This window comes from Phoca vitulina, unplaced genomic scaffold (assembly GCF_004348235.1).
Source record: "Phoca vitulina isolate PV1807 unplaced genomic scaffold, GSC_HSeal_1.0 scaffold4, whole genome shotgun sequence".
NCBI lineage: Eukaryota > Metazoa > Chordata > Mammalia > Carnivora > Phocidae > Phoca > Phoca vitulina.
In genome coordinates this window covers 29,446,781-29,518,869 of record NW_022589707.1, presented here as the reverse complement: position 1 = coordinate 29,518,869, position 72,089 = coordinate 29,446,781, and the positions used below count along the sequence as shown (strand labels likewise).

Below are 72,089 nucleotides of genomic sequence, written 5' to 3'. Positions count from 1 at the left end.
TTGAATGGCTAGATATTCCCTGTTCTAAATTTTAATGTAGAATATCTCTATTTCCTCTTTAATACAAAAATTGCTTTTTGATGGATATTCATTCAGGTCAGAAGCCTCAATTTAAAAATGCATGGGGTGGGGGGAGGTGGTCCTCATCTGATTTAAGGCATTTGAAACTACAATAAAGCCCTTGAAATTGGTACTTTACATATCGTTTCACAGAAACCTCATTCTATAGGATGGACCTAAGCTAGATGGTTTGTCTACATCATGGCATCAAATCTTTCATTAAAAACATCTGCTATATCTCCAGATCAAAATGTTACATATATACATATAATTATATATATTATATATATAATACATAATATATAATTTATATGAATTTTTATATATAACTTATATGAATATATGTATTCATTAATTCATTCACTTATTTATTTTAAGATCTTAAAACACCCTCCATCCCTAGGCATTTTGAACTCAAGAAATATACATGTGATTATTAAGAATGGATTATCTTTTTTTGACTTTAAGCATGTTATTACAGAGGTTAAAAAAAAAAGTGCCGAATACATGTTGCTAAAGCTGTGTAAGACTAAGAATTGGTTGATGCATAGAGAATAAGAATGAGCTATAACATTTTGAGATATATTATCAAAATATATTTTAAATTTGAAAACAAAACTTAAAAAAGCTCCAAAGAAGAGTATCAAAGAATTTGAAGAGAATCTCTGCCATTCATAAATATTCCTTAGTAGAGATGGCAGTCGTAAGGAGTGTAGAGAAGGTGGGTTTCTCTTTACTGTCTACCATTTTGGCTGCAGGGCTAGACCTGAGAAAACTCATGAAAACAGCCTGAAGTTCCTACTTACTTCTTTGTCACTTAAATCATAGTATTGAAGTAAACTTCTGAAACGTCTTTAAGCATTCACCATTTATTTAGTCAAGAAAAATGTATTAAGTATTTACTCTATGTTAAGCACTGTGCCACTTTCTGGATACACTGGTGAACTGAATAGATACAGTTCCTGCCCACACAGGGACTTCCTGTGTAAGGCATTAATTTGTTTGGGTATACTAGAAGTTTTATTTTTTAACCTGTTCTTTCTACATTGGAGTCTTTTTACTGTTTTACCTATATATTAAAGATCTGAAACATGTCGTTTGTCTTCTACTTAAAGGGCAAAAATGTTCTCTGTCATTAGTGTCCTTTCAGAGAGGGACCCAGTAAGCATGACCTCATTAACAGCAGTGTGATAGAGCAGCTGGAAAGGCCCAGCCTGTGGGTTATTCTCGCCCCGTGCCACCAGAAAGACACTGGAGGACAGATGCATGCTAGGGTGCTGAGACTCTCATGTAGTGGGTAAAATATAGCCCCTAATAACAATAGCAAACACTTACATACCATTCAAAATGTTCCATGTTGTATAGCACCATTCTTGTATTAGCTTGTTTACTCCAGTCCATACCCCCGTGAGGTAGATACTGGAGTCTGCCTTCCTATCTTAATTCAGGAACCAAACAGATTCAAATAACATGGGATGTCTCTTATTTTTTTATTGTTATGTTAATCACCATACATTACATAATTAGTTTTTAATGTAGTGTTCCATGATTCATTGTTTGTGCATAACACCCAGTGCTCCATGCAGAACGTGCCCTCCTTAATACCCATCACCAGGCTAACCCATCCTCCCACCTCCCTCCCCTCTAGAACCCTCAGTTTGTTTTTCAGAGTCCATCATCTCTCATGGTTCGTCTCCCCCTCCGATTTCCCCCCCTTCATTCTTCCCCTCCTACTACCTTCTTCTTCTTTTTTTTTTTTCTTAACATATATTGCATTATTTGTTTCAGAGGTACAGATCTGAGATTCAACAGTCTTGCACAATTCACAGCGCTCACCATAGCACATACCCTCCCCAGTGTCTATCACCCAGCCGCCCATCCCTCCCACCCCACCCCCCACTCCAGCAACCCTCAGTTTGTTTCCTGAGATTAAGAATTCCTCATATCAGTGAGGTCATATGATACATGTCTTTCTCTGATTGACTTATTTCGCTCAGCATAACACCCTCCAGTTCTATCCACGTCGTTGCAAATGGCAAGATCTCATTCCTTTTGATGGCTGCATAATATTCCATTGTATATATATACCACATCTTCTTTAATGGGATGTCTCTTATTAACCCCATTTTAGAGAGAAGGAAATGCTGAAGCATGCTGAGGTTAATGATTTGCTCAAGGTCACATGGTTGGAGAACTCATCATTCAAATTCACACAGTCTGGCTCTAGAATCTGTGTTTTTAACCACTGCACTGTACAGCCTCTCCTTCTCCAAATACATATATCATAATAAAACTTCAAATACTAATGTAGATCTGAACATTTTTACTAGAAAGTGTCTAGATCCAAGACAGTCTTCCATGGGTTAAAGGAGGGCCTAATTATAGTGCCAGCTGCAGAGAGAGCATCTGTGCAGGGATGGCAATCAGGCAGGGCTGACATTCTCTTTTTTTTTTTTTCTCATTAAACTTTTGTTTTAATGGGTCTCAAAATTCTGTGACAGATTTTTGGTGACGGCCCTTCTGTCAGACCACACTCTGTATATTTCTGTCAATATATTTAGCTATATTCAGCTTCTTCCTTCCCATTGACCAGAATGCAGAAAGATAGTTGAAGCTTGAGTAGCCATCTTGGATCTGTGCCTTGAGTATGATAAATCAATAGGACAGGAGGATACTGGTGATCATGAAACCATCATTCAGCCCTGAATATCTATCTGTCTGTCTGTCTGTCTATCTATCTATCTGTCATCTATCTATCTATCATCTATTATCTATCTATCTTTCTATTATCTATTATTTTTCTATCACCTGTCTATTATCTATCTATCTATTATCTACCTACCTATCTACCTACCTACTTACCTACCTACCTACCTACCTACTTACCTACCTCTGGGCTTTATGGAAGAATAAAATAAAATTCTAACAAGTTTAAGTCATTATTATTTTAAATTTATATTTGTCATAGCTAAACCTAATCCATACTAATACAGATATAAGTAAATGTAGTCTCTCCCCTTATCCTGGGGGCAGTACCTGCCCCTATATCTGCTCTCATTCCCCTTTCCCACCAACCACCATTATATCTTCTTATGGAACTTCCAGTAGACCTCTCACCCCAGTCCTTTATCCTGCCTCCAGGGGCTCAGAACGGTCAGGCCTTGGAATTGGCTGATGTCTTAGAAAGTACTATTCAAAATCCCCTTGTACTTTCACAAATGGCAAGATTTTCTTTTTTTAATGTGTGAATAATATTCCATTTTATGTATATACCACATCTTCTTTACCCACTCATCCATTGTGGGACACTATTGTAAATAGAAATACTCGGACACTTGGCTATTATAAATAGTGCTACAACAAACATGGAATTACATAAACTTTTCAAGTTAGTGCTTTTATTTCTTTTGGAATTCCAGAATGGAATTGATGGATCATGTGGTAGTTCAATTTTTAATTTTTTGAGGAAACTCCAAGCTGTTTTTTATAGTGGCCATGCCAATTTACATTCCCACAAATAGTACATGAAGATTTCCTTTCTCCACAACCTTGCCAACACTTGTTATCTCTTGTCTTTTTGATAAGAGCCCTTCTAACAGGTGTGAGGTCATCTCTCTTTATCATTTTGATTGGCATTTCCCTGATGGTTTGTGTTGCTGAGCACTTTTTCTTGGACCCATTGACCATCTGTATGTCTTCTTTGGAAAAATGTCTTTTTAGATCCTCTGCCCATTTTTAAATTGGATTGTTTTTTTCTATTGAGTTATATGAGTTCTCTATATTTTGAATATTAACCTCTTATCAGACATATGGTTTTCAAATTTTCTCTCCCATTTGATGGGTTGTCTTTTCACTTTGTTGATGGTATTCTTTGCTGTGCAGAAACTTTTTAGTCTGATGTAGTACCGCTTGTTTATTTTCACTTTTGTTGCCTTTGCTTTTGGTTCAAAATCCAGAAAATTAGCACCAAGACCGATGTCAAGGAGACTTCCACCTATGTTTTCTTCTAGGAGTTCTGTGGTTTCAGGTCTTACATGCAAATCTTTAATCCATTTTGAATTAATTTTTGTGTATGGTGAAAGAAAGTGGTCCAATTTCATTCTTTTGTATGCATCTGTCCAGTTTTCCCAGTACTGTTTATAGAAGAGACTATCCTTTCCCCATGGTATATTCTTGGCTCCTTTATCATAAATTGACCAAATATGCATGGGTTTATTTCTGGGTTTTCTATTCTGTTTCATTGATCTATGTGTCTGTTTTTAATACCAATATTATACTGTATTGATTACTATAGCTTTGTAATATAGTTTGAAATCAGAAAATGTAATGTCTCCAGCTTTGTTCTTCTGTCTTGAGATCACTTTAACCTGGTGACTTCTGTAACTATTGTTTCTCTTATTTTTACTGCACAAAACTCAACCACAATTTGTGGCCCATCTCTAGTTTACCTATAATTGTATCTTATTTTTCACAACCCAGTTTTATGATCTGCTCACTTTTAATCTCTTGTGTGTGTATTAAGTAATCTGCCTTAAATCCTTTTTTGAAAAATGTATGATAAAAATACACAATTATAACTGATTTGAAGAATTATCGTTAGTGTCTTATGACAGACTCTTACGTTGTGCTGGCCCTAGCCGTCTATGCCCAACATTAAACATAGTTTCCCCATCCATCTTCAGAAATGCTTAAGGCAGTTGTGACCCAGGGTAATATCAATCTCTTTGTATCTGTGGTCTACCTAAAGGGTGCAGAATGTGAAGTTCAGGACTGAGGGAAATGGCAGAAAAGAATTGGAGAGAAAACCTGGGAAGATGACATAGATTTTGAAGGAGAAAGTGATTATTTCTTCTGCAACAAAAGGTAGAAAAGGATAGAAGTGAAGATAAGCACATTTTAATATGGATAGAAGGTGAGAAGGAATATACAAGTGATGGCTCAGTATGTTCAGTAAAGAAAGAAGTTAGGGAGAGATTTTAAGTTATCTGCATGGAAAAGGGAGGGATGGGGGACTAGGTTAGTTCTGATATGAACAGCCCCACTGGGGTAAGAGGAGTCAATAAAAGAGTAACAAAAAAAGTAGGGAAAGAATGTTACTTCACCAGTTCAACAAACTCCTATGAGCATTACTCTATTCTACAATACTGTGTAGGTACAGGGTCAGAGAACATATAATCCCTTTCCTTGTGGTTGTCACACTAAATGGGAAAGCCACCACCAGGGCCCAGTTGAAAGGAGATGAAAGTGAAACATTAGCATAATCACATGATGATCTTCAGGGATGTTAGCTGGATGTAGCAGGAGAGGAAGTGGAGTTGCGGGCTGTGAAGATTCACGTTTACTAACAACCTCATAAAAGTATTCCAGGCAACACTGGTCTTGGTGAACATGATGTCCGGATGAGGAAAGGAGATACGTAGAGTAAGGGGAAGCACAGCTCCTGTGGGGAGAGGTGGCATAAGCACCAGGAAAGGAGTTAAAGGAACCATCAAGTTAGAGATCATTCACGTGGTAAGAGGCCTCACAGTTAAGCCCTGATGGTGGGTCACAGAGATAGTGTAGAGGGACATGGATGAGCAAAAAGTGTTGTAAAGATGTAATAAGGGCTTATACATGTCATAATATGATTAAACAAATAGGAAGTATACAGGAGTTGTGGGGAGTTGGATCCCCACAAATCTGAGAGAGACCAAGACACATTAGGTCCAGCTCACCCAGGGAAGTCTCTAAGTACAGGAAATTCTAAAATCACCTTCATTTATATTGGTTTATCTTTTTGAGACACTTAGTTGCTTCTGAGTGGCCTTGCTATGAAGATTCATTACCTTTTCTTAGCTCTTCTTTTCTTTGGCTTGTTACCTGCCTCAGGTAAGACTTTAGCATAATAAGGGAAGAGTGATACAAATAAGAAGGCTATATGAAATGACACAATTGTCCATTGGTAATGGTATGTTGTAGGTGCTCAAGAATGTTTTGAATGAATGAATCATTGTTTCTTTATGAATGACCCCTGGCGAAGAGAATAGAATTTGGAGAATTCCAGGATTCTCTTTCTATTTCATACTAGATTTCTCATTTCAGTTATGAAGTAAGAATCTCAGATTATTTCCAAGAAAAGGAATTTAGAGATTATCTGCTTTGTCCCCTCATTTTACAAAATGATTTTGAGTCCTTGAACCCAGGTCCTCTGACTCCCAGTACACCATGCAAATTTTATTTCCACTGTCTTATTTCCCTACCTATTATAAGGAAGGTACAAATAGTGCCTATTTAATAGAGTTTTATTGTAAGCCTTAAATGTGTTAATCCATGTAAAGAGTTTTTAAGGAGTACTTGACAAATAGAAAGTGTTCAAGAAGCGTTAACTATTATTGTCACCATTACAATTTTTACCTCTTCTTTAGTTTATTCCATTCAGTAATTTTTCCTTTCAGTTCAGAATATCCTGAACAGGATGAGCCCAGAAAAAAAAAACCCTGTAAAGTTCTTTGTCTTTAGAACTCCAGGTACCCATGCAGTGATAACAGTCTGATAGGATTAAGAATGGAAAGGAAGAGGGGTGCCTGGGTAGCTCAGTTGGTTAAGCTTTGACTCTTGATTTCGGCTCAGGTCATGATCTCAGGGTTGTGAAATCAAGCCCCTGTGAGTTGGGCTCTGCATTTGGTGGGGAGTCTGCTTGAGGTTTTCTCTGTCTCCCTCTGCCTCTGTCCCTCCCCTCCAGCCACCCCCCCCCCACGCCTATGCTCTCTCTCTAAAAAAATTTTTAAAAAAGAAATGGGAAGGAAGGGATGGAGGAGAGAGAGAGAGAACATCAGGACGATGAAAACATTGATGGTATGAAGGTGAGAAGAGGGAGGAAGAGTCATTGATGGCGCAGGGGGTTTAGGCTGAATCATTTAGAAAGTTTTGGTACCATTAATAGAAATGTGAATGCAGGAAAAGGAAGCTAGTTTGGGAATGAAGCCTGTTAAAATGATTTGAGAAATGGTTACTTTGAAGTGACAGTAAGACATCCAAGTGGAAATAATCTAGTAGACAGATAAGCAGGGTTAGGAAACCAGGAGAAAGCTTGTGACTGAAGATAAACATTGTGGGATCTTCCACAAAACTATGGCAGCTGCAGTTCTGTGGATAGAGCACTACTCCGAGGATAACTCTTTCTCTTTCCTTCTTCTATGTCATAGACATGGTGACGATAAGCACTGTGTGTTAGTGAAGGACAAAGGCAATGTGGAAAACTGTCATTCTCTTTTCTTTGCTAATCCTTCTCTCTCTTCCTTTTCACTCTTCTCCCCACCTTGCTCTCACTCCACATATATTTTTCCTGTTCCTGAACATATAAGGAAGGTCACGAGTTGAATGCAATGCATTTTTTAAGCTAGATAATTAGTAAAAAGATTCAGACAGAGGAAAATCAGCTTAGAGAAAAGTAATTTGAAATAGTGAAGATATTGCGTTCCAAAATGACCCCTGGGTGAGGTACCTGACAGTGGAGAATAGAGGAAGTCATTGATGTGGATTCCAGTTTGGAACATCCTGAGAAACTACACCTTTATGTACCTGCTTGTTCTCACATGCCTGGAATGACAGGACATCCAGCATGGCATCATCTTCTAGAAAGTTCAGTTCTGGCCTTTCTCCTAGGATCATCCAATAATACTGGGCTTGTTCAATCCAAAGGAAGTCAATCAGTTTTTTACACTGAGTCAGGAACACCTGCAGTCCCTGTCAGTTCCTTCTAAAATGTATTTTTTTAACCTCATTAAAAACTATTTTGTTCTGGGATGCCTGGGTGGCACAGTTGGTTAAAGCACCCAACCCTTTGTTTCAGTTCAAGTCATGATGTCAGGGTTGTGAGATCAAGCTCCATGGTGGGCTCTGTGGGCTCCGTGCTCAGCGTGGAGTCTGCTTGAGATTCTTCCCCCTCCCTTTCCCTGTGCCCCTCCCCCCTTTGCTCACCCACACACTCTCTCTCTAAAAATAAATAAATAAATCTTTTTAAAAAACCTATTTTATTCCCATGGACCATTGCCAATGACTCCACAAGTTTTTGTATTTGCAATCTCTACTAGAACTTTGTGAATATATCCACAAATGTAGTCCCCTGTCTTTGCTTATTTATTTATCTATCTGCTTAATTTTAGGAACTGAAGATGATTATGTGGTCACTAGCTTCCTGGACTGTAAAAATCAAACATCGTGTAGTTCTCCAAGTGAAAATGGAAGCTGTTCTCATGTTAACAAGGAGGTTGGAATATGTGTCTTGCGTTTTAGAAAAAGTGCACAGCAACCAACTATAAAGAAATAGAAAATTAGGAAGACAGAACAATCAACACCTTTGTCTTATTAAAAAATAAATTCTGTTCTCTCTCCTCTCTCTTTTCTTTTATAGTGACACATTTATTTCTTGACAGTTTGGACAAAAGTTTACCAAGGAATGACAGTGAGAGCCAACATTTCTTTTCATCCAGACAGATCAGACAATACAGATGAAGAAAACAAAAGAAGACCTGTTCTTTCAGGGTTTGGGTGGAAATTTGGAGGAGTATGAAGTGTGAGAGGAAAAGATCTGAAGGGGTGTCCACAGTGTGTGTGTGTGTGCATGTGTGAGGTGTGGAAAGGGCAGATGGAGTAGAAGTTACTGTGTTTTACTGCATATTGTGAATGGAGTCTTCCCTCTTGTTTTGCAGATTTTGGTGAAGTCTTAATTTGCTTTTCAATGATTATTTTTGGTTCAAAATGTTTGATTGTAACAGGTTAGTGTTTGTATCATAACCTGTGATTTCTTTCCCTGACTATAGAAGCCAAATACACATGCAGTATCTGGGCCTGGTAAAAAAGGAAGTGAGTCTTTGAGCCTGGGACTCCTTCCCATTGCCCTGGGAGCCTCGGATGCCCATGCTCTAGGCAGCACCCCTAATTCCCTGCTCAGCAGGGCTGCAGGAGGGTGGGGCTGTCCTCCGCAAGTACCTTAGCCACCAGGATTCACTGATTCTACTCTACAGCTTCCCCCGGAAACTGCTCTCTTGGCTTTTTAGGAAAAACCCACATGATCGAACAATTCTAATTTGGGTAGAATACACTGCCTACCCATGCAGAAGTATTTGCATTTTAAATAGAAAGCTTAGTACTAGTAGGTGAATTTCAGACTGTGCAACTAAAGTGAAGAATTTTAGGCAAATATGGGTCTACCGGTCAGGGCTCTGGCCAGAAACAAATGAGACATTCCAAGAGGTTCCCAAAGGTCTGAACAGGGGCAAGGTCATCAGACAGTGGGACAGCCACCAGGGAAAGCAACGTAGGGAAGAAGTCTTTCATTGACAAGCCTCGCAAGCCTCGCCTGAAGGGGTGGAGGATGTTAGCAAGGAAAAAAATTAGCATGTGAACAACACAGCTTTGTCTTTTAGTATTAATAGAATGGGGGCAGCAGTAAGGCTTGTAACGGGAAATATTGGTATGGATGTGCTTCAAGGAAAGAATTTTTGTTTGCCTGCTTGTTTTAGAATTCAGGTCACAACTGCAGGGCACACCTTTGGGTCTAGGTGGCCTCCCAGAGGGGTGCTATCCCCCACCCTGGGTCCTGCCCCTGCCCAGGTGAGCTGGTCCCTTTGTGATGCTGATGTAAGTGCCCAAGAGGGGCTGTGACAACCACTCCCTCTCATCCCCCACTCTCAGTCTCCACCTGCCACCTGCCCTGGGCAGATGTCCCTGTCAGATGTGGGTGAGATGTCCCTGTCCAGCAGGTCATTGGGCTTGGAGCAGTGGGTAAGGCAGTCCACATGCCACCAGCAGCCAGACATGGTCTCCTTGGTGCTCCTGGCTGAGGTCATCCATGCAGACCTCCCCGCCCTCCTATTGATGTAAGGGAAGCAGACTCGGCCAGCTAGGTGGTGTCTCTTCCCACAGAGCCCTCCCTGCTCCGTGGATCATGGAGATTATAGCCCTAGACACTGTTCCCAATGTCTTGTGTGCTTTAGAGAAGGTACATTAAAAACATGTAAAATGTACTGTTCATTCCTCTCACTGCTGTAAATGTATCATTTTCTGTTTCCCTACTCGTCTCCCACCCCCACCCCACCCCTCAAATGTCCAGGGATGGTTGCACTAGTTTTCCAAATGGCCTCCCAGCCTCAGGCTTGTTCTCAAATTCATTCTTCATTGTCCCACCAGAAAGGGTGTGTGTGTGTGTGTGTGTGTGTGTGTGTTTGAGAGAGAGAGAAGAGAAGAGAGGGATGGGGGAGGGGATTCTATGGCTTAACTATTCCTTTGCGGGCAGGATCCGAATTTTATACGCCAAGATTCATGTGTTGACTGGTATATATACTCAGAGAGGACTTTTGAGTATATGGTGGACTTACAGTCTCTGGGAAATGGGCGCCAGAGAGTCGCATGAGCCTTGCTTTTACTTTGGCCAGCCAGGGTGCACCAAGATCCTAGCCTCTGAGTCAGCAGGGCTGATAAGTTAGAAAGAATGAGTCACTATTTCTGTGGCCATGTTGTAAACTGGATGGAGTCGCAGGTGGTACACTGCTCAGCCCCGTCTTCCCCCACCCAAAAAACCAAACAGTAGCAACAAGCAATGGCAAAAACAGCCAGGCAAAAAGACAATAATTAACACTTGTGGTGCTTATTCAGTGTGACATAGGTAGTATTTATCACTCGTGTGCATGAAGAAATTGAGTCACCTGAGGGCTGAAGAAACTTCCTGGGATCCTGGGGGTTGTAAGAGGTGGTGTCAGGATTCAAATCCAAGCAGAAATCTTTACCCACTCTCCGAAGAAAGCAACCAGAAGCAAATGTATATATTGAAGGAATAAACTTGAAGCAACATACAGTGACTGGACCAAGTTCAAAATAGGCCGAGGCAACCACGTTGATTGAGTAAAGGTTGGAGATCCCTTTATTTCTACACAAAGAGTCATGTTAACTTGTTAAGTGGAGTATTCGGGAGCTGGAGAGAGTGATGGGATCCACAGGTAATACACAGAGCAAGAACCAATTTTAAAACATGGTCCATGTAAAAAAAAAAGTCCTTTTAGTCTGTAATATCCCAAAAGGAGTCAGTTAAAAATATAAATACAAGAGACTGCAATCTCCTTTAAGAAAAATAATTATAGGTACTAATACCAGAAAGATGTCAGTTGGAATAAACCCTGATCTAGTCACGTTAATATTAGACAGTGAAGCCAGAAGGCTTTAACTCAATCACAATATATTCAGGAGTGTGATGCATTTCTCTTGGGGTAACCAGAAAATAGAGTACGTATCAGTAAATTTACATCTGAATTTATACTGATTGATTGACAAAAATATGTTAGGCTTTGCTTGCACATTTCCCAAGCAGTATTAAAAACATTTAACGAGATGATTGTGAAGTTCCAAGCTAAATCTGGAAACAGCGCGACTGAGTTTCCGTCTCCCTGAGCAGCATCCTAGTTGTGCCTGCTGGAGGAAAGATGTCTGCAGGGGGCTCAGCCTAAACTAAGCAGCTGAGCAGTCTTGGGACCTTCACACAGCCGAGGAAGCAGACATCAGAACTTGTGCTTATTAGAAACAGACTGTGAAAACAGATGATCGTATTTTGATTTCCATTTAATTCAGCAAGTTGATTGGGTATTTATGGTGTTTGCTACATAGTCCCAGTTTAAATACAATTCTGCATTTGAGAGTCTCTCGGGCTCATTTGTGTAGGAACACCATGCATGCATCATAATGTAAATGATTTCAAACAGTTGCCTGAGATAATGGGATGATGTTTTTATCAACCAATTTGACAAAGATCATAGCGTTGGTGAGGGGGTAGAAAGTTGGTACGATCTTTCTGGAAAGCTGTCAGTCTGCATCCAGAGGCTTTAAATGCTCTTTAAAAAATTCCACTTCTGGGGGCGCCTGGGTGGCTCAGTCGGTTAAGCATCTGCCTTCTGCTCAGGTCATGATCCAGAGTCCCAGATCCAGCCCCTCATCGGGCTCCCTGCTTGGCGGGGAGTCTGCTTCTCCCTCTGCCCCTCACCCCGCTCATGCTTGCTCTCTCTTACTCTCTCTGTCTCTCTCTCTCTCAAATAAACAAATAAAAGTTAAAAAAAAAAGGTAAAAAAAATTCCACTTCTGGTTTTATACAGGAAATAAATAGAGGTATGCCTAGAGATTGGGTTAGAAGTGTATTTATTACAGTTTCCCCTGCCTTTTGTTGCTCTCCTGTCATAGCTGACCACAATGTTGAAGTTCCTTACTCTTCCCATTCTTCTCTTTCCCGAGTCCCCTTCATCTTGCCCATAATTTCAGTTACCTTCTCTTTATAGAAACCTAAAAATTTCCTTCTCCTCTCACAGAGCAACCAACTGACTAATTGACACATCTACTTGGATGCATGAAGACATTTCAAATTCAGGAGCCCCAAATGGAACTCATGTTTTTCTACCTCATCCTCTTCTAGTTTTCCTATGGGGAAATCATGTTATTCCTGTACTAAAGAGACTTCGGTGACTTTTCATTGCTCTTAAAATAGGGCTGTGCCATGTAATTATAAGGGTGGAAATAAAATTCCAAAAATTAATATGACCAAGCCATTAACCTCCCTTTTCCCTTCCAATTTTAGGTTGTTGAATATTACAGTGAAGGACTGGACTTTCTAAAGCAACCAGAAATATACCAGCTATCTGACCCTCACATTCCTTTAGCTCAACTGGTAATTTCTGACTTTCTTGCCAAAGAGTCTTCTTATGGGTAATAATAAGATGATCTTTGAAAATAGAAATGAATTTCTGAAATGAAAAGTGCAAAGTATAATGATTTTCATTATTGAGGTTTTTTGTTTTTGTTTTTTTAATATTATTACCCTAACAGGTATTCTGTTATGGATACAACATAGTGGGTTTTTTTAATTTGCAGTTCAGAAAAACCAGTGAGCCTGGGTCAGAAGCAGTTATTTGTAGGTCCTTCTTAAATTATTTATGTAACATCCTTCTGTTGGATTCACCTTTGCAAAGAATAGAACAAAACAGAAATCAAAGTAGTAGACAGAAAAACCAAATCTATCCACTCGGCACCAGGAGAGTACAAGCCAACGAGGCTGATAAACGTATAAACTTTGTAGTGTGCAGTTCTCCAGAGCAGTACTTCTCACCAGGGGTTGCACATCACACTGTCCTGGGGAGCTTCGAAAATTTGGGTACGCTGGCTGTACCTCAGGACCTCTGGGGCTGATGAGTCCTTTCTAAAGCTCCCAGGCAATTTCATTGAGCAGTCAGTTTGGAGAACTAAGTATGAATGTATCACCTTCTTAATGAATCTCATTCTTTTAAACTTTGAGAGAAGCCTTTTAAATATGAGTCTGAATTTAAAACACATGCAAATTTTAACGTGGGGATCACAGAAGCAGATTTGGAGTTCTTTTCGTACTGTTTCACTGACGGAGAAGGGGAAGAATTAGGAACCAAGATGGTGTGACTTTTGGGCAAGAAAGCAGTGTGTGAAAACATTCTTAATTCATTGTGATACTTCAAAACTCGGTTTCTTAGATTGGGGGAAAGAAACATCTGAGCAGACAAACTTGTTTCATGGCAGGCTGTGGAAACGTGCTCATCAGCATGCCTTGTAACCCAAGTGTGAAAGAAGTCTCATCAAGGCCTGTTGTATTTTCTATGTTGGCACCAGCAGTGTTGATTTCAGAAGCATTCACCTTTTTTTTTTGGTTCCAGATGATTTTCATTCATTCGCATGTTCAGATCAGAATAACTGTTCTGATTAACTTATTTTCTTCCTCTTGAAGATATTGAAGAGGTAGAACTAAAGCTACGCCAAGTGCTTGAATGTGCACTTGCAGGACCGTTTCTCTGTATCTTCTGTGATGAAACCTTCATTTTGCCAACCAGCACTTGGCTTTGCATCTTACTGGCACTTCTCCTCCTCAGAAAGCCACCCCACTCATTCAGAGCTCAATAGCAGGGATGGGGTTTTCATGCTTCTGAGATATGATTGGCATTCAGAAGCTCACTGGAACAAGCCACAACAAAACAGAAATCAGTGCCAAGGCATTTTCCAGTGAAGGCTCTCCCAGTCCTCCTCACCATCTTAATGTCACCTAACCATTTTAACACATCATCTTCTAAACCATTACTTACTAAAAATTATTAAGTGGAGATTTTGAATTCCTCGTTTTTATTAATTACCATAAATTTTTTTGATCTCATTGTTTTTTAGGGAAGAATAACAAACCCATCTAAATTTATTAGGCAGCACATATTTAGAGGATTTTTTTTAACTGTGCTGAAATTGTAGTTTCAATCAGTGAGATTCAATATGCTTTGCAAATAATTGGTTTCCATAAATATTGTTCCAAGTATGTTGGTGGCAATGATATCTGATGGAGAGATTATAGAACAATAAAAATGACAAGAGTCATGCTTAAATAGAAAAGATGATTTGCCAAGATTATTTTGGGCAGTATTACCAAAATCATCTTGGGCGTGACCACCACTGGAATAAATACCCACACTTGTAGAAACCCTGCTTGTTGGACTGCAGGTCAGATTTCGAGTTGGCCTTCTGTTCCTAACAATGATGAGGGATATTTTTTGGAGCTCATGGTTGCTTTTCATGATACCTAAAACGGCTAAGCTGTAGGGATGCCTGGATGGCTCAGTTGGTTAAGCATCTGTCTTTGGCTCAGGTCATGATCCCAGGGTCCTGGGATCAAGCCCCGCATTGGGCTCCTTGCTCAGCAGGGAGCCTGCTTCTCCCTCTGCCTGCTGCTCCCCCTGCTTGTACTCTCGCTCACTCTCTCTTGCATATGTGCACTCTCTCTAGCAAATAAAAATAAATAAAATCTTAAAAAAAAAAAGGCTAAGCTGTCATTCAGACATTCCTACATTTTTTTTTTATGTCTTGTCTATAAATTTATCATGAATTTTTCTAACCATTTTCTGAATCAGTTTATATTTTCAGTTTAGGCTACAGGTTCAATGGGGAAATTAAAATGTACAAATGATACCTTTCTTCAAATATCCGCATTTTCTCAGGATTTATATGACTTCTAAACACATAATTCATGATTTAATGAATTACTGTAATATGTTTTATTTTTATCAAAGTGATATTTAGATAGAGTGTTTAAGTCAAATACTGCTATAAGGTTTTTAAGGAACAAAGAGTAGCCCTCAGATATTACCTCATCCCAACCCGGATTCCTGCTCCAAGTCTTTCAATTCAATGGTTTTCTCCTATAATTTACATCTGTATTTCTCAATAACATGCATATAGTGCTATTTTTTGATGTTTCTGTTCTAGTCATTTCATATTGGCTTTCCACGCTGAAGGATGATGACTTAGCTCTCTTAAATCATCTCTCTCAGACAGAGACTATCTCTGGACACACACACACACACGCACACACTCACACTGCTAGCTGCACGCACTCCACACGTACTCGCCCTCTCTCCATCCTCCCAATGTTAATTATTGCACAGTGTTCGGTTAGGTCCATATTTAGTATTTACATCATTAGGACAGTTATTATTCACAGATGTCCCACACATAGTGTATGATGGCTACATTTCCTTTCTTGTACAGCTTGTTGTTTTTCCTGGCATTAATATACTTCAGTTATTTTGTTTGCTTGGTTAGCTATTTTTTACTGAACAGTTAGCCTATGGCAGACGTTGTGCTAAACACTTTATAATAGAACAACACTTTATCTCTTGCACTTCTCCTGTGAGGTAGGTATTCTTATCATCCCCATTTTACAAATGACGAAACTGAGTCACAGAGAGGTTGAATAACTTGCCCAGGTCAGAAAGCCAGTAAGTGGCCACCTGGAGATGTGAACGCAGGCAGTCTGACTCCCCCTTAAACACAGCAGAATACAAAAAGATGTCTGAAGCTTTTGAGGCTAGAGGCTTGAGATAAGAGTGGTGTTATTAGTGAAAATGAAAGATCTGGAGAAATGATCTAGCCTGGATTTTTCTTGGCAAATGGAGAAGAAGGAAATGAAATTTTGGACATATTAGAATGATGTATGTCAGGATATAAAAAGATCTGCTCTCTGGACAGTTAGACATACAAGATTAGGGTAGAAACTTGCACTGTGGATACAGAGTAGAGAATCTTTAACATAAAAAAGGTAGGCTAAGAAAGTATGCAAGTGCATATACAGAAAGAAGAGTAGAGAAAATGGAGTTGAACTTTATGGTAAATACATAGTTAAAGATGGGAGAAAAGAAGAGAAAGCTAAAATCAGAAACAGTCATAAAGGTGGGAGGAGAACCAGAGTAGGGCTAAGACCCCGGCTAGGAGACACGTTCCCAAAAGATGAGCACAAAATAAAGACAGTTAAGCCTTTCAAAGAAATAAAGGAGAGAGATGAATGAGAAAAAAACAGATTTGGGAAGTAGGTGGTGATTGGTGACCTTCAGAAACTATTATAAATATTAAGTGTAAACAGAGGTAGATACTACTACACTTTATTTTGTATTATTTGCTTTTAAATCTTATTTTGTTTCTGCGATGTCATCATTTGTTTTGGGTAGACAGAAAGAGTGAATTGTTGCTTTTCTTAAGTGCTTCCAGGTCAAGCCCCCAAAATCTTGCCCAGAGCTTAGGTACCAGCGAAGTCAGAGAATCACAGAATGTCAGCAAAGAGAAGGACCTCAAGAGTTCATCCTGATTCATTTCATCTTATTTGGGGGCGGGGGGGGGGGGAATTGAAGCACAGAGTGTTTGAGTGACTCCCATCAGAGAAAGCTCCCTGAGTTGGGCCTGGAGGTCTGAGCTGAATCTGGGTCCCTGGCTCTTTCTGATGTGTCTCAGTGTGGCTTTGCAACAACAGATGCAGTCAGCTAGAAGACTCACACTCTCTTCCAACTTCCATATATCCAGCTTGCTCCAATGCCATATCATGGAGGGAGACCCTAGACCCAGTGAAGAATATTCTGTTTTTTGTTTTTAATCCCCCATTGTTGAATCAGAGCACTGAGCTGTGCCTGGTTGGTTTGGTTCAGCGCTTTGGGTACCTCAGAGTCCCGTTTAGATATAATAAGAGCATATTTAGAATCAGTAGTGTCAGAAAGAAATACATATTCTTTCTGGAAAGGGATATCTACTTAAAGACTTTAAAATTGTGACACATAACTTGTAGCATTGAAAAATATTGAAAATAACGGTGGTTGAGATTTTAAGAATGAAGTTTTGGATAACCGTATGTGGTTATCACATCACCATAGTGACCAGCTGCTGGAGCCAGCCCTGGGACTGTTCTGCCTATGCTGCTCCCGCAGGAAGCGTGTGTCACCGTTTCAAGAGGAGACTCTAAGCTAGTTTGTAACATAAAAGAATGTGACTGCAATTTCAAACAGCGGCCACGCTCCTAGACCAGTGAAGGCTTGGGGCTGCGCTGTGCAGGGATCCGTGAAAGTGTGATCATAGCATTGTGAGCTTGCTTCAGCTCTGTGTGTCTTCGACCGGTCTGTTCTTGGCGGCATTGAAGAGATTAAGGCAACTGAAACCTGACTTCAGGGACGACATTAGATAAGGGGTGGAAAGAATAATCTGTTCTATACTTTGAACTTAGCCTTAAGGTTGCTACTTAAAAAAATAAAATGAAATGAAACAAAACCAAACCTAAAATACCTTAAGTACTTTTGACACCATGTTTATCTTTCTGCTCTCTGTGAGACATTTTCATTTGGCTGTAGCTCTCTAAAACCTGAATCTCCACAAGGAAGCCATGTAGCAATTAAATGCTGTAAAAATTGCCTCCATCGCAAAGGTAAACCTGGGGAGCTATTGCTTAGAATTCTCAAGGAGCAAATTGTAGGACGGTAATGTGCTGGTTTTCTCACAGCGCGTTTATTTGAAGGTGACTGACAGCCAATGTGTTTGCAGCAGCAACCACATGACATCATGTAAAATACATGAAATTCTCCAGGCCAGAAACACAACACATTGCTCGATTCGCCTCGGGCAGGACCATAAACCATTTTTCTGAATATTTTATGCTGTCTCATGTTTTTTTTTTTTTTTTTGAGTAAATATTTTTCAGCTTGTAGAGGGCATATGTACTCTGTGTCGAGAATTTGGAACATGGAGAAAGGTACAAATCCTACCAACCGTAGTATCTTCTGTGTTTCCTAAAGTGATATCACTCTCAAATATGTAAATGAGAGACTTTTGTGAAGAACAGAATTTTTCTTTTGTTTTACATTAAATATGTGTCTAATATCACAAGCTTAAGGAGAGAGATTAGCCCTTCCGACTGTTTCCATTAGCTGTTTCTTCTGTCCAAAATCTTTTTTTTTTCTTGTCATTCAAACCTGTAATAGAGACTAATACTCAGAAGTGGAGTAGATAGTAGAAGCCTAAAATATCCTATTGATTTAGCAGTGTGATGGCAAGAATAAAGGACGCTGATATTCTTATTACTACTACTACTAAACCCTCTCCCTGAGCACTTAGCGTCTGTCAGGCAAAGCGCTAAGCACTGCACATGAATTTTCTCCCTGGGTCTTCACAAGAAACCTACTGGCACTATCCTCAGTGACATCATATGGATGGATTAGTGGAAGCACAGAGTGATCTATAACATGCCCCAGGTCACAGAGCTGGTAGTGAGGGAACTCGGATTCAAACTCCCTCCTCTGAAATCCTTATACTACCTCCCAGTGAAAGGAGCGGAGGAGAGAAGTTAATTTACTGAGTTTCTCCATCTCATAAGACACTGTGCTGCTTACTTCCCTTACGGACCCCATTCAAGCCTCACAACCTCCATATATCCAGCTTGCTCTAAAGCCATATCATGGAGGGAGACCCTAGACCCAGTGAAGAATTTTTTGTTTTTTGTTTTTAATGTATTATGTATAATGTATTTGTTTTAATGTATTATGTATGTATAATGTATTTGTATGTATAATGTATTTAATGTATTATGTATGTATAATGTATTTGTTTTAATGTATTATGGGCATTTACAAATGTGGAAACTAAGGCTTAGGAGATTCCTAAGTCACATAGCCAAGAAGTGATGGAGCTAGGAAGTGACTTAGCTTTCTGTTTCCAAAGCTGTCATTTCTAGTCAGCCACACGAGAAAATTATTTTTATGGTTCTTTTCCCACATGGATTTATAAGATGAAAATTGTTGCCTCGTTTAATAGATTTGTACAGAATAATATACAAACTGGATTTGAAGACTCTTCAGCTCCATCGATTCACACTGACTCAGACGTTGATATCCAGCTTGGAGAATTCCACCAGATTCACCATCAGGCCCAAAGATTCTATTGTATGCACAATCTCATGTCTTGAAATTTTAACGTGTATTCTCAATTTCAAATAAATGGGAAGAATAGATTGGACACTCCAGCCTAAAACAACATTTTTAAACTGTACAGGAGGATTTCAAGCATATTGCTGAAGTTTTTGCAGTCAACAGTGTTCTCTCATTTACTGATTCACTAACAAATGAAAAATCAATGGGTTTGTCATATTATGTAGAATGTACTTTTGTCTATTAAATAATTTTTATTTTTAATTAATTTATTTTAAAGATTATATATTTGGTGTTTTTTTTTTTTTTTCCTTTGACAGAGTGAGAGAGCATAAGCAGAGGGAGCAGCAGAGGGAGAGGGAGAAGCAGCTCCCTGCCGAGCAAGGAGCCTGATGTGGGGCTTGATCCCAGGACCCTGGGATCATGACCTGAGCCGAAGGCAGATGCTTAACCGACTGAGCCACCCAGGTGCTCCTGTTAAATAATTTTTAAAAGAAATTATATATAGTAGAGGGAGGAGATAGGAGACACCTGGGGTAAGAGTGGTATCCCAGTTTGTTCATTCAACAGATAACTAGGTGCCGAAGATAGAGCAGTGAGAAAAGCAAAATCCCTGCTCTGGGGATTACTTTCTAGTGGCAAAATACAGACCATAAGCATAAGAAGTTGATAAGTAGTAAGATGGTGTGTTGTGCGATGGAGAACAATGAAGGAGGATAATGGGAAAGGGAAGTGTGGAGTGTAGGGGAGATTATTGTTTAAATAGAGAAGTCAGGAAAACAATAGAGAAGTCAGAGATCTCCCGGTGAAATGGAATCTATATTTCCTGCCTTATAGTGATGTTATAAGAATGTGGGATCAAGCATTCCAAGCTCCCTGTGCGGAGCATAGAGGAAGCTATTGTTATATTTGGTAGATGAGAAACAGATGTGGATTAACAAGGTCAGTTTCACTCAGTTACTTCTAATTGGCAAAGCTAGGATTTGAACTCAGATTTTCTGACTCTAAAATCTGTGATCTTCCCTTTCACTTTGCAGTTGTGCTGTGTCCCAGGGGTGTTGATCACTCTTGGACAGACACTGAAGATAGTATTTGCTTGCAAACTAAAATAAATGCTTATTTTTCATTTTCAAAAAATTTTCTGTGTGATGCATTTGTTTTGAAAGTATATTTATTATAATTTTGTATGTGTCTGTTTAGATGTATTTTAAAAGTTATAATCTCCAAGGATGTGGATTGATTTATATTAATGTGTAACTAATGTTATAGCTCCCTTTACAGCCTCTCGGGTTTTCACCTTGTTTTTAAAAACTGAGTGCAGGGTGCTTGGATGGCTCCGTTGGTTAAGCGTCTACCTTCAGCTCGGGTCATGATCCCAGGGTCCTGGGATCAAGACCCACATCAGGCTCCTTGCTCTGTAGGAAGCCTGCTTCTCCCTCTCTCCCTGCCTGCTGCTCTCCCTGCTTGTGCACTCTCTCTCTCTATCAAGTAAATAAATAAAATCTTTAAAAAATAAAATAAAAACTGAGTGCAGTTACAGGAAACGCATTTGAAATGATGGCATAAGTCAGCCCTAAAGGAATAGCAAAAGTCCTGGGAGTAGTCTTGTAGGGTCCTGTCAAGATAAGTAAGAGAGGTGATTTAAAATAAAGAACTAATAAAGAACTAATTGTGCTAATGCCATTATGGTATAAAAATATTGTTAGATTTGTCCCAGCTAATTTTTATATTTGGCAATTCATTAAATCGCTCTGAAAAATTGCAGCACCAAAGAAATGACAGAGACAAGTGTTTTATTGTATATAATCAGAGCTCAAGATGACATATAAAGAGTACATTCAGTTATAAGGGAAAAAGCAGGACCCCAATATAACTGGCAAACATATAAACAAAATGTCATCAAAGAAGTAGGCCTATTTAGGAAACAGTAAAAATGTTTGTGGTTGCTAGTAATCATAAAATGCAAATTAAAAGGCAAAATAAGTTGTTTTCACTCAGATGAGTTAAAAGAAATGATTGAGAAGGTATAATGAAAATGGTATTTTTATACTATGCAAGTGGGAAGATGAATAATGCAACCCTCTTGAAGAACAGTGAGGGGGTATAAATCAAGAGCCATAGAAACAGCCATAGTATTTTTTTTAAAATTAACATATAATGTATTATTTGTTTCAGGGGTACAGGTCTGTGATTCATCAGTCTAACACAATTCACAGCGTTCACCATAGTACATACCTTCCCCAGTGTCCATCACCCAGCACCCCCCCACCCCTCCCATCCCCCTCCACTCCAGCAACCCTCAGTTTGTTTCCTGAGATTAAGAGTCTCTTATGGTTTGTCTCCCTATCAGGTTTTGTCTTGTTTCACTTTCCCCCCCTTTCCCTATGATCCTCTGTCTTGTTTCTCAAATTCCTCATATCAGTGAGATCATAGGATACTTGTCTTTCTCTGATTGACTTATTTCGCTTAGCATAATACCCTCTAGTTCCATCCATGTTGTTGCAAATGGCAAGATTTCATTTTTTTGATGGCTGCCTAGTATTCCATTGCCACGTACTCTTTATCCATTCCTCTGTTGATGGACATCTAGGCTCTTTCCATAGTTTGGCTACTGGGGACATTAAAAGAGCCATAGTATTTTAACTAGCAAGCCAATTTATTGAATTTATCTCACAAAACTAAACTAAGGGGAAAACCTTGTTGAGGAAGATGTTCATTGCAGTATTATCTTTAATGGCAAAAATATTGGAAGAAAAAATAGCCTATAATAATATCATATCATACTAGGTAAATTAGGGAAGATCTACTTGTTAGAAGATTGTGTGACTAGTAGAAATGATAATGAACCTCACATGGCAACACAGAAATGCCTTAGATAGAATGTTAAGTGAAAATATGAAATAGAATGTAGGCTGTTATTAACTCTATACAATTATGTACAGAATACCAAAGAGAACATATAAAATAGGTTGTAACTTATTTAAGGATAGTGAGATTACATATTTCCCTCTATTTTTCAAATGTTCTGCAATGTTGTTATAATGCTTTAATAATAAAATTTCTAATTCATAGTGTATAAATGGTATTCTTCACTTCTTTCCAGGGTGACTCTAGCATTGGCTGTAAATATGAAACTTTCTTCCACACCAGTATTTTCAAGAATGGCATATTCTCATGCAGTATGTGGTAAGATGCATCATTTCCCTCTGAATTGGGCTATATTTTCAACCTGTTTCCTCTATGAAATTAAGTTTCCACGAGAGACCTCATGGTCACTGTACATAAGCAGTAATTAACAAAAAGCCATTATTTTGAAGTGTCAAGTGCTTTATATACCAGGATGTTTTTATACATTTATAACTCACAAACAATCAGCTTGATTTCAGCTCTGGGATTTTAAAAATGCGTGGGACAACATCTTCATATACCCAGGAGACACTTAAACATAGAAGTTCAAACACAGAACTGTTTATGAGGGAGGTCATGGATTTTTTTTTTTTTTTTTACCAGTTAGGAAAACCGTACTGTGGGTGCCAGAAGAGCAAAGCTTTCATCCCTTGGAACATGAATGAATATCACTTTGTTTCTAGCCTTTACCTCCTAGATCTCCTAAAACCAAACTTGGAGAGAAATCCGCTTTGTGGGTTAAGCCGAGAGTGGTGTAAATAGCTTGAACGCAGACACTGATGCTGTATCCAATTTCACACAAGATTCCACATTCCTGACCCTTTCTCCTCAAGTCTGTGTCTCTTCCTCTGTTCCCTATCTTGATTCATAGTTCCATCTTTCAGGAATTTACCTAAGAGAAACAGCTCAGAGTTATTTCAGACTCCCGTCTCCTTCATCCAGAGACCATCACCTGTCAGCTAAACTTCTAAAATGCTCCTTGAGTTGATTCCTTCTTTATTTCTACATCTGGACTACTGTATTAGCTTTTGATGGTCTTTTACCAGAGTTATCTTCCCCAGATGGTATTAAAAATTGTTTTAGGGGCACCTGGGTGGCTCAGTTGGTTAAGCGTCCGACTCTTGATCTCAGCTCAGGTCTTGATCTCAGGGTCGTGAGTTCAAGTCCCACGTTGGGCTCCATGCTGGGCATGGAGCCTACTTAAAAAAAAATGTTTTTTTACTTTCATATAAAATATTCTTTGGTGGCTCTTTACTGCCTGCAGGAGAAGACCCAGATTTCTTTTAACTTGAAAAATTAAAAGCTGGTAGCTGTTCACCCACCTTTAATTCTCCTAGCTTTATTTTTTAACTTTCCTTCCCTTTATGCACTTCACATCTGATTCAGACACAGCAAACTATTTTAATTTCCTCAGTCCAGAAGGCCTTTGCTTGAATATCTTTTCTATAGCACATTATAGACATTTGGCCATTATCTGCTTATATCTGTCTCCCTCACTAGATTGTCAGTCACTCAGGACAGAGACCATGTCTTCTTCATCACTGTATACCAAGCAGAAAACAGAATGTAATAAAAGGAACATAGATTCTGTGTTATCTTTCCTATAGCCTCCCATAGATAGCTTTCTTAAAGCAGATGGGCCAAAGTTATATTTTCTGCTAAGATCCCAAGATAGAAAGAATCTGTGTAGGTAGAGTTGAACCCAATATTTGGACAGTCACCTGAGTTGAGGGCAGAGCTGACTTCCACTCTGGAGTATTAAGGAGCTTAACCAACACAGGCATGCACCAACAGTTAGAACTGGACCAAAACATTTCAGTTAGAAGAAACAGAATATAGAAGAAATAGGCTCAGAGATGAGGGATTTCTAATGCTCTCATTTCATGGAAAAATAGGATATGAGGGAGCAGTAGAGAAAAGGATCATTGACTTATGGAAAAGAGTGAAAGATCTGAGGTGTCTGATCCCTGTCTCCTGGTGTTCACAGGTAATCCCTTCCCCTTAAATGTGGGTAGAAACTGTGATTTGATTTTAACCAATAGAACGTGGCACAGGTGATTGCATGTCAGTCTCATGATTGCATTACATCCTGTAATACTCCATCTTGCTAGTAGACTCACTCTCTCTCTTACCTGGATGGTTCTGAAGAAATAAGGGCCATAAATTTTATAGCCATACAGAACAGAATGCTGCCAACAACCTCTTAAGCAGGGAAGAAAATTCCCCCTAGCTGAGCCTTCAAATAAGAATGTCACCCAGTTAGTGGTGGGGATTAAGGAGTGCACTTGTCACTTGTTGTGATGAGCACTGGGTGATTAAAATAAAAACTAAGAAAAAAAAAAAAAAGCAGGTCACCCTAGTCAGCACCTTGATAATAGCCTCGTGAGATTCTAAGCAGAAGACCCAAGTCATGTCCACACCTTTGGCCCACAGAAACTACAAGATAATAAGTGTGTGTTGTTTTAAATCATTAAGTTTGTGGTGATTTGGTATGCAACAATAACAAACACAGATTTTAGCATCTGGAACTGGGATGCTGTTGTAGCAAATACCTAAAAATGTAGGAGGGGCTTGGAAACCAGACAGTATGTGAAGTCTATAGAAATTTTAAGTGTCATACTAGAGAAGGCCTAATTTGCTTCAAACAGGTTGTTAGTAGAAACCTGGGCTTTAAGGACCCTGTCAGAGGGTCAGAGGATCCAGAAGGCAGTGAGGAGCATGTTACTGAGAAATGGAAGACAAGGGATTCTCATTATGTAATAGCACAAAGTTAGAAAAATTGTTTCTGGCAGTTATGTGGAAAGCAGAAACATAGCTGAAGATATTTCCAAGCCAAGTGTTAAAGGCACTTACAGGAAAATGTGTGAGAAGAGAGAGAGAGATTGTGGAAAGAACTATTAAATATCAGGGAAGCAGGACCTGATGATTTTGAAAATTCTCTGTCTCTGCAGATGATGAAAGATGCTAGAATTAAGGCAATGTGATCTAGAGACAAAGCTGAGGACGTGACTGTACAACCATTTGTTTAATCTTCAGAAAGATCAAAAGGTCAGAGTATTCCATCACACAAAGGTCTTTTCAAGAGATTAAGGGTTTCCTGACAGATCCTCTCAATCAAACCCTAGGGACTCTAGGAAGCTTTAGTTTGTTGTTCTTCAAGCATCTCAATGGGAGCCAAAGATAGAAAAAAGATTATCTTGGAAAGATGTGTGGGTATAGCTTTCATCTCATGGAATGAGCCCATTGAAATCCATGGGAGACACACAAAATTTTTGAGAAAATTATTTCAGCAGAAACACTTCCATTTTTCGTGGAAAGAGAGTACAAACTGAAAGGAGGCTGTTGGACTCCCAACATTTTCCTGTCAGCAAGGAGGCTGATAAAACTTGCTATCATTTATGAAAAAGAAAAGATGATTCAAAGGGCAGAACCAAGATCCCAGATGACTGGGCTGAGAGCCATGGAGAATTACTGAAACTTAATAAAGGAACTCCCAACTTCTGTCTGGCTAAACTGATTTTTGATACCAACTGCTATGGGTTGGTAACACTTTTTTACCTTCCATTTCCCCCCTTAATGAACTGGAATGTCCATAGCTGTTTTCCTTCACCTATCCCACCATTGCATGCTGGGTACGTTGGGACAGATAACTTTAGTTTCACAGATCTGCATATGGAGAAGAATTGTTTCTCAGGAGCTACGCTTAATAGATCATAACCAGGAGCCTAATCTGCACCTGGATCTTTTTTAGATGTTGAGAGTTTGAACTTTGTGCTCGGGCTTTAATGCATCGAGACTCTTGGGAATCTTACAAAGAGAAAATGTTGCATGTGGAAGAGATGTGAATCATTGATGGCCAGAGGGTAGACTGTGGCAAACAGACTCTAAGGTACTCCCCATGATCCCCATTTCCTGATGTTACTACGTTTTCCTGCAGGACCTATGACTTGATTCTAACGAATAGAATATGGTAAAGATAATGGGATGTCACTATAGTGATTTTGTTACATTGTACTAGATCCTGTCTTCCCAGTAGACTTTTATCTCTCTCCTCACTTGCTGTTTTTAGTCTCTGTAGCTGCAAGGAAGTGAATGCTTCCAACAACCACATGAGTGAGGAAATCAATCGTTCCCTAGTTGAACCTCCAGATGAGAGCCCAGCCCTGGCCCAAGTCTTTGTGTTGCAGTAATTAGTTACTTAGCAATAGAAACTTAGTACCTTAGCATAGGATGCAAAAGCTCCTGATAATCTCCACTTTCATCCCCAGGTATTTGAACAGTTAAATTATTAAGTTTTGAGGGGGAAACAATTGCATTTTATCTTACTAAGCTTTGTCAAAGCCTTCTCAAGCATTTTATTAGTTTTCTATTCAAAGAAGTAAAGAATTATTAAAGCCAGTTTTCCACTCAGATTGATGTTCTACTTTCTTCTCTAGCCTTCTATATCTACTGATCTTCGCTTCCAATCCGAGCCATGACCAAAGCACCTCTGCTAGTCTAGGTTCATGTGGGAAGCCCTTTACTGACATCAAATGCTTTCAGATTATCCAGTGACCCATTTTTATTTTAACCTTTTTCTCACTTTATAAATATGTGAGAATTTCAGCATGTCTTGTGGTGACGTTCAGTGAATTGTAACTATTTATGAATGTATTATGTAAATAAATATTAATCAGAATATTGTATGCATTTATTGTCCATTTTGTCCTTGACAATAAAATGTAAAGAGAGACTATGGAAAAATATACTGACTCTTGATGTTTTCTACATTGACTTAGGGTAGGTGAGAGAAGCAAAGCTATTTCTTTGGACATACTGAACCCAATAGTTTGACAAATTTTAAAAGTAAAATAAATGCCTAATAATGGTGCACTCTTCCTATGATTCTTTTCCTTGTCATCTCTGCTTGCTATTTTTTTAGATATTATAATTACTTCTTCCTGTTTTTATGTCTGTCTGTGCCACCGTATATCCCCTTGACTAGTTTTTAAGTCAGTGGAAATTGTGCACCTTGGGATATAAGAATGAAATTGAGGAAGACTTAAGTAAGTTATAAATTACTGTGATCAGTAACATTATATTATAGCTTATTTACTACTATACATGGACTTCATAAACTGTGCTTTTAAAAACTTCACTTTCAGTGAAATAGATTGATAGTGTCACATTAACATTATTAATAATTTATCACTAAATGATATATACAGTTTTCTAAAAAGATAAGTGGAGCTAATGACTGTAATGAAAGTACATGCATGGAGAGGGTGACTGTTATGTCTATACCTTGAGAAACCTGAAAGATACCTGTTTCAGTTCTCTCATTTTGCAGATGAGGAAACTTGAGATCCAGGGAGCTGATTGATTGAAGTAACATGGGCTCAAGGGCTAGCAGGTTGTAAAGGACACCGACACTGAGGAGCATCATTCCCATGGTCTAAGTTTAGACCATATGAATGGTGCCCCTGAGTTTCCAGTGCATTGTCTGCATGACTGCAAGTTAGTACAACCCTGTTAGTTCATGCAACTCATGGGACCAGAATGCAGATTTCTGAGATCCTGGGCTGGGGCTCTTTCAGCTCTGCTAGCCTGCCTTATATCTTTTGTGCTTGTTTTGATTCTGCTTTTTAAAAAACCTAACGATTAACTACCTTTTTCATGACTTTTAGGTTTTCCAGGATGTGCACTGTGTTCGGGCTCTCATGTGGAATTCATGCAAAGAAATCAAAAGAGCCCTTTATGACTTGAGCTATGGCCTCAGGCTAAATCCTTCCCACATTTGTACCTTCGTATTCAGAGGGACCACCACCAAGTCTATTATAGATGAAAATGAAGGGTTTGAGGAGAATGAAGATCATGAAAAGGTAAATGTAATTTTCAAAAAGCTTTTGACATTATGGATTTTAAATTAATACACATTCCTTCTGTTAGCTAAATTTTTTTAAAATTTTATTTTATTATGTTAGTCCCCATACATTACATCATTAGTTTTTGATGTAGTGTTCCATGATTCATTGTTTGTGTATAACACCCAGTGCTCCATTCAATACGTGCCCTCTTTAATACCCATCACCAGGCTAACCCATCCCCCCACCCCCCTCCCCTCTAGAACCCTCAGTTTGTTTCTCAGAGTCCATAGTCTCTCATGGTTCGTCTCCCCCTCCAATTTCCCCCCCTTCATTTTTCCCTTCCTACTATCTTCTTCTTCTTCTTTTTTTTTTTTTTAACATATAATGTATTATTTGTTTCAGGGGTACAGGTCTGTGATTCAACAGTCTTACACAATTCACAGCGCTCACCATAGCACATACCCTCCCCAGTGTCTATCACCCAGCCCCTCCCATCCCTCCCACCCTCCTCCACTCCAGCAACCTTCAGTTTGTTTCCTGAGATTAAGAGTCTCTTATGGTTTGTCTCCCTCTCTGGTTTCATCTCGTTTCATTTTTTCCTCCCTTCTCCTATGCTCCTCTGTCTTGTTTCTCAAATTCCTCATATCAGTGAGATCATATGATAATTGTCTTTCTCTGATTGACTTATTTCCTGTTAGCTAAATTTTTAACCTTAATATGAAACGTGGGGTGAAAACACTAACTTAGTAATTATAAATTTGGGGGGAGAAATTTAGAAATCATTGCCTCATGATAGCATAAAAAGCCTAGACAAAAATGGTAAAACAGAAGACCTTGAGTACATGACTGATGTAAAGGTGTATCACATACACTCTCAAGGTATAATACACTAACACGCTTTTTCAATTTTAAGTATCTCTGAAAGATCTTTAAATCTTTGCAAATTGTAAATATCTTTGGAAAATGTCTAAATGAAACATTTATTTTTATAGCTGGTACATCAGTGTCACCTTGATGGCACCTGACCAGTAATTAAGCATGAGATGAATTGCAAATCGTCCTTCTGTTTTTGCCAGGAACCCACTTTGCAGGATATAAAGCTGCTTTTTGGTATTGTGATACATGCAATTTCTGGCCAATCTGATGCAATCTTGTGGGATTCTTTTGAATTCCATTAGGAAAAAAAAAAAACTTAGAAAGCTTAGACTTCTCAATCTTTAGTTTCAGTCCAATCTATTGCCACATAGCTCTTGCACCTGTGTTACTGGGCAGGAAGGCAAACCTCATCTGACCTTTGCCACACATCTTTATACAGGATTTGTCTATCTCAGCACTACTGGCATTTTGAACTAGTTAAGTCTCTTTTTTCCAGATTTGTTGAGATATAATTGACCAAGATTGTGTAAGTTTAAGGTATACAGTGTAATGATTTGATATATGTATATTTGCAAAATGATTACCACATTAAAGTTAGTTAACACATCTATCACCTTGCAGAGTTTGTCTTGGCTAATATAAATAATGCTGCAGTGAACATGGGGGTGCATATATCTCTTCAAGGTAGTGATTGGATTTTGTTTGAATATATACCTAGAAGTGGGTTTGCTGGATCATATGGCAGTTCAATTTTTAATTTTTTTGAGGAACCTCCATACTCTTTTCTATACTGGCTGTACTAGTTTACATTCCTACCTGCAGTGACAGTGTTTCCTTTCCTTCACATCCTCACCAGTCCTTGATACCTCCTGTCTTTTTGATTTTAGTCATTCTAACAGGTGTGTGACGATACCTCCCTGTGGTTTCGATTTGCATTTCTCTGATGATTAGTGGTGTTGAGCACCTTTTCATGTACTTGTTGGCCATTAGGAGATCCTTTTCTTTTTTTAAAGATTTTATTTATTTATTTGAGAGGGAGAGCACAGAGGAAGAGGAAGAGAGCACAAAGGGAGAGGGAGAAGCAGACTCCCTGCTGAGCAGAGAGCCCGACTTGGGGCTTGAGCCCAGGACCCCAGGATCATTACCTGAACCGAAGGCAGATGCTCAACCAACTGAGCCACCGAGGCCCTCTCTTTGCCCATTTTTGATTAGATGAAGATGATGATAATGATAATGGCGGTGATTTTGCTTTTGAGTTGTATGAGTTACTTTTGGATGTTAACCTCTTAAAGATAGTGGTTTACAAATATTTTCTCGCTTCATTTAGGTTGCCTTTTCATCTTGTTGATTGTTTTGCTATGCAGAAGCTTTTTAGTTTGATGTAGTCCCCCTTGTTTATTTTTGCTTTGTTGCTTGTGCTTTGTCTGTCATACCCATAAAATCATTGCCAAGACCAATGTCAAGGAACTTTTTTCATTATTACGTTTTTTTGTAAGAGTTTCATGGTTTCAGGTCTTGGTTAGGTCTGTACCATGTGGGGCTGTCCTGTCCATTGAAGGATGTTTAGCAGTATCCCCAGACTGTATCCCCAGACTCTATCCCCAGTCTGTATCCCCAGACTCTACTCACTAGATGCTGGTAGTTCCTCTCTCTCAGGTGCAAGAACCAAAAGTGTCTCTCAGCATTATCAACTATCCCCTGGGGGGCTAAACTGTGCCCAGTTGAGAATCATTGCTTTATCCCTTTGGATTCATGTAAGGTTTTTGAAAAAGGATATGAGCAAAAACAATTTTACCTTCTGTTGCTTAGGATTTGCAGACACTATTAAAGTTTTCCAACCTTGTCAAGCCCCAGACTTGTAGATATTCTATCCTTTTACCTCTTGCAAACTGGCCAGTCCTTGCCTGATCTCATCTCTCTTGTAATAACTTGCCAAAAAGTGGCAAGGAGCTGCAAATGCATAGTGATGTTCTGGCCTTTTTTTTTTTTTCCTGCTTCCCTTAGAGTTGTTAGCATGATAAGCATATGATTTGTCTTCTAAATTATCACAGGAGACACTGTTACCAAAAGTTTTGCTGTGGCATAGCAAGAGTCACCAGATTTTTAGTGTCCTTTATTCTTGCCACCACACGGCTAAATCAATAGGACATTTTAGGCTTTTGTTTTGGCAACACTCTACTTCTGATTATTAGTCTCTGTTACAGGTTTGAATGACAAGAAAAAAGAAGATTTTCTACAGAAGAAACAGCTAATGGAAAGGTGCAAGAGTAGGAACGTGCTTGGTCTATTTGAGGAAACAAAAGAAAGCCAGTGTGAATGGAATTGAGTGGAAAAGGGATGGAACAGTCTAAGATGAGATCATAGAGCTAAGCAGGGCCCAGGTGTGTAGGGCTTTCCAGCCAGTGTAAGAAGTAAGGATTTGTTCCAGGAGCAAGGGGAAGCCATTGGAGTGTGTTAAGCGGAGAAAGAGAGAAAGTTGGGCCATTGTGGGTAGCATGGGAAAAATGGACTGTAGGGAAATGAACAGGAGCAAGGAGTCTTATAAGAGGTTCACATGAGATATGGTAGTTGCTTAGATAGAACTATAGTCAAAGAGATGGAAGAAAATGGGTGGGGATAGGAAGTTTTAAAGATAAAACTGGAAGCTCTCCTTGATAAATTGAATATTGGGTGTAATTAAAAAAGAGAGATCAAGGATAATTCCTGGATTTTGGCTTCAGTAATTGGGGGAATAGTGGTTTAATTTGTTCAGCTGGAAAGGACTCAATGGTAAAAACAAGAGTTCTATTTTTTTTGTTTTTTGGTCAAATTAAGTTTGAAATGCCATTAGTCAGTCATGTGGTTACATTAAGTGGCCTACCTGCTATACAATTCAAAATTTCCTGGAAGATATAAGGAATAGAAATTTTGACTTGAGAGTCATAAGCATTTGAGGATATTGAAAGCCATGGTCCTGAAAGAGGTCATTATTGGAGAGTGGAGAAGAGAAGGAACTTCGCATAGGCTCTGGGGCTTACCAACATTTAGCATTTGAGGATAGGAAGTAGAAAAGTAAAGAACACTGACAAGGGGAAGAGAGAGGGGTAGAAAGGCCCAGAGAGACTGGGTATCAGGGATGAGAGGTGAATCATATTTATGCTGCTGATTTCCAGTCCTTTCGCCAGTAGGAGTTTTGGATATATCCTTCCAGGAGGTATAAGCAGGTAGTTAGTACAAGAGGATTCATATACTTTAAAAATACTCAAATCCAAACAGGAAGATATAATACATTTTGCAACTTGCTTTCTTAACAGTATATCTTAAAGATCTTTCCACATTGGAGCGCCTGGGTGGCTCAGTCATTGGGCGTCTGCCTTCGGCTCGGGTCGTGATCCCAGGGTCCTGGGATTGAGTCCCGCATCGGGCTCGCTGCTCTGCGGGAAGCCTGCTTCTCCCTCTCCCACTCTCCCTACTTGTGTTCCCTTTCTTGCTGTGTCTCTCTCTGTCAAATAAATAAATAAAATCTTTAAAAAAAAGAAGATCTTTCCATATTAACACACACACACTGACCTTTTCCATGACTTCATAGAATTTAAAATTTATCTTCAAAGTCTAAGCAACTCCCCAGTTTTCAGATGTGTTATAAAAGGATACTCTTTCCTCTCTCTCTCTCACACACACACACACACACACACACACACACACTAATAGTAATATAAAGAATAAGAAGCCACCCCAACCTGAAACATTCCAACTTGAATTAATGAATACTTGGAGCATCAGATTTGACCTTAATTTTGAGATTTAATAATTGGCAGAATGGAGAGTTATGGAATACCAGCAACAATGTTCTCAATCACTAGAAGAGAGAAATGTGGAAAAACAAGAGAAAATGTTCCCTTGTGTAGGTTTCATGCACTCAAAAGTAATAGAATTAAATGAATACCCTTTGACAATGCAGACAAATGGAGAGTTATTAAAACTATCCAATCATAACCCCTGGCTGCTGGAATTCTTGCTTCAATTAATAAAGCAGCTTACTTTGCTTTTATTGAGTTATAAGTAGAAAAATTCAACCTGTTGCCGTCTGAAAAAGTTAGTAACTGTGGGTGTAAAAAATTTCTTCTCTATATTTCTGAACAATTACGTTTCTTACCGCAATGAAGCAATGAGCCTGATTAAAAGACTAATCACTAGATGCTTACATTACCATCAAATTATTCATATTCATTTGTTAGATTGCTTATAATTGTAAAACAGCTTTTTGTATCGCAGAAATAGACTTTGTATGATAATAAGTATACAATTAGTCACCATAAACAAACTTATAACTTAAAACAGTAATGACTTTTGAGAGAAAAATTTCTCACACTTTTGTTCAGTAAATGATCATTGCATTTAGGCATCGTTAATGAAGTGTTACCAATTCCCATTAATACAGTTGAGATGTCTTTTTTCTTTAATAGGTTTGTAAAATATGCCCAACTAATAAGCATTTTGTGGATGTTACAGACTTCAACAGTCCCGAAATGGCGGATTTCTATGACAAGTAAATGCTCTAATAGATGAGGAGAATTTAAGCTACCTAAAAAAAATTCACTGTTTTGGTGAAATAGGCTTCATTAATTTTTTTCAAGCTGTTAGCATCCACACCGAGGTCTGAGGGCCTGGGGAGGGAAGGAGCCTCAGGCCTGGGCAGCTATATCCTGTCTGTTCTTTTAACCTAAAGTTATGTTCCAAACCCACACGGAGGTCACTGTACAACTTGGGGGCTATATTTTTTCCTGGGAGGGCTCTCTTTCTGATCTGATGCACAGGCGCCATGGCCTCAGGCTCTCCCTTACTCTCATTTTTCTCCCATCTGGTCAAGTTTGTATGTGTTGTCAAGATCATTATCCTTAAAACGTTTTTCCTTACACCCTCTTTGCCTTTCTTCTGCTGGTAGACATTTTTAAAGAGCAGATTCTCTGTGATTCTTTCAGCGTGGGCTCAGTCTCTATTCACTGATGGTAGGCAAGAAGGATTCGTCTTAGGGTGTTTTTATTTTTCTCACGGATTGCCACACTGACCACCTGGTCCCTCAATGTCGGGTTAATAGTTTGTTTTATTTGTTTCTCAGAATTTTGTCTACTTTCTTCAGCAGTTTCTTTCTTCTGTACTGTTTTCTCAAGAGGCTATAGAGCATGTTGATTCCCGGCATTTTTTCACTTCGTTACAAATGGTTCTGGTTTAAGATAATATTTCTCAAAATGTAGGGTCTGAGTTTGGGACCCTTTCCTATTGGCAGTGCTGAGTGCTCATTGCTATTTTTGTTGTTTTTTTCATCTGGTTTGGAGGATGGGCTTCTTAAATTCTGTCCCAAACTACCAATTATCTAGGACATAAACCCCCAAGGGCAGGATCTTGTTTCATAATCCACTGTCTGCCTAGTTCCAGATTATTTTAGAATAACAAAGGACTCTTTCACAAGGTACACTGAATGACAGGTTATATCAGGTATCCTCTGTCTATGGAAACTATATTCAGTTGAGTGGTGTGGACCTACTAGACTTAAAGCAGCGGGGTATGTATGTATGTTTCCATCACAACCATCAGCTCCTCCTCCAGGTGGACAGTCCTCCTTTCCGGTCCAGGGTCTCTCCTCCCTCTCCCACTTCCCACAGAAGGCTACTTCTAGTCATCTGCACATCTCAGTAAGCACTGAGAATTGCAGGGGATGAAGTGCATTTTAGGCACTTGGTCTGATTCAAATGAATGCTCTATGCTAGATATTAAATACTTACATACAGCTCTAGAAGATATGGAAGAGATTTTAGAATATAAATATATTTTATGCAATATAAAATAATTATATAATATATAAGATTATATATATATATTATATAAATATAATTTTTCTCAACATGAACAGTTGTGTATGCATTGATGAAACCAGCAAGTCTGTTGCCCACCTTCTGTATGCCGGGCCTTGAGTGCCCAATGCAGTCATGACTGCGATAATCCCCGCCCTCAGAGGGCTCATGATCTAGTGAGAGAAGAAAGTAAATACAGATTATATACATTTGCAACATCGTTTCAAGGTATGGATGAAAACAATTCAAATCCTGCAGGATCCAGTCACTATTGATAATAGAGATGAAAGTTAAGAAAAGTCTTTTTTTAAAAGATAGATTGATTGATTTGTTTATTTATTGATTGATTTATTTATTTGAGAGCAAAAGACCGAGGTAGCAAGAGAGAGAGCACAAGCGGGGAGGAGAAGGAGAAGGAGACTCTCCGCCAAGCAGGGAGCCCGATGCGGGGCTCAATCCCAGGACCCTGGGATCCTGACCTGAGCCGAAGGCAGACGCCTAACCGACTGAGCCACCCAGGTGCCCTGAAAGTTCAGAGAAGTCTTTACATTTTATTCCCCTGCAGATTGGAGGAATAGATTGGTGATTGTTTTTTAAAGCTTTTGAAATTTTGCCTGAAATTCAAATGAAAATTTTGCATAACATTTCTGGGCTTTAAAGAGGAAAAAAAATATATTTGGCAACCTAAGGTATCTTTACTTAAGATAGGAATCTTTTCATGTTCCCTGAGTACGCACTTAAAGTCAAAGATTCACACCAACTATTTAAATGCAAAACTCTCATTGAATCCGACAGCTTTCTCTTCTGCTTTTAGCTACTAGTTTATTTTCCCCTTGCTCTTTGAAAATGAATGCTGTATGAAAATTGCTAGGTATACTTGCTAAGGTGTAGGCATAAATGGTACCATCTGGTATTGTTAAATGCATTCTACCAAAATAGCCATACCATAGAAGAAAGTTAACTGCTATTTGATTTACTAAACCAGGAAAACTTGCTGTGTTTATTTTAACCCGATATCTTTTCATGGCTGTATTTCCAATGTTTTGTTAAGATTTTTACAAGAGAAAATTAAAATTCTGTGTTGCTTCTTTTCTAGTAAGTGTGAGTTCTAGTTTATTAAGATCTATTTCTCATACATTCTTGAAAGAGCTAAGCAAATCCATGTATGTATCTTTTAACTTTATGGAATACGAAATAAGAAGGATAGGAATGCCAAGATTTCAGCATCTTTTAGATTTTCTTCTCTCTTTTTCTATTGATCCCTACTGTTCCAAAGCAGATTTCTTTCACATTTCCAAGGAAATGCCTATAGCAATGCCATGTTCTCATGCTGGATGACAAAATAAGGTGGATCGTTTCACAATTCCTTTTACAAAACAAAACTCTTGCTATTAAGCCTCCTTATAGCAATAAATGTGTGACTGACATCATTCATAAGCTTGGAGAATTTGAAACTAATTGAATCTACATGAAAGAAACAATATTTGAGTAATACATCAAAAAATAAAAAGTATACATTTTCCAAAAAAAAAAAAAATTTTTTTTCAACTTACACATTTAAAGTAGGAGATAGAGGAATATGCATTGTTTTCCTTTCTGCCCTACCTCAGACCTAAATTCTATGATCACTAACTGACCTTTTCAAACAAAACAAAGAATCAGCCTCCGGCTTCACTAGGGGCAAGAACGATGAGTAGACTTGGCACTAGCATGTGCAGTGGCCTCGGAAGTAGACACAGCCCCGGCTGAAATTGTGGCTTGGACTTTCTCTTCATCTTGCAGAGTCTCCTCAGACTGATGTGTGAAAGAACTTGGCTTAGTCCCATGAACCCTGGCCAGAAACTCTAGGATTTTCATCTTGTTGGTTTCAGTGTGGGCTCTTGGGCCTCAAAGAAATTCCAATTGTGTAGGATCATCATGGAACCACTTACTGTTACTCCAGGTACTTTTCCTTCATGAAATCTTTGGTGATGAGCACCCTGGGCTCCCCAAAGACAAAGTGCTTCCTCTCAGAATACATCCCCATCAATTTCAGAACTTCCTAGACTTCCCTTCAGTGACACAGCTGTCCTTCACGAAGATCATACCCAGGATAAGTATCAGGATGCTGGTCTCAGGCCCACCATTTTCAACATGCAGCCTACCATATGTGAGGCCCAATTTGATGAGGAGGTCATAGCAGAGGTTGGTGGGATCTACTTCCTTCACATCAAGGCCAAAGATCACCTCCATGTACTCAGAGGCTCTCAGGACGATCTCAATGAGGTGGTCTTCATACTCGTTGATGACAATCTTCAACATATCTGCCTTTGTCATTGGTTCGTTCATTCGATACCTGAGCAGCATGAAGTTGACCAATGAATCTACTACTCTCTTATCTGTGGGCACATTCTTGGGGTCTAGCCCAGACTGTGAAGTGCTATTTTAGTTCTTCTTCTTGGCTATTGGACCCCGCACCTGATGTGCTTGATGAGGTGGCTGTGGTGGCATTGGAAGACGAATGGAAACTCTGAGGATGCTCTGGAGTGCCAGTTACACCAACATCAGGAGCCTCCTTGAGATTGCCAGGCTTTAGAAGGTGGGAGGAAAGACAGGTCTCCTCCAGAGCCTTGGAGACCCGTATATCCCCTAGGTCTTACTGGGTCTCACTTCAGGTCTGAAGAGGGAGATCATGTAAGCACTGTGGACTCTTCTGAGGTAGAGGCGTGATGTCCCTGGTGGATGGCAGTGAGCAGGAGTGTGGACGGGAAGGTGGGCAATGAGAAATCATGGCCAAATGTTAGTAACGATGCAGAGAAATGATCCACCCATACTTTGCTGGTGGTAATATAAAATGGAACAGCAACTCTGCTTTTTTACTATCAGTCATATCCCAGAAGAAGATGTCTTCTTGAGACTGAGTCAGTGTAGCTTGAATTTTTGGAATCTGATGAATGTAGATTTTCTTGGGGATATCGAAATATCCTAGAAGGCTCAGTTCTGTTACGTATAAAATAAACTAAGTCTTCTTCAATTGTGAGGCATTCAAGAGCATAAAAGATAGATCATTAGTTTATTATAAAACGATATAACTCAAGAACAGCTAGGTGGAAGAGAGGGGTGGGGGGCGGGGAGGGTTGTGGAAGAGAGTGGGGGGTGCATGGAGCTTCCATGCCCTCCCCAGGTGTGCCACTCTCCCAAATCCCCACATGTTTACCAACCTGGAAGCTCTGCATTATTGTTTTTAAAACAAGTATTTTTTCATTCCATTGTCCATTCCTTTCCATTTGCTCATCCCACTTTCTATGAGAAACAAGGTACTTCTTCCTCCTTAAATTGTTCTTTGTTCTTGGTAGCCTGCTTGGAACCAGGCTCTGCACCCATATTTTTAGATGTATGATCTGGAACCTAATGGAATTAGAAACAGAAACATGTCAAAACAGTACTTTATCATTACCTGCCTTCTTCCAGTATCACTAGGGAGAAATGCAAAGATACAGATGTCCTATTTGTACATGGCAGCCCCTCAATGCTTTCTCTGAGAGTGGAGGAACAGTAACTCGAGGTCATCTACATGTGACCAGGACAAACATTCTGGGTCTGTCTAAATCCTGTGAGGAAAGAGAGCTGCGTGCAATGCGATCTACACCAGTATCAGGTCCTGTAGATCTTTGCAGAACTGCAAACCTGTAGAAGGCTGCCCTGCACAGATTTCTTTCAGCTCCATATCTGGGTATCAGGAAAAATATGCAGGTAAGATAAACTCACAGCTCCGGTCACCAGCCCAGGGTTCTGCCTCTGATATTGGTATGAAGGGAATTCTTTCCTTCCTCCTTAATTTGTCAAGTAATTATTGCATAGCAAGCTTTAGTTGCAGGGGATGAAAGGGCAAGTAAGACCAGATGCAGTCCCTGCTCTCATGGAGGTTACAGTCTCCTAGAAAAGAACTAACATCAAATAATGACACAGATAAATGTGCACTTACAGCCTGAGTGAGTACAGTTCCGTGAGAGTGAGGAACTAAAGAATCCAATCTGGTTGCTGGGGCAGGCAAGTCTTCCCTGAGCAGCAGTGTCTATACTGAAGTAATTTGGGGGAGGGGGCGGAGAGGAAGGATGGTCCTTGGGTGGGAGGAGAGCATGTACAAAGGCACTGTGCTTAGAGGGAGCAGGATGATTGAGGAACTGAAAGAAAGCAGCATGGTTGGGGTGTAGAGGGTCAGACAGAGTGTGGTGTGATGTGATCCTGGACAGACAGGGGCCAGACCGTATCGAGGTCTCATGGAAATAAGGATATCATTACAAGAGCAGTGGGAGGTCCCTGAAAAGATTTAAGCAAGGGGCTGGTGTGGAGAGAGGAAGTTGGGGTAAGGTGACATGCTCCCAAGTCCCTGGATTCCTTGTGGGTTTAGCCTCTGTAAATATTCTAACCTATTTTTTTTTCTTTTTCACATTATCCACATTAAAGAACAAAAACCAACCTAGCAAAGTTTAAGACCTATTTGGCTTTATTCAACAATTCCTGACTCGGGCAACATCCCATCTAACAAATAGAAGTGTGCTTCCAGGAGTCTACAAAATGGAAGGTGTTTATGGGCAGAAATGAGGTGGGACAAGGAAGTTATTAGCAAAAGAAAAGAAAAGATTGTTTCAGACAAGTTCACCTTCCCTTAGGGGAAAGGGCAGGAGGTCTAATTCTGCAGATGTCTCCCAAGTGCTGATCAGGAAATTCCACACTGGTTGGTTTCAGATTCCGCCCCTGGGACAGGCTGAAACTGCAGTTAGGTTAGGGATTAAGTCGATGGCACTTAGCAAGTGATTCCATTTTGAGCCTGTTGTTTCTGTTTAACAATAGTCAAGCCTACTTTTATTTTCAAATAAATGGTAATGACTCTGAGTCTATAAAGATAAATAATTCCTAAGTAGAGACCAAAAAGTCATTACTATTGAGAAAACAGAAAAATTTATTGAATTATTTTTCTAATGAAAATTTCTACTATACTATTTGCCTTGATCAGTCTGAAATTTTGCTCCTTTTAAGATGACAGATTGTATTCTTTTAGTGCCTACTCTATAAAACACTACTTTATTTTTTCATCTTTATACTACCTTTATTCTCAATGAGTGCCCCAATCTCTTTCATGTTCAGACAATCCAAACCCTTAGTAATTTTTATTTTTATTTTTAAATTTTACCTCCTTTCAGCCTTTATATGTCTGGATGAGAGAGGCCAGTTGTGCCGGAGTCCAGCTCCAGCCGGGGTGGGTCTCTCGTAGGAAAGGACGGCGTCGGTGAATGAGGAGACACAGACACAGGATCAGGTTGCAAGCATCTCCTCCTGACAGCCTCGGAGGAACTTTATTTATATGTTAGGATATTTTTGTTTTTCCATACTTTCGTAACATGTGATTATGTTTTTTTTTACAGTTTATCGAGATAATCTTAGATCATTCTCTGGATTACAGACATAGCCTTCTTTCATTTTTCCTTTGTAATGATTAACATGACCTTTATTGATTTCCGCTTATTGACGTTCGTTAAAACTAAAAAACAGTACGCAAAGAGAAAGGTGCTAGACAGAGTGTGACCATCTTGTTATTTCGTTCTATAAAAACTAATTCTTCGTTAATTCTTCAGAATTAGTTTCATTATGATTGCTTAGATAGGCGTAACTAAGATGAGTAGTCACTTTATCATGAAACCCCAGAAATATTCCCACAATTATAAAGATTGCCATAAACAAAATGAAAGAGACTAGCAGGAGCCAGCTGTGGAGTCTCCTGTTTTCAGGATCGTCCCCCATACTTGGACCTTGTCAAACAGCATGAGTAGCTTGGCTCGCGCCACAGTTTCTTTGAGGATATTACTCTGCAAGTCCATTCATCCCTACTTAAGTCAAGTCTTCAAAGAAATGGAACCCCATTGCCAAATATTTACTTGCTCACCCTTCTCTGTCTTGGGTCTGTCTTAATTCACCTTTACTGTTTTGTGGCTTAAGGTCCAGATAGAAAGGTAGGTAAATTATCTGCAAGTGTTCTACACGTGGGGAGATGTATCAGGTAGAAGTTGTTGATTGCAAGCAACAGACTAATAGAACATGAATGTGTTAGAAGAATTTGCTCACCAGGTTTCAGAAGGCACAGAATCAGGGCTGTTTCAGGATCTCTGTAGCAGTCTTAGGAGGGTGCTGTGGAGACATTTTGCTTCATGTATTTGAGAGATGAATACATTAACGTATTGTGGCAATGGCTTCATCTTAACATTTAAGTGTAAGTTAAAAGACCAAAAGGAGCCAAAAATCCAAATAAAAAAAGAACCTAACACAGAAAAGAACCTACCACTCATATTTTTGGAAGGTAACTTGACTGTATATTTATAGCTAGGAAAATGATCATGTCCTCTGACCAGTAATCTTAATCTTATAAAATTAAAAAAAAATGTTTGTTAGTTATTAAGCTTATACTTTTGGCAAATTTTCAGAATGCATTTAACTTTGACTTTCATTTGGAGAATACTTTCAGAAATTATGATTCTGTGGAATTGCGATTTTTTTTTTTTTTTTTTTTTGGGAATAAGAACCAAGTTTATTTGTTCATTTCTTGCAGTTGAAGTATTCCTCGATGACATCCTTCACCTGAGACTCTTTGCCATAGTCCCTAACCACCACACAACTGCAACCAACCACTTTACCGGGTCTTCCCTCTCCATCAATTTTACAGAGGCCTACCCATTCCCCTAGTTTCTTGTCATCAACTTTGATTAGGTTGATTTGGTGTTCAGCACCTCCACCAACCTGACATACATAGGCTCATCACAGTTGGGTGCAAGCACACAAAGACGGGCTTGGCGCTTGTCTAAGGCTTTGGCAGCTTCGTGAATTCCACGTGCTAGGCCATCGTGGATGAGGGCCATCTTCAGCACCTCTTGTAAAGCAGTATTAACGTCCATTACACCTCCGGCAGCAATGCCTTCCTCCGCCTGGCGGTGGATTACCAGTGTAGCCGAAGTCTTGACTGCGCGCGACCTTCTGCCTCCATGCAACTCGTTGGCGGCAGGGAAAGAGCTGGAATTGCAAATTTAATCAGTATTTCAGAATATTTCTTGGATAGCTTTGTGCCTGCCCATGAGATTTAACACTCTCAATCAAATCTGTGACTTAGAGTTGCAGCAATACCTAAAGATGTACAGTCCGAGTCCGTGACTTAGGCAGAAAACCTTAATTCACAAAGGGCTGCGTTAAAGCCAGTTCCCCTGAATCTGAGACTCACAGACATACCTCTGCCTTCAGCTAAGTGCACTTTAAACTTGGAATTGGAATCAAACTTAGCACCAAGTCTTGTGAAGTGAAAGGTCAGCTATTTAATGGTATAGTTTTAATTAAATGATAATGGCTCTTTGTGTTACATAAAAAGAAAGTAAGCAAGTTCCAAAATGGAAGACTGAATAACTAATTCTAATGGGGAAATCAGACTTAGGAACACAGACAGCAAAGTTCTTATTAATTACTTTTTTTAATGAAAATTTATTTTGTTCCATTGGCCTCTGCATTAACTTTTATAATGGAGTGTATTTCCTATATTTATATTAGGATTTTAATTACAGCAAATGTTGCTGAGTCATCTTACCCAGAATGTGGAAAACAGAACAGGAATACTGAAGACATATTGCTATTGGAAGTTAAGATAAACTAGTGATCATGAAAAGTTGCTTTTCAGTATTCACTATTTTAGAAACAAATTTTTAAGTTAGATATCATATTAATTCAGAGTCAAAGTTATTTTTCCTTCAATATTGGCCATTTCCATCTCAAAACTGACAATGCTTCTCATATCTGTAGATAGGGTTATAAATGTTCATTATTCAGTTTATGGTTACTATGGTTAATTTAAATCATAGGGATCAGAGCGACTTTGTGAAGATTCTCATGAAGGCAAAAGTAAAGACTGAGTCATCAGCAAAGCTAATGTGCCCGGGAACAGGCGGATGCACTGTGTGAGTCTGCGTGAGCCCTTGCTGGCTGCTTCCCTCTTTTCAACGTTGATCTACCGACTGCCTCCCTTTACTTCTCAATTTCACCTTATATAAAAACTTGAAACCTGCCTTTTAGCCAAATTACTCTCTTGAAAATGTTCTGAGAAATCCAATGATTTTCTAATTGCTAGTGCCATGGATTTTTAATATATTTTTAACTGAAGTTTAACATAACATGTTGAAAAATGCACAGATCATAACTGTACATCTCAGTGAATCCTCTCCTCTAAAGGCGACCACTGTCCTTCCCTTTATGGTTTAGTTTTGCCTGAGTTTTGAACTTTATGTAAACACAATCACACAGTTCTCTCTTTCTGGCTTCTTTGTTCCACACTGTATTTTTAAAGTTCTTCTAAATTGTTAGATGGAGGTATTTATTTTCATTTCTGTACAGTGTTCTATTACAGAATATATCATAATTTATCCATTTTACTGGCAATTTGAGTTATAGCCAAGTTTTGGTCATTTTGAATGCTTCCATGGACACTTTGGCATGCATATTTCTTTTGAGTTATGTATTTAGGGGTGGACTGCTATTCCATAGGATGAATATTCCAACTTTCGTAGATGATGCCAAAAATTTTCTCAAAGTGGTGATAATAATTTAATTCCTCCACCAGTAATGTATGAGGCTTTTCATTACACAAACATGTTATTTTTAGTCTTGAATTTAACTGTTTTGGTAGGTGATTAGTGCTATCTCATTGCATTTTTTATTTGCGTTTCCTGGATTACTGATAAAATTTGTCACTTTTCACAAGTCTGTTGTTTGGATTTCCTCTTTTGTGCAGTACTGGTTCAGGGCTCCTGCTCATTTTTTTTTGTTTTTAATGCATTGTTTTTTCTTACTGATTTGTAGTTTTATGTGTACACATATCTCCTCTCGGTCTGTGGCTTGACTTTTTACTGTCTTAACTGTGTCTTTTGATGAACATACATTTTTAATTTCAATCAAATCAAATTTGTCAGTTTTTTCTTTTACTGTTACTGTTAGCAGTATGCGGGTCTGCCTTGTGTGAATAGAGGTCTCAGTTCTTGGATTCCCCATGAAAAGATTTAAGTGAGGATCTGCAATCAGATAAAGACAGCCAGAAGGAAAGTAGCAAGCACAAAGCAGTTTATTAAAGCAAAAGTACACTCTCCAGGTGGGAGAACAAGCAGGTTTGCCAGGTGGAACCAGCCCCTAGGTTGTTTTGGGATTGGATGTTATTGCATCTTTCTGAGCTGGGAGGAGCTGGGAGGTACAGTGGGGTGGTCTCTTATGGAGGCTGCTTCCACCCATTGTCAGCCATTGACAAAGTTTGTATTGCAATTGTCACGGCCGCTGTACATCTCAATGAAGCCCCCTTTCTCAAATGTATTGAGAGATGTAAAGCCCCCCTAATGCAAATGTATTATAATGAGTCTAAGGGTTACCTGGGCAGAGGTAGAAGGGGAGAGCGCATGCTCTGCTCCTATGGCTCTTGGTCTGTCAGCCCTAAGGTCTTGGAAGCCACAGGGTGGGGATGTTGTGCCCCTGGGGTTCTATTTATCACCAGCCTTGCCTCCAGCTCAGGTCTCTATCATTCCCCTTGGAGAACTTGGGACTCTGCCTCCGGTGTTCCTTCCACTGCTCACAGCTAGCTTCTATCTAACATCAGTACTTTTTACATTTTCTCATCCTGAAGGCATGAGAGTATTTCCTATATCGTCTTCTAAATGTTTTACTGATTTATCTTTTAGAAATCACTTTTGGACATTGTAGAACTAGAGATCAAGTCAAACAAGGCTTGTAGGGGTGTTATCTAGGAAAAGTGGAGATCCTCAGTTTGATATAAATGGTTCCAAATCAAGGGCTCAAACAGTTTTTACTGGAAAAAAAAATTACATAGTCTGAGGTTCAGAAGAAGGGAGATATAAATAGCATTTTTCGGGACAATGATGATTGTTCATCCTGGCATCGGTGGGCTTTGTGATTTGCCACTAATTGGATTGCAGTTTCCTGAGTGTGCTAAGCAATGAATTGCTTTGGGATGTGAGGAATGAAAGCCCAGCTTCCCTGAAGACCATCAGGCGGAGCAGCATACCTCATTTTGAGGAAGGGCTTTGAAATCCTTCCTTGTAGGAACAGCAGTACATTTCAGCTAAAAGAAATAGATGTTTGGAGAAATCATAGTGCTGTTTTTTTCATAGTTGGATTTTTATCTGAATTCTGGTGTGTTTGTTACTGAATAGAAGATAAAATATGAGCCATTTAACTGAAAGAAAAAACTATCAAGGAAATCAGCTTCATAATTACTTAAAATGGTATCTATTCTACAATTGTTCTTTTTTTTAAAAAAAAAAATAACTCCTATCTTACACTTCCCAATTAGCAGTATTTTCATGGAGTAGCTAACAAATGAAATAAAACTATTTATAGATATGGAGACAAATATACTGGTTCCTCTTGCCTTGTTAAATTGGTTTCCAAACAAAATGGTTTCAGTACTCTTAGTTGAAGAAATTATTAATGATGAGAGTAGTTGGGATTTCTGGAAAGGGGCAAGACTTGAATTGAGTCATGAATAAGTATGATTTTAGTCATTTGAAAGGACTTGAGTGAAGGAATCACAGCAATGTGAATGGCATGGGTTGGGCTAGATCCTTGTTGGGTGGGAGATAGCAGGAGAGTTTTTGAATTTAAGTGAGGCCTGATTTGGAAGGCGTTGAAAAGGAGGCAGAGGTGTGTGCATTTGATGTGTCTGGAAATGTGGGAAACTGTTGGAGAAATTGAAGAGTGATGAAAACCACGTTCCAGAAAGGCTGACTGTATGGTGGTGATTCTGTGGAGGGCCAGCCAGCTGAGGGTCTACATGGTCAGGTAGAATGGGCAGGTGCTTTCGAATCAGAAAAGCCTAGCTGTGCTCCGTGCTGTACCAGCTAGCCTCTCTGAGCCTCCATCTTCTTGTGTTAGTCAGTAATCATTTGCTGGCAAGTGACTGAATCTCAATTCAGTCTAGGCTTAAAAACAAAATCTATTGGACAATTACTGGATTGACTGCCAAAGCGGAGGGATTGCAGAACAGCCAAGCCTGGGGAAAACATAAACTGAGGCAGCTGGGGGGCACTCAGGAAATGGAGCTAGAGATTTCTCTTTCTCTCTGTGGGGAAGGGCAGGGTACAGGGTAGCTTTCACTTTTCTCACAACCACAGTACTGGAGGGGGCTACTGGTCACTGCATGCTCACTCTCTCTTCCCAGTTTCTCTAACAAAGAGAAAGGACTCTTTTCTTGCCTAGAGTGATTAAATTCTGAGAGAAGAATTTATGACCTAGCTTAGGATCTTAGGCAGGTTCCTCAACCTCTCTGTGCCTCCGTCGCCTCATCTGATAAATGAGAAAAGTACTGGGACCCATGTCATAGGGTTGTTGTGAGGATGAAATGCCTTCAAATGTTTACAACATTGGGAATGGTTGCCAGCACGAAACTGCTGTGGTGGTGGTGTCACCACTGTTAGGGCCGCCTTGGACCATCCCTGTGCCAGCAGTGTGTGGTTTCATGGTTGACCCCAACGTGCCTAGGAGGAGGGGGAAGGGCACTGTCATCCATACCATGAAATTGGGTGGGGAAGGGGCAATGCCCCACAGAATGGTGAGGGGAAGCCAAGGGCTGTCAGCCAGACAAAAATAATAGCTTTCCTCCATTTCTCATTTGTAAAAGCTTTGCAATTGAGTTGCAGTGCTACTGTTGAGAATTAATAAAAATGTATGTGAAGTGCCTGTCACACGGCAAGTCTGTAAGATACGTTTGCGCTAGACAACTGGCATGAATAAAACCAGGGCCTGGGCTGGATACCAGTAAGGGGAAGTAATGGAATGAATATTGGAAGGAAAATCTGATGGACTTGGATTGGTGTGTGGATTGTGTTGATGGTGGACGGGGGCGATCACTTCAGCTGTTTTGCCTTTTGGCTGCGCCTTATGACAAAGAGCCGTTGTATACACAGATGTTCCCATTAAAAATATGGGTTTTGGGGGCACCTGGGTGGCTCAGTCAGTTAAGCATCTGCCTTTGGCTTAGGTCCTGATCCTGGAGTCCTGGGATGGAGTCCCAGTCAGGTTCCCTGCTCAGTGGGGAGTCTGCTTGTCCCTCTCGCTCTGCCTCTCCCCTCACTTGTTCTCTCTCTCTCAAATAAGTAAATAAAATCTTAATATAAACAAACAAACTATGAGTTTTGTTAGTTCCTCCCATGGGTGGGAGGGTTGCTCAGAGGGTGGGAGGTGTATCTTGCAGTCTCTGCAGCTTGGTGCTATTCAGTCCATGCTAAGAGAGATTAAGGTCTCAGCATCCTGCAGATCCTCTAGGACCCTGGATTATGCTTCCTCAAACAGAAAGAGTGACGTCTTCAGTCATCATCAGTCCCAGCAGAGAAAGCAGTGTGCATGGCTGGCCAGAGAGATATTGCTAATTTGTGGCAGAGGAGTCTCCCTTTCTATGAGGCTAAGAGGGTATTGTGGCTCTTACCAGTGCTGCCGGATGATCTGGTCATTTACTCCTTTCTTCATACTAACGTTCACATTATTCAAAATCCAAACCAACATTTATAGCATCATATTACATTGTTCATAATTTTGGGCTATAGGCTTCCACTGATTAAATTACTACTGTAGTGGTCGTTTTTTTTTTTTTTTTTTTTAAATCCATTATATGGTGAATTGAAAAGGAGAATCAGGTGTAAAAGAAATCATCTCAGACCTTCCCCAGGCTCAGAAATGAGAGAGAGGCATGAGTCAGGGATAATTCCAGGTTTTTAAAGCTTCAGCTAAGAGGTGGGAAAATAAGTTTTCATTTCAAACTCTTTGGAATGTTCAAGTAAACACAGCCTCAAAGATCTTTTTGTGTATGATGTTCTCAAAATGAGGACGAAAAACTACAAATTCCAGCAAAACAGCATTGTGACATTGTTCGGAAAAGATTTTGTGAAAGGAGTTGTGTAAAGATTTGATCGACATAGATTATCCCCACAGGAAAGAAAAAGCCTGGGAAGAGAAAGAGGCAGAGAAAATGGAACTTCCGATTTGTCCTACAAGTGCATAGCAGACCAGAGGGGTTCAAAGAGAGGAGATTGGCAACAAAACGCGCAAGGTAAAATGCAGGGGGTGGAAAGAGAGTCTGCAGAGGGCTCTGTAAAACAGGAGGTTCTGAGATCTCTTTGCCTCCAGATGATACTCTCCAATGCGTAGAAAAGTGTGAGAGGGGTTCTTATTTCAGAGTGGTTTATTTGACCTCCTGTTAGGTGCTTATGACATTCATTGACCAGAGCTTTACCTAACTTTTATTATTTCTTATGATCTTCATCATTCCTGGGGCTGCCATATGTATACCCGACACACACCTGTGTCCGTGTGTATAAATGTTATAATTGTGTTAGAGAAGAGACAAAGCAGTGCTGGTCACACGCATTTGTGGTGTGTGCCTATGGGACATATACCTCATTCACTCCTATATCACTTTCATGTTCACTTTATTATTAATACATCAGTTCACTTTGTACTCTGAGTCTTCTAAATTAGCTAATTGTATTGATCAAATGAATTCATAATCACCAGTCACCGTCCTAATTAATTAATAGCAGCAGGAGCAGTAACAATTTTCTGCCTCTGTAGCGTTTTACAGTTTACAGAGTGCTCTCGCAGATTTATCTTATTTGATAAATGAGCTTGCAGTGCATGTTGCATCCATTCAACCAGCCCGTTAGGCAGACAAAAATGCCCTCTTTAAGTGAGAGTATCTCTTTTCTCACAACCACAGAGAATGACCTCTGTCCCAAGGCCTATTTCAATAAATGACGTGGAGATTTTAGTTATAAATACAGACTAGCTGAAACCAGGAATCTCAGATAAAGGTTTATTTCTAGAAATACATATACATTTCCCTAGAATCAGGAAGTAACCAAATTTGACACAGAGAATGTACATAGAATTGAATATAAATTTATAGATATCTGTGCCCAGCCCTCCTCTCCTACTTTGTAGGGCTTTCTTCCTTTAACATGAATGGCATGGGGCAGTCATTTTTGCTTTCACGTGGTAATGGCCAGTATCCCTATTCCACACATGGACCAGCAGCCCCATCCCTTCCCACTTTCCTAGAGATTTGGGGCCCTCCTCCTCATCTCTTGCTTTGAGTTCCTGCTTGCACCAAGCTCTTGATCTCTGTGTCTTGCCTTCTGCAGCTGGTCTCTTCTTTCTGCCCCATATCAACACAAATATGGAACAGTCTGCTTCTCTGCAATCCCACGAAGTTATGCGAACACAAGTCTCTTGCAGTTAGTAGGGTAGTATTGCAGGTTTGGGGACATGGAGGATCTAAGAGGCAAAGGGCAAGGCATCATATCACAGCACAGCAAACAAGACACAAGAGTAATCCTTCTCAAACCTGGTTTATAAGTGGATCACTTGGAGATCTTGTTAAAATACAGATTTGGATCCCGTGCGACTGGGGTGGGGCTTGAGATTTTGCATTTTTTTTTTAAGTAGGCTCTGTGCCCAGCTTGGGGCCCAGTATGGGACTTGAACTCATGACCCTTAGGTCAAGACCTGAGCTGAGATCAAGAGTCAGACACGTAACGGACGGAGCCACCCAGGCATCCCAAGATTTTGCATCTCTGATAAGCTCCAGGTGCTGCTGCGGCTGCTAGGATAAGAACTCTGCATTTAGAAACTCTGGCGTGCAGCAATCTAACTCTGCTTATCTTATTTTCATTCTCTGCTACGTTGGCATTAAGAACATACTGGAGACCTCAGGCATCCTGCTAGCATTAAGAAAAAAATTGTTTTATAAGTGTATGAGGAAAGGAACTATTTTACTCCATAGAGTTCTGATTTAGGTAAAAAAAAAAAAATAGTCTCTATTTTCCTCACCTTTAACTGCTGACCTACCCATCATAGCTCTAGCTACTTGAAGGTTCTATTTAACTAGAGTATAAAACCAATATGCATGATAACGAGTCGTCCCCAAACAATATAAAAGAATTGACCTTGATCGAATCAGGAACTCACCAATAGTGAGCTTTGAGTGGTTGGTATTGCCAACTCTAAGCATAACCCCGTAGGGGCAGGAATTACATGAAAGGAAAAAGCTCTAGATTAGTGTCATGGTTAAGGGTAGGGGCTGGAGCCAGAGTGCGAGGGTTAGAATCTTAGCTGCCCTGATTAGTAGCTCTGTGGCCTTGGCAGAGCCACTCCATACAGCAGTGGAGGGTGTATAATGGAGCCCACTGGAGTTGGGTGGTATACAACTTGCAAGTATATGTATAGCCCTGGACCTTGGGCACCTCTTGAGATTATTCTCTGTCTCTTTTTCCTTATTTGTAAATGGAGGCAATAAATACCAACTTCCTAGAATTGGGGAAAGTTTTACATGACTTCATACTTACTAAGTGTTGAGGACAGAGGCTGGCCTATGGCAAACATTCAGTAAATTCCATGTTGCCATTAATTTTCTTTACGATGTAGGCAAAAGGGCAGTAGGGATTTCCATGAAACAGGAATTTTTGTGGCTTTTGAAAGACGTAGGAAATCAAGATTAGAGAGAAAAGAATATTTGATGTATGTCCTTATTATTAATACAACTCTACTAAGAATTAATAAAACAAAATATTTAGACAATTAATAATTTTGACCCCAAATATCCAGCTTCAAGCCTCTTATGTCAGAATGAGGGACAGTCTGTTTGCCTAGGAAGAAATCAGGTCAGGATCAAGAACAGTAGAAGTAGCTAAAGGAGAGAGATGTGGGAAGGCTTTCATTCAACATTATTTGACAAGTATTTATTGAACACAAATGATAGGTGCCAGAGATACAGTGAGGAATGAGATTACAAGGTCTTGCCCTCCGAAACTGATTTATCATTCAGCCAGAAAGGCAGACAGGAAAATAAGCAATTACAGTGTGATGAGTGCTGTAACAGGAAGGACAGGGTGATTGAGGGCAAGCATTTTCTGTTTCAGCCTAGGATTTGCTGTGTTTTTCTGAAAAATTTGAAGGGATATGTTTAAAAACATTTTAATGGTAACAATTGAAAGGGAGGTAAATTGTGACTATAGAATACCCTCATCCTAAGGTTTCCCATGGGTCATGCTCCCCGGGAGCATGTAACTGCCCAGGCCTGCCCTCCATGCTCACACCCTTGGCGTTCCTTCACCTCCCACATGTTAAGGAACAGGTTGGGAAGAGGGTACGTGTGATAATTTCCTGTTGCAGTGAAAGGTAGTTTGGGTTAACTTGGTGAGGGTCCTGTCAAAGTAATAGACTATTTGTTCTCTATCAGTGAGATTCCAGAGAAGACAGGGAAATGACCAGAGGTTCCTGAAGAAACTCAGCCAACTAGCTTCACTCTTAGACTTTGTCCTCTTGTTCCTTCACTCTTGGACCAGGTCTTTGCATTTTCCTTTTTGCTCCAGAACTCAGGTTGACTATCTCTGGTGCAGGAAGGGATACCCTATGACTTCCCTCTCCACCTCAGCCAGGCTCCCCGTCCCATTCTTGAGTAGACTGTTACCCCTACTTGATTCATATCAGCCTCATTTCAGTTAGAAAAGCTTTCACAGCACTATGACTTAAGACCCCACCCACAGATTCTCTTAAGTGTTGATCTGTGCATCAGTCATACAAAGAACATTTTCTGTAGCTTTTAAGGAACCAGTACTGAGACGCCATCTATTACAGGCATATCCCAGAGATGTTGCAGGTTTAGTTCCAGACCACTGCAATAAAGTGAATATCACAATAAAGTGGGTCGAATGAAATTTTTGGTTTCCCACTGCATAAAAAAGTAAAAAATGTGCAATAACATCATGTCTAAGAAAATGTATTAGCCTTAATGTAAAATACTTTATTGCTAAAAAATACTAACCATTTGAGCTTTCAGTAGGTCATAAACTTTTTACCGGTGGGGGGTCTTCCCTCAGGTTGATGGCTGCTGACTCATCAGGGTGGTGGTTGCTGAAGGTTGGGATGGCTGTGGCAATTCCTTAAAATAAGACAATATGAAGTTTGCTTCATTGACTGACTCTTACACGAGTAATTTCTCTATAGCCTGCAATGCTGTTTGATAGCATTTTACCCACAGAAGAACTTCTTTCAAAATTGGGATCTCCTCACAGCCTACTGCTGCTTTGTCAACCAAGTTCATGTAGTATTCTAAATCCTTTGTTGTCATTTCAACAATCTTAACAGCATCTTCACCAGGAGTAGATTCCATCTCAAGAGACCACTTTCCTTGCTCATCCATAAGAAGCCACTCCTCATCCGTTAAAGTGTTATCGTGAGATTGCGGCAAGTTAGTCATATGTTCAGGCTCTACTTCTTGTTCTGGTTCTCTTGCTATTTCTACCACATCTGCAGTCAGAACACACAGAACATTTATCGATTGAGTTTGCCATTTTATAGGGACATGGTTCATGGTACCCCAAAACAATTACAAGAGTAACATCAAAGATCACTGATCACAGATCACCATAACAAATACAATAATAATGAAAAAGTTTGAAATACTGGGAGAATTACCAAAATGTGACCCAGAGACATGAAGTGACCAAATGCTGTTGGAAAAATGGCGTCGATAGACTTGCATGATGGAGGGTTGCCACAAACCTTCAAATGCAGTATCTGTAAGAAAACACAGTATCTGAGAAGTGCAGTAAAGTGGAATGCAATAGAACGAGGCATGCCTGGACATTACGCAGTAAAGATCAGTGTGATTTCTTCCAGAATGTACTGCCAGGCAGGTGATGGTCTCTGGAAGGAGTGATAGAGAGTCACAGCTGTGAAGCCACCTGCCTCAGCTGCAAGGAGGCTCAGAGCTAAATTTAGTACTCAGGCAGAGGATTATATCACCCTCACTTTCCTTTTTTCTATTAATTTAAATCTCTGTCTTAATTTAACCTCCCTGTGTATATATGTATGTGCCTTTTCTATAAGAAGACTGGATTCCATGATGGTAATAGGAGAGTTGTAAATTATACATGTATTTTAAAAATAGTAATATATTTGATAATGTCTCTACCATTTTTCAAGTCACTCAGGCCCAAATCTTGCAATCTTCTCCCCTCCCTTCATTCCCTAAAGCTATGTCGCATCAATTTTTTTCTCTCGCAAATCCTGAGAGCCGTTTTTCCTCTATCACCACCACCCCCACTGAAGTTCAGGCTCTCACTATGTTATGCTTAGATTATTCTGCCATCCTCCTGTCACACTCTGAAGTATGTCACCTTAAGTCATGCCTCAGTATCCACATTCCGTAAGTGCTGCCTTCATCAGGCCACTCCTATGCTCACAAACTTAAACTGATTCTCAGTTTCTTTGCTAAGTTTTATTTTCATTGCCAGGTCCTTGGGCCATCGTTGTGTGCCTGTCTGACCTTTCTTCCTTTAACCTCTATTATCCAAACTCCATTCTTGTCTAGCTTGTTTCTTCACTGCCGGGTGCCCATCTCCCAACCTTTGCTCATGCGTCTCTAACCAAGGATGCTTTCCTTCTCCTCTCCCCTCCTCAACTGAGATGGCTTTTTCCTTTTTTAAGTATTATTTAACAAGTGACATCAGAGTTTGTCTGAGGGAGAGAATCATCTTTGTTTAGGGAACATGTAAGAACAAAACTTTGATAAGCTGGTTGGGTGAAAAATGGGACCTTAAGGGCATGGGTCAGTAGTGGCTAAGGCAGAAAAATGCCTGCTGGCTCTGCATGAGAGACAGAATGGGAAGGGGAGAGAGCAGTTGCGGGGGGGGGGGGTGGCAAGCAGAGGAGAGTAAGGGGTGGTGGTGGCAAGCAACAGGTGGAATGCTTTAAGAACAGGGAGGTTTGATTTTCACTTTGAAATTACTTTCTTTGCTCTAATGGAAGCCCCCTCTTCCATTTTCCCCAACCTTCACTTTCATTTGCTCTCTGCGCACAAGCCTAGTATGAGGGTTTCCTGATAGAAACCACAGAAATGGGTTGTTTCATGTGTGATTCAATGTAGCATAGAACAACTGTTTTCTCTTGAGCTAGATTTCAAGCTCATGGAAGGCAGGAGTTACAATGTATTTCCCTTCAGAATTCTCCACAGGGCCAAGCACAAAGCTGGGCAGTCACATACCCAGTTTACCAATGATGAAAGTAGGAAAGTTGTACTACTTGAAGTAGATAGGATGAGCAATTCTCAGGTACATTTACAACTGGCACAGTGGTTAACATACCCACTTGTAAGAGGAAAGTCAAATGTTGTAAAACCTGTTTTTTTAGGAAGTGAGTGTAGATATTCTCATTTATAGCAGAGGTTGGCAAACTTTTTCTGTAAAGGGCCAGATGAAAAATATTTTGGGGGGCGCCCGGGTGGCTCAGTCATTAAGCGTCTGCCTTCGGATCGGGTCATGATCCTGGGATCGAGCCGCACATCGGCTCCCAGCTTTTCCCTCTCCCACTCCCCCTGCTTGTGTTCCCTCTCTCGCTATCTCTCTTTCTGTCAAATAAATAAATAAAATCTTTTAAAAAAATATTTTTGGCTTTCTTGGCAATAATGTCTTTGTCATAGCTACTCAACTTCACCCTTGTAATGTGAAAGCAGTCATACACAACAGGTAAAGAAATGACCACAGATGTGTTTCAATAAAACTTTATGGACACTGAAATCTGAATTTCACATACCTTTCATGTCTAATGAAATATTGTTCTTCTTTTGATACTTTACAACAACTTAAAAAATGTAAAAACCATTCTTCATTGGTGGGCTGTATAAAAACTGGTAGTGGGCAGGGCCTTGGTGGGTAAACCCTAATTTAGAGAATCTATCTTGCTTACTTAGGTACTTTACGAAGTAAGCTTTTATTTTTAAAAATCTACATTCCAGGAATTCCATGCATAATTTTGTTTGAAAATAAAGTTTCCCTGCTTTATACAAAGTTTGAGAGCTCTTTGTAATGATTTTAGACCACCATCAAATGGTTTTATTTCCCTTGAGCCATTATCAAAACTATGAAGTGTGCATCAGCACTAGCAACCATAAATGACTCAGACACATGGGTCGAGAGAGAACACATACAGGGTATGAATACCCAGGCATTTGTATATCAGAGGGCTAAATCACAGAGACTGTGTTTTTTTCCCAAATCTGTAGAACAGTTGGAGACTGTTTCAATTAACTACTTAAATGTATGCCCGTTTGCATCTTAGCCGGTGTTGGAGGACTTAAAATCTGTCTACATTAAATTTGTACAACATCCCTGAGCTCGTATCTGGTAGCTTTAGGAATATTATGTAAGTTTTTAAGCCAAAATTCAAAAGAATATTTTGGCTTCAGACTGAAAATAATGCAAGGTTGTTGTTTTCTTACAGAAATTCCTAAAGTTAGAGCTTGACTTGCCTAGGGAAGAAATTCATAATTCAGTAGACCCTGTTAGTTTTCCTGAAGCCCAGAAAAGCTTGAGTTTAACTCATATACTTACACCCATCAAACTTTTATTTTTCTTTTCTCCTACTGGGGGTCATTTAGCTCTAAAATCTCATTAACCATTTTCATAATGATATCACAATATACTGCAGGGATTATTGTAAACATTAAAAAAACTCATTCTGATAATTCATTTTACATTGATTATACTCCTGACTCACCATGGTTACAACACATTCTGTTCTAAATTTGTCCACAAGGCCTAGAGAAAAACTGAAGATAGAAAAAGATAATGATACCAGGAAAGTGAAAATACACTTCAGTAAACCCCTGGAAAAGAGGCATAGATATTATCACACCAAATTAATGCAAATGTACTAGGTCCCTCAAGAGAACTAAAGATGACATGATTCATAACCTGATTGCCTCCTGGTGTATATCAATATGATTTCCCTTCTTATTGCTATAGTGAATTGTATTTGGAAAAGATAACAATTTCATCTAGTTTAATGGTTTTTCTTTCTGTTATGAGTAACATTTAATCTTTTTGTGTTAAATAAAAATGAGTGCAGTTCATAGCACATTTAAGTTAACCAAAACAGTAAAGAAAATTTGAGGAAAGAAAGGAAACAGTTATATTTCTCTTATTAAAACTGTCATTCTTCTAGATTCTTATGGTCCCTAGATGTTCCTCACACTATCACAGTGGTAAAACTATCAGAAAAATGTACTTTATCTTCTAGCAGTATGCATTCAGATCTAGGTGCGTATGTATAAAGTTGAGAATAAATGTTAATTAGAAAAGTTGTGTTTGATTTTCAAGCCATTAGAACCAATACTGACAAAAGAAGGAAATGTAGTTTTTCAACTAGAAGCAAAGTTACCAGAAGGACAGGCAGAAACCAGACAAGTTTGGGCCCCCACTGTGTGTATGGGTGATGGATAATTAGTGTCAGTTCGGTTGTGAAAATCCAAACTGCTTTGTTAATAAGTAAAATTGTAATGTGATGGTTGACTTTTTCATCTTTTTCAAGCAGTTAATTTTACTTAGCTACAACCCGTGTAACACAGTGATTGGAAGTGTAAGGTTATGAATGATCATATATCAAAGAGAGGGAGAAAGACGAGAGAAAAGAAAGTGTCTGATGTGGGCCCCTGGGAATGGTTGGATAATCTTTTCCCCCCAGTGTCGAGTTTTGAAGCTTCCAGTGACTATAAAATTCACTCAGTTGAAGAGGATGAAAATCAATTTTCATTTTACAAGCTTGTCAGGCAGATTACCAAGCAGCTTGGGGGATTGTTTGTTTGTTTGTATTTATGTTTTCAGTCAACACTAGAATTAATTTTAATTGTACATAATTATATTTAAGAGGTTTTATTTTTTTAAGAGGTTTTAAATATTAAAGCCACAGTGCAATGCTTCTGATTACTTTCTTCCCAGTCTCTACCCAGAGCCCTAAGTGGGACATGTGGGGAAAATAAATGTTTTAAATGTCAAAAATTATTTTAGAAATTCTTTTTTAGTTATTTCTCTATTCAGTCATAGTTAAGACAGGGATCAACAAATTGTGACTCATGGGTCAGATTAGGTCAGCCACCTGTTTTTGTAAGGCCCATGAGCTAAGTATGCTTTTATATTTTTAAATGGTTGAAAGTAATAAAAAGAATAAGATTATCCCAACATTTTTCACTTGAAAATAATATGAAATTCAAATGTCTGTGGGAAGTTTATTAGAACATGGTCATGCTAATTCATTAACAAATTGTCTTTTGCTGCTTTTGCACTATAACAGTGAGTTAAGTGGTTGAAACAGAGATCCACAAAGCTTAAAATATTTATTATCTGGCTCTGTAGAGAAGGTTTGCCAACCTCTACTCTAGGGTAGTCTTGTCCACAAACTGTGCATATAATTTAAAGAAAGGACAAAGGAAAGAAAAAACCCAGCTATTGACTGATAACAACAAACATACATTGGCAATAGGCAAGTCTGTCTTACTGGTCTGTGAATGCCTGGCCGAGACGTTGGAATTTGGCGAAGGGAATTAGAAGGAAAGAGAGGAGGCTTTATAGTGTTTAGGCGATATCTATTTTTTCTTGTGTATAATGAGATTGGAACTGGTTTCAACTTGATCTGTGAAGTTTCACCCTTCTTTACTAGAACACCCACTGGCTCATAAACAATTACAATTGTAAGTGAGGCTACTTTATAACTTGTAAAGAATGATACAACTGTCAAGAATTAGAATATATTTTTAATATACCCATCCATAAAGATCATCTAATAAATAAATGGCCTCAATCTTTTTTGACTGTGGGCCATCAGCAGCAAAATTTATGGAATGGAATTTCCACTCTTTTGTTAAAAACAGTTTTATTGAGATATGATTCATATACCATCTAATTTATCCATTTGAAATATATAGTTCAAAAGTTTTTAGTATATTCACAGATATTTGTAATCCCTATCACAGTCAATTTTAAAACATTTTTATCACCTCACAAAGAAACCCCATAATCCTTTACTTATCCCATTTTCCCATTTCTCCCAGCCCAATGCAACCACTAATATACATTTTGTTGGTATAGATTTGCCTCTTCTGGGCATTTCTAATAAATGGAATCATATAATGTGTTGTCTTTTGTGACTAACTTCTTTCACCTAGCATATTGTCTGCAAGATTAATCCATGTTTTAGTATGTATCAGTACGTGTATCAGTTCCTTTTGTGGCTGAATAATAGTCCATTATATGAATATACCACATTTTGTTTATCCACTCGAGCTGATGGACATTTGCATTGTTTCCACCTTTTGGCTTTTGTGGATAGTGCTGCCATAAACATTTGTGTATGAAGTTTTGTGTGGACATATGTTGTCATTTCTTTTGGGTATACTTTGTAGTAGAATTGCTGGGTTAAATGGTAACTTCATGTATAATTGTTTAAGGAACTATGGAAATGTTTTCCAAACTGGCTGCACCATCTTAGATTCCCATTAGCGGTGTATTTGAGTTCAGCTTCTCCACATTCTCACCAGCACTTGCTTTTATCTGACTTTTTAATTCTAACCATTCTAGTGGGTGTGAAGTGGTATCTTATGTGGTTTTGTATGTGTTTATCATATGACTAATGATACTGAACATCTTTTCATGTGCCTATTCAACATTTATACAGTTTCTTTGGAGAAATCTATGTTCAGATCCTTTGTCCATAAACCCCTTTAAATTGGTTAAAATGGGTATTAACCCATTTTATAAACATATTACATAAATATATAAATTATGACTATATAAACGAAGTCCAGCTTATCAATTATTTCTTTCATGGATTGTGTCCTTGGTACTGTATCACCATATTTCAAAGTCATCTAAGTTTTCTTCTATGTTATCTTCTAGGAATTTTATAGTTTTGCATTTTACATTTGGGTCTATAATCCATTTTGAGTTAATTTTTGTGAAGGATGTAATGTGTGTGTCCAATTCACTTTTGGGCCTGTGGTTGTCACTTGTTCTAGCACTGTTTATTGAAAATACTATCTTGGCTTCATTGTATTGCCATTGCTCCTTTGCCAAAGAAGAGTGGAGTACATTTAAGGGAGGTAGGTCTGTTTATAGGCTCTGTATTGTATTCCATTGATCTATCTGTCTATTCTTTTGTCAGTACCACACTGTCTTGATTACTGTAGCTTTGTAATAAGTCTTGAAGTTGGATAACATCAGTCCTTCAGTTTTGCTCTTCTTCAATATTTTGTTGGCTTTTCTAGATCTTTTGCCTTTCTGTATGAACTTTAGATTCACTTTGTTGATATCTGTTAAAAGAAACTTGCTAAGATTTTAATTGGGATTGCACTGAATGTATAGATCAAGTTCAGAAGAACTGACAACTTGACAATATTGAGTATTCCTGTCCACGAACATGGAATATCTCTCCAGTTATATAGTTCTTCTTTGCTTTCATTCATTAGAGTCAAAGTTTTCATCTTATAGATCTTATATATATTTTGTTAGATTTATACCTAAGTGTTTCATTTTTGGGGGGTGCTAATGTAAGTCATAATTTGTTTTTATTTCACATTCTACTTCTTTGGTTTTGGTATAGAGGAAAGCAATTGACTTTTGTATATTCATCTTATATCCTGCAACCTTGCTATGATTGCTTATTGATTCCGGGAGGTTTTTGGTCATTTCTTTAGGATTTTCTGTGTAGGGGATTATGTCATCTGTGAAAAAAAGCATTTTCATGTCTTCTTCCTAAATCTGTATACCTTTTATTTCCTTTTCTTGTCTTATTGCATTAGCAAGGACTTCCAGTATGATGTTGAAGAGGTATGTCTTTCAACCAGATCTTGCCTTGAACTTGATTTTAGTGGGAAAGCTTCCAGTTTCTCACCATCAAATATGATGTTAGCTGTAGGTTTTTTGTAGATAGTCTCTATGAAGTTGAGGTGATGGATTACATTAATTGATTTTCAATTATTAAATCAACCTTGCATACCTGGGATAAATCTTACTTGGTAATGATGTATAATTCTTCTCATATCTTTTTAGCTTCAATTTTGCTAATATTTTGTTGAGGAATTTTGTCTGTGTTTTTGAGAGATATTGGTCTGTAGGTTTCTTTTTTTATATATAGTGAATTCTTCATTTCAGTTATTGTACTTCTCAACTGCAGTATATCCATTTGGTGTTTTTCTTTTTAATAATTTTTAAACTTTCTATTGGTATTCTCTTTTTGATCATACCTTCAAAGGTTGTCATACCTTCCTTTACTTTTTTTTTTTATTATTATTGAAGTATAGGTGACATACAATGTTCTGTTTGTTTCAGGTATACAACATAGTGATTTGACAATTCTTTATATTATTCAGTGTTCACCACATTCCTTCACTTTGTTAATCATGATTTCCTTTAGTTTTGGAACATATTTACAATGATTACTTTGAAGCTTTTGTTAATTTCAGCATCTGGTTGGTCTCACAGGCAGTTTTTGTCACATGCATTTTTTTAAGATAATGATATATCTTTTTTTGTTAGAAACTAGACATTTTAGAAAATATATTATAGCAACTCTGGGTACTAGTTCCCCTCACCAGCACTAGCACCTGTTACTGTTATTTGCTTATTTGTTTAGTGGCTGGCTGGATTTTTTTTTTAGTGAAGTCCATTTCCTCCCTTAGTATGAAGTCTCTGATGTTGCTCCAGGGTGGGGGTGAGAAGGGGTAGAAGGGGTGGAGGGGTGGGAGGTATGTGCAGCCTTGAGTAGGCCATAATTAACCCTGGGTTTTGGCAGGGCTCTCTTAGATTGTCTTCTTCCTGACCACACCCATCTCTTAATTGCCAGTACTCTTGGCTGGTTGTTTTAAGTTTTCAACATGCCCTGGGGCATAAATTGCTTCATCATCTGATCCAATCAAATTCAGTCTCCTTTGAAGGGATATGCCAGATGTCAGTGCTGAGACTTTTACAGAGCCTAGGAGGACTTCTCCCAGATGTCTCATCGCAGCTGTCTTTTTCCTCTGACAAACTAGATGATGTATAGTTTAGCTTTTATCTCCAATGAATCTATCAACCTCTTCCCAGTTGCCTTTCCCCACAACCTTCCCTGTTTTTGAGAGGATGCTTAGGCTTTAACTTCCCTACAGTCTGTTAGAAATGAAATCAGTTACTTTAGGAAGAGATCTGGAGCTCTTTTACATCCTGATTCCCATTCTGAGCAAAATCTCTGAGTCAGAGCTTGAGCTAGGGGTGGGGTCATTGTTGCTCTTCACTCAGAGTGATACCTTCACTGTAGGAGTTGACTGCTAGTGGAGGGGATGGCAATAGCTTCAGGTCATCTCATCTTGCCTCTCCAGGCTTGGAACCCCTGATTTACAAACTACAAATGAGTCATGGCAAAAATGATCTGGGCCCTACTATTCCTAGCACGCCGCACCTAGGATAGAGCCTGTATCCCACCAGGGGGCAACTGACACACATTCACTTCTTTGTGGTACTCATCCAGAACTTAGCTTCAGTAATAGATAACTGGGGGCAGGATGAGGAATGCTGACATCCTCCTTCTCCTGGGATGATAGCCCTCTAGCCAGGATGTGGTGGAGAGGGAACCATGTACCAGTCTGGAGAATAGTTTTTGTCTCATTGAACTGTGAAGGGATAGGAAAGAAGCAGGTATTACTTCAAATTCCATAAACTGTGTTGTTATAGCATTGTGGTGGATCCTGAATAAATGTTTATTTGCCGTATGCTCTTAAGACCATTCCCATTTTGTTTTAAAATAATTTTCACTGGGGCACCTGGGTGGTATAGTCCATTGAATGACCTACTCTTGGTTTTGGCTCAGGTTGTGATCTCAGGGTCCTGAGATGGAGCCCCACCTCCAGCTCTGCACTCAGAGTGGAGTCTGCTTAAAATTCTCCCTTTGCCCCTCCCACCTGTGCTCTCTCTCAAATAAATCTTAAAAATAATAATAATAATTTTCACCTATTTCACTAGGGAGTGAGTCTGTGGAGCTTCTCACAGTGTCTTGCCAGAAGCGGAATTTGATTTTAATTAATTGGATATCTCACACACACGTATATATGTATATATACACACACGTGCTTTACTAGGACAACATGCACATCATAAATAATTTACTAAAATACAAATTTTTAAATGAAGTAATTTAAATAAACTTTTAAAGAGATACTTTATATATATTCATGGTACAAAATATCTTACTGCTTTTATCAAAATATTATTATATCATTATATTTTAAGTGATTGCAATTATACTAATATTTTTAGTGAGAGTAATGTGATTGAAATGCTTCCTTATTTTTAAAGCCTTGGATCTATTTCAGTTTATTTGATAGTTGGTTTTAATAGTGCTTTAGCTGGAAAAACACCTAGGTCTAAATGGAAGAAGCACATCATTGGATGTACTTACTAAATCACTTCCAATTCTATTCAACAAGGAACCAAAGGCTTTTGTTGAAAGTTGACTAGTAAATTTCCATCTTCTATTATGCCCATCACTTGCTTTTGTAAACTAAATTAGATAGTTTTGCATTTTTATACATTTTTTTATGATCATTTATTTTTTATTTTTTAAATTTTTTTATTGTTATGTTAATCCCCATACATTACATCATTAGTTTTAGATATAGTGTTCCATGATTCATTGTTTGTGCATAACACCCAATGCTCCATGCAGAACGTGCCCTCCTCAATACCCATCACCAGGCTAACCCATCCTCCCACCCCCCTCCCCTCTAGAACCCTGTTTGTTTTTCAGAGTCCATCGTCTCTCATGGTTCGTCTACCCCTCCGATTTCCCCCCCTTCATTCTTCCCCTCCTGCTACATTCTTCTTCTTTTTTCTTTCTTAACATATATTGCATTATTTGTTTCAGAGGTACAGATCTGAGATTCAACAGTCTTGCACAATTCACAGCGCTTACCAGAGCACATACCCTCCGCAGTGTCCATCACCCAGTCACCCCATCCCTCCCACCCCACCCCCCACTCCAGCAACCCTCATTTTGTTTCCTGAGATGAAGAATTCCTCATATCAGTGAGGTCATATGATACATGTCTGTCTCTGTTTGACTTATTTCGCTCAGCATAATACCCTCCAGTTCCATCCACGTCGTTGCAAATGGCAAGATCTCATTCCTTTTGATGGCTGCATTTTTATACATTTTTAAAAGGGGGTTCAAAAGCCAATGAAATTCTTTATTTGAAAGATTTTAAAACAAATTATAAAGTTCTGTTTCTAATTTTTTAAAGTGTTCAGATATAAAAATTTGTCAGTGACAAATCACATTGTTTTGCCCCAAAGAATGCATAGCATGGGAAATATTTTCAAAATACTGTTTGTATAACACAATTTATTTTGAAAGAGTTTTCTTCAAAAAAATCAGGTGTTCTCTGTTTTGTTTTTTAACCTTTAAAGAACAGGGAGATTAGGTGTGTTTATGTGTTTGAAAATATTTGATGGCTAGCATACTACTTAACAGCCACCTGTCATCACAGAGGTAGTCAGCACATTTGTCTCTGTAAAAGAGAAATGTCTGCCGTATATAAATCTGGCCGCTTTCTTAAGTGTGAGGTAATCAGCGAACCTCTAATTAAAATTTTAAAATTCACTATCAGGTACTCGTCTATTTACAAAATATTAGTAAGATACTATATTTCAATGTCTTGTTTTTATATAAGTAATTACATTGCTACATGTTTTAGTATTATGTTCATTAGTGACTTTACTACTTTGCTTGTAATATTGACCTAGAATCATTTTTAAAAAATTATTCCAGTTAAAGTAGCAGTTCCAACTAACATAGTTTTCCTGCAAAACATTTTTTTCAGACTAGGAAGCGATTTACTGTTAAGACTGTATCTTCTGTGATGCATCTTTTCTTTATTGACTCACAGAAAGGGAGCTCTGTATATTGTAGAATTTAGAGACTTATCTTTAACAATTGTAGGTGTATATACTAATATTTCAAGTAGTATTTTTGGTTTTGTTTCTTTTCTTTCCTTCTTTCTTTCTTTCTTTCTTGACTTCTTGACTTCTTGACTTCTTGTCAAATCTAATTTCATCATCATTTTTACCTTGCAGTATGGCTACCAAGGGCTTATACTAGGAATAGAAATACCAGGTCTGCCATTTTCTTACTGTTTGCCTGTATTTACATTATTAGGTCTGTCTTTATTCCCTGTTTTCTTTGCAGACATCTTTTTAAGCTGTTTATTTATTTCATTAAAATTATAGAATATAATCTGTAAACTCCCTTTCCCAGTGCACATAGCTATAATACATTGCATCACACTGAAAGCTAATGAGGATGAACATCACAGTTACCACCCCATTACCCTCCATTGCTTACCCCTCCTTTAAGACATTCTCCTGTCATATGGACAGACTCACATGTGGAAGGAATAAGGGCTCCACTGTCTCTCTCTGAATATTGAATAAAGCCTAATTTATTATTTTTAGGATACAAATATAAGGCGGGGTCTTGATTTTCTTCTGTTTCCCGTAAGATTTTCTTATGTATCTCTTGGGCATTCTCCTATCTTTGGAGAGCTAGGAAAAAACCTCACAACCCAGGGATTATTTTTAAAATGTGAATTTTAAAATGTGAACCCAGGGGTTATTTTTAAAATTCTAAAAACCGATGACATGTAGCAGTTCCTATTAACAGAAGGATTTGCTAACTTATCAAAGAGTTATATTTTACTGACTTTATATGGCACTTATTATGCACCAGGCACTATTTTAAGCAGTTTATACATATTATCTCATTTAATCCTTAGAATGATCCTGTGGAGTAAGCACAATTATTTATGTAGGGAACCGAGGCCCTGGAGCTGGGAGGCTGTTTGGTTCTTAACCAGTACACTCAGCTATCTCTGCCTATTGGACAGTTATTAGAAAAGTATAACCCAAGTTTGGAAGGCAAATGGCAAATCAAGTTCCAAACTTCCTCCTCACTCCCCACCAATTCCAAGGTCAGAAGTCCTTTTTTGCTTCATTCTAGGTTGCAAGTCCCCCATAGATTGTTCTGTTTTCTCAAAATAAGTCTGTAGGTCATGGTCTGGGAAGACAAGTGGAATTAGAATATTATTTTCTTCTGTTTAGAATAAACTCTGTTCTTAGGAAAACCAGGATTCAGGAGACAAAAGTTATTATAGGTTATTTTTTTAAATTTTTAAATTTTTTTTTAAAGATTTATTTTTTTATTTAACAGAGATAGAGAGAGAGCACAAGTAGGTAGAGCGGCAGACAGAGGTAGAGGGAGAAGCAGGCTCTCCGTCAAGCAGGGAGCCCGATGCGGGGCTCGATCCCAGGACCCTGGGATCAAGACCTGAGCCAAAGGCAGCCACTTAACTGACTGAGCCACCCAGGCGCCCCTATAGGTTATTATAGAAAAAAAAAGAGGCCCTCTGAACCCAGGTGGTGATTAGGAAAAACAAGAGAAGGAAGAAAACAAGTATGCTTTGGAGGGAAAGCAGAGTGGGCTGAATACAGTTCCTATATGTTTGGGGGTGGGAGAAGAAGGTGAAGGATAGAAAATTGACAAAGACAAAAGAGAAAAGATCTGCCAGCAAAATTAGGGGACTGAGAAGGAGGTGTAGTTTTTTTAACTTAATTTCATTTTTAAAACTCTTCTTGATTTCTAAAGCCCCTTTATTATGAGAAACAAATACCAAAGTAAAGATAATTATATGCATGACCCCCTGTGTGGCCATGACCAACTTCCACTCATGGTTAGTCTCATTTCATCTATATAACCATACTCCCTTTCCTGGCAGAGGTTTTAAAAGATAAAGCTCATACATCACATAATTTCATCCATAAATATTTTAGTATGTATCTTAAAAAGATAAGCTGTTTTAAAACATAATTTCAATACCATCATCACACCTAAGCAAATCTAGCAATAATTCCATAATATTATCAAATAGTCAGTGTTCAAATTTCCTTGATTGTACCATCAATTTTTCCAATTTGTTTGCATCAGATTCAACATAAGATCCAAAAGGTTGATGTGTGTCTTAAGTCTCTTTAATCTATGGGTTTGTTACATTTCTCTCTTGCTTTTTTAAAAATTGCAATTTATTTGTTAAAAAAGGGGGTGGGTATTGGGGAAGTGAATAATTTGGTGCTGCTCACATTGCGTTGGAGGTGCCAGTCGAACATCCAGAGGGAGCTGCATAGGCAACAGCCGGCAATGTGCGTTGGGAGTTTAGGTCAAAGCAAATTATATTGATTTGGTAAATATTTAAGCAAAGGTTTATATTGGAGCCATGGGAGCAGATGAGATCTCATACTGAGAGGCCACAGTGCAAGAGGGCTGGATGAAGAACTGAGCTGTGGGGGGGGAGAGTGAGAACACGCAGGGCCAGAACAAACCAAGGGAGCAAAGTGCTTCAGGAAAATGTTGTCAACAGCGGCAGTCTCTGAACCAGGACTAAGGAGGATGACTGACACATGAATTCTAGTATACAGTTATCCTGGGAGCTCTGGCAGTGAAGAGGAGGGATAGTGCACAGTTTGGGGAATTGTGTTCTGTTTTACTTTAACAATATTGGAAGTCTGAGCTTGTTTTTGTAAGCCCTGGAGAAATACCCAGTGGAGAAGGAAGGACTTGTGGTCTCTCCCTGGTGAGGGAGAGTCAGTGGAGACAGGAAAGAATCATTGACGGAAAATATTTTGGAGGTTGTGACTGATGGTGGAAGCAAGGACACATGAAGAGGAGTTGGCACTGGGAAGGCAGAAGGGAGATAGGATGGATAAAGGTCCGAAGAAACTTAAAGTGCAGAGGAAGGGAAGTTGAGGGAGCCAACATGGAGAGGGCTTCGTCTCCTGAGACTGAGAGTCTAGGTAAGTGAAGGTAAAATTTGGGACATGAAGAAAAGTAACCAGTCTTTACTTCTGCTAACATAGTTCTCTTCTCCTAACCTTATAATACCAACGTGAAAGATGAAGAAGTGGGGAGTTAGGACTGCCAAACTAATGTCATGTCGGCTTTAGAGTTAATCCTGAAAGTTGTGCACGCTTCCTAGCTCTTGTAAAATTTCTACCCTGCAATAAATTATCTTTTCGACTGGTAAATTTTGAAACACGGAGCAGATTTCAGTGTTTGAACACCCTCTACCAACAAGGGAAATACTACTGTTACAGGCTAAATTGTGTCCTCCCCAAATTCCTGACACCCAGTACCCCAGAATGTGATTGTATTTGGAGATAGGGCCTTTAAAGAGGAAAGTAAGGTAAAATGAGATCATATGGTGGGGCCCTAATCCAAAATGACTGACATCCTTATAGGAAGAGAGGATTGGGACATGGAGAAACAGAGGGAAGACCAGATGAAGGCACTTAGAGATCATCTGCAAGCCAAGGAGAGAGGACTTCCGAAGAAACCAATCCTGCCAACACCTTGGTTTGGGATTTCTAGTCTTCACCATTGTGAGAAAGTAAATTTGTGTTGTTTAAGCCACCCATTCTGTAGTACTTTGTTATGGTAGCCTTGGCTGCCATACATGTACCCTCTTGTGAAAGTCATTTGCATCCTTCAGACTTCAGAATATGGCTCCCTAGAGCAGTGGCCACAACTGCAGGAGTAGACAGTCATTGCCTCAGGTACCACTGTAGTGGAGAGCACAGTCCTGTCCCGTCAGGCTGAGTAAGTGCACTCTCTGAAGTCATCACAGCTCTCTCTGGAGAAATCACCGGAGCACAGCATCCTCCTGGGCAGCGTGCATTTAATAAAGGCTGATGCAATGTAGAAGAAAAAAATTAAAGGAAACTGATGTGCTGTTAAAAAGTAAAAATGGAATTTGGAGAGCCAATAAATAAAAAGCCATTTAACAGTGGTTTTTTTTAAATTAAACTTACAAAATTTTCATTAGATTCTTTTAAATTTACCAAATGATTATCATCCATCACAGAGCATTGTTTATCTCTAACATGCAAAATCTAGCCATACTACTTTTTTTTTAAAGATTTTTTTATTCATTTGAGAGAGAGAGAGAGAGAGAGCTTGGGGGGGGGAGGGTCAGAGAGAAAGGGAGGAGCAGACTCCCCGCTGAGCAGGGAAGCCTGATGTGGGGCTTGATCCCAGGACCCAGGACCCCTGGATCATGACCTGAACCGAAGGCAGCCACATCCTACTGAGCCACGCAGGCACCCCTAGGCATATGTTTTCCTACATCATACTGCTAATTCTTAGGTTTCACAGTCTACCCGCCTCCCCCAACCCAGTCTCCTTACTCTCCTCAGACTACATTTTCTTTTTAAAAGATCATTTGATAAGGAATTGAAACAAGATAAGGGAAAGCATCTAGAGAATTACACTGGACAAATATGTGATATAGTGGAGATGGGGGATTATGTACATTTATCATTTTTGTGGTTATCTTAGAAGGAGCTCTTTAGTCAGAAAAAGGAATTTGCCAAACTGCATGGGCAGGAATTGGGATTAGTCAAACTGAAAATCTTGATTCTGTTATCTTTTGTTGTTTATCTTAAATAAAATTTGTCTTCTGGGCAGTAGACACATTCCAGGGGGATTGATAACAAGATTGCAGTAGGGCTCCCATAGGGCATAAAGTCAAACGTTTATGTGCATGACTAATTGATTTTGGTGGCTGCCCATTACCCTAGGAGAGAACAAAGACCTCTTGGTCAGATAAAGCTTTGATGAAGATCTGTGCCCCAAGCATTTCTTCACTGCTGCAATGCCTCACCCAGATGAGTTCTTAACATTCTTAACATCTTTTTTTTTTTTTAACATTCTTAACATCTTTAGGCTGTACCAATGTCAGATTACACTAATATTGATATCCCTTTGTTCTATTTCACAAGATTCATAGGGATACTATTAACAAGAAACAAATAGGAATTCCTAATCCTTGGGCAGACATGAAATGAATAGGCTAAGCCATGGGAAAAGTGAAAAAGGGACAGTTGGTATAAAGGAGGCCGGGCATGTTAGTCTAGCGAGAGTAACCTCATATAGAATCATTAGAAATATGAATAAATGCCACCTCCTCATATCCTTCAATCTGACAGTCTGGCTATTCTATTTCTGGTAGCCTGCTTCTGGTAGTTGTGGGAGACAGCAAGGCCTCATGCTAAAATGGGTGTGTCATGATTTATCTTCTGGGTGTGGGACTCATTTCCTGGAGGGGTGTTACGCAGTAAAATTAGTAGTAAAACAGTAAAGCTAACTGGGGTACTGCTTTGCCTTGCTGATACTATAGGGATAGTTCCTATTTTAGCCTGTGGGAAGATATCACTTATCAGCTAGATCCCATTCCGCCCACCATCAAAAAAACAAAACAGAGTCCCACAGCCAGAAGACACACTTCGCTCAGCAACAGTAAGCAGGGGAGAGGGCCGTGTTCTAGCTGCAGCTGCCCACTTGGCCACCCTAAAGTTTACCAAGTCACTCCCTTTCATTCCTTGGGTCTTTTGACTCTGACTTAAAAGTAACCCTGTAGCCACAGCAATCTTTTCTTTGGGGCTTGTTTTGGGTTATTGTTTCCTATTTTTTTCTCCAGAAATCTGAACCTGTCTACTTTTTATTTTTCAGGTGTTTCTCAAAAGTTTTGATCCTCCATATTGTTTTCTAGTGTTGTTAATAATTCATTATTTTTAGAAATACATTTTTTTTCTTTCTTGAAAGTTGGAAGGAATAGGGAAACTTGCTATCTTGATCCAACTAAAGATGAAAAGTTACTTTTAAAAGGAAATTATAGTTTGTAGGAAGAAAATTCAACTATTTACACTGGGTGTTAAGCTATCATCTTACCTATGAGTGCTAGATATTTAAATACATAGATATTTTTAAAAGTTATTTTCTAAAAATCCATATACCAAGGTCATAAAGACCACAGCTACTAAAACCTGGAGATTCATTTTCAAATTGTATTATTCTAAAGAGGCTACCTTATTTATATAGACTTAAAATTATTTTATGTTAAAGAAGAGGCAAAATTTATAAGACAGATTAAGATAATATCACATTTACTAAATAGATGCTTAAATAAATACTCTTACATTTTCCTATTTTCTAATTAGAAGATGTTCCATGTTATTTTGCAACCTGTTCCCCTATTCTTGCTCCATGTTGAAGATTTTTAGCTAATAACCATTCTAGAATGCCAGAAGTAGCAAATTATTTATTGTTAAACATACACATACATATATCCATTGGACTCTATTTATTCCACTTCAAAATTTAGAATTAAAGCAGTCTAAATACTTTGGGTACAACAATAATACTGTTGGGATATAGGAAAGGGAATTAGTATAGAGTTTTCTTCCTCTTGGTCAGGAAAGCACCTTGAAAACAGCATAGACTCCCAGGTAAGGACCAAAAAGCACAGGACCCTGGGAAGAGCATGACCTCAGAAAGCTGGGCCCTCTGTAGAAAGAGAAACATTAATCCTACATGAACATACCATGTTTTCCTGACTCTATTCTGAGGTTAAGCAGTTGCTGAATGGGTGAGCCAAACCTATCCTTCCCTTGATAAGTTTGGGTATAGGAAGACCAAATTGCAGAGAAGTTTTCACCAGTATCTTAGTAGAGAACTGGCTCCTTGCCTGCTCCATCATGATCATCAGCCCACAGAGGGAGAGGTCACTTTGCCTGTCGTCATTCACTTAGTGTACCCTCAAATCAGACCTGAGCTCTGTCAGGCAATAGAGAAAAATAACATCTAAGGGAACCTAGTATCCAGAAATGAAAATTAGGCCAAAAAAACAAACACTTAGTGAAATAGAGCTGTTAGAGAAAACAAATTAAAAACCTGAGTTATAAAATATCAGTATGACTTAAGGAGATTCAAGCAGAGATCATAAAATGGTTTTATAAATGGTAACAAAACAATTCTTCAATTAAGCGATTCAATAAATAAAATGAAGTTGACTTGAATTAGTGACCTGGAACATCTAGTAGAAGAATTATCTTGCATTTGTTTCCTAGGGCTGCTGTAACAAATTACAACAGATATGCATTCTCTTACAGTTTTGGAGGCTTAGAAGTCCAAAAAGTCAAGCGGGCCATGCTTCCACTGAAGGGTCTGGGGGAGAATCCTTTCTTGCCTCTTCTTAGCTTCTGATGGTTGCTGCCAGTCTTTGACATTCCTTAACTTGGCAGCTGCATCACTCCAGCCTCTGTCTCCATCATTCCATGGCTTTCTTCTCCTTTGTGTCTCTGAGTCTCCAAATTTTTCTTTCCCAATAACAATACCAGTCGTTGGATTTAGGCCCCACCTCCTCTTCCCTTATTTATATCTACAAAGACCCCATTCCCAAATAAGTTCACATTTCAGAGGTCCTCGGGATTAAGACCTCAACATATCTCTTAGGGGACACAATTTGACCCATAATATATCTCAAAGCACAAACAAAAATATAATGAGATATAAATCATTACAGAAAAGGCAAGAGAATTATACAGTATCTCTAGGAAAGTAAACCTGGAAATAATAGCAGCTTCAGCTGAAAGGTAAATCCATGAATGAAGATAAGGCTCTAATGAAAGCTAAAGAGGAAGACAGTGTCCCTGAGCTAAAGATCTGAATTTTTAGATTGAAATGCTCATCATATTCCTGGCCAGATTGATGAAGAGACATATAATTAGATGTATCATAGGAAGTTTCTGAGTTCTAAGGATAAATAGAAAATATTCAAAACTTTCTGTCAAAAAGAACTAGCTAACCATAAAGGGAAAAAAATTATACTGGCTGTGAACTTCTCACTTGCAACACTAGAAGCTAAAAAATCAGTGGAATAGTATCTGAGGACTATTGAGAGGAAAGAATTTCAATCTGAAAATCCTATATACAACCAAGAAATTATTCACCTGTCAAGACAAAATAAAGGTATTTGAGGATATGCACGTGTTCAGAGAGGAAAATTATCAAGAAAAGACTAATAAAAACAAATAATAAATGCCATAGAATACATCAGAATTCTAAATATGGGAAATCAAAGACATGAGAAAGCAGTGATGAGCAACAATTGTTTATATATTAAATCAATATTACCTATTCAATTGAAATTCAAATGGATAAGATGATTATAAGGTGAATGGTAAGTAAAAACCATAGACACAGAAGGGATGTACAATAAGGGATATTCTAATAATACTTTAAGCATATTAAATTATATCAGCAAAACTCAAGAGTTAGTAAGGAGTAGGAAGAGATAGGGATAGGGAAACCAAAATGTTCATCTACTGGACGAGGAGAAGTAATAAGGAAAATGAAATTTCTTAAAGGTCTCATCTTACTGGGGAGAAGAAGAGTAGAAAAAAATAGGATGTCTTTGTGGCATCTTATTTTCAAATAGTAGTAGAAAAGTATATGCCTTTTATAAGAGGAGGGGAGATGAAAATAATATTAATAAAATTTAAAAA

The 72,089-nt window shown here is 38.9% G+C and overlaps 1 pseudogene; it reads right to left on the bottom strand.

Annotated features, from left to right (window-relative positions):
• Window positions 1-36,450: 36,450 nt before the first annotated feature.
• Window positions 36,451-37,546, bottom strand: LOC116630625 (annotated as a pseudogene).
• Between the last annotated feature and the right edge of the window lie 34,543 nt (window positions 37,547-72,089).